The 72089-nt window shown below is 32.9% G+C and overlaps 2 protein-coding genes across 2 annotated transcripts; both read left to right on the forward strand.

Moving 5' to 3' along the window:
- The first annotated feature begins 12183 nt into the window (after positions 1-12183).
- On the forward strand, positions 12184-27607 carry LOC134681081 (uncharacterized). Its single transcript, XM_063540503.1, has 16 exons — positions 12184-12321; positions 13265-15911; positions 16960-17023; positions 17601-17860; positions 19196-19253; positions 19526-19794; positions 20247-20319; positions 20716-20933; positions 21274-21319; positions 21767-22008; positions 23061-23130; positions 23383-23618; positions 24018-24081; positions 24843-25032; positions 26080-26171; positions 26530-27607. The coding sequence occupies exons 1-16, from the start codon at positions 12283-12285 to the stop codon at positions 26690-26692; spliced, it is 4731 nt and encodes a 1576-aa protein (XP_063396573.1). The 5' UTR covers positions 12184-12282; the 3' UTR covers positions 26693-27607.
- A 34999-nt stretch (positions 27608-62606) lies between these two features.
- Positions 62607-64917, forward strand: LOC134709294 (uncharacterized). Its single transcript, XM_063569463.1, has 2 exons — positions 62607-62724; positions 62951-64917. The coding sequence occupies exon 2, from the start codon at positions 62955-62957 to the stop codon at positions 64638-64640; it is 1686 nt and encodes a 561-aa protein (XP_063425533.1). The 5' UTR covers positions 62607-62724; positions 62951-62954; the 3' UTR covers positions 64641-64917.
- Positions 64918-72089: the final 7172 nt, after the last annotated feature.

Here is a 72089-nt window from a genome sequence, read left to right on the forward strand (position 1 = left end):
GTTTTATAGTTTTTTTAAGGGAAAATTCACAAAAAAAATAAAAATATATTAACAAATTTCACTAATTTTACATGCAGTCTATTTTAATAACAGTAACTAAAAGAGCTTGAACGTTCATCTTTCATTTTCGTATTCCCCCACTTAAAAACGTTTGTGTTCATACTAACAATGTGATGCAATACAACGCTTAAATATAGAAACAAAGTGTATATAATACCTTCAGCTTCCTTCATTTTTATATTGTATAGTTACTTGACAAATATAAATGCCGAAAAGTTTTTCTTTTAAATATTCATTTAAATTATCCGTCATTTCAAAAATAAAACCATCACGATTGTCGCTTTATCAAATACTATAAGTAAATACAGTCCAACTATCTTATCTCATATCTTTGATAAAATGGACTTAATATTAATCTCGAAATTTACAATTAATTAAGTCCACTGTATAAACATTTGACAAATTTGTAGGGGTGAATTGACAGAAGTAGGATTAACTTTTGATTCAAGGAATCTTTAGAGTTAGACGCTTATGATGGGTGTATATTCAAATCAGAGCCATCTAGAACAAAGACTAAGAAAGATTAACATGTAAGGTATTCGACCTATAAATTCTGAGGACCAGAGCGCCAGTCCAAACCTGTTGTTAAACTTTGTTTAGATGCCACTAGTGAAGCAAGGTTTACAAACGTTTTCAAAGCAGATTAAGGTCAACTCGATATTTTGACTGATAACAGTGATTTGTAGACGTGACTGTATTTTTCGTTTGGCAATGGCGTGTTCTAGTCCTCTTATTTCGACTTACGCTATTGATTTAAAAAAAATAACGTTGTTATTTTCTTCTTGTTTTAACATCTAGTCCACTTGTATACATTTTAAAGGATTCAATAACAAGCTGTTATTTTGGGAAAAACAAGGCAACTAACATAAGCTTTATGGCGAATAAAATGATAAACCATGAATAAGATTGTCACTGCCACTTTAGAATTACATGTACATGCATGAGCAGGTGACAATACAATACAATGCAATTCAAATTATTTGAATATTCTACAATTAAAAAGTGTTTGTAAAAAATACAAATCAAACAGTTTATAGTTAAAATATATGTTTAAATCTTTAAAAGGCATGAAAACAAACTGTTTAAACACAATTTAAACGTAGTTTGACAAAAATATATACTGTTCATGATGTAAACAGTGCAATTTAACATTAAATCAAAACAATTACATCGAAATTAGGCGTTAACTGTGAAATTTTGGAAAACATATTTTGTTTACTATTGACCTATAATGAGTTGACAAATAACAATTTATTCATATCAGTACTGAAACACGGATTAGTTACTTGGAGTATTTTAACCACACAGACCGACAGCCCAGAACTAACAGTTCCATTCCAGTAGTACACACAACCCGTCGTGGTAAAGCCAGATACATGTATCAGAGTAAAGCCAGATACATGTATAAGAGTAAAGCCAGATACATGTATAAGAGTAAAGCCAGATACATGTATAAGAGTAAAGCCAGATACGTGTATCAGAGTTAAGCCAGATACATGTATAAGAGTAAAGCCAGATACATGTATAAGAGTAAAGCCAGATACATGTATAAGAGTAAAGCCAGATACATGTATAAGAGTAAAGCCAGATACATGTATCAGAGTAAAGCCAGATACATGTATCAGAGTAAAGCCAGATACATGTATAAGAGTAAAGCCAGATACATGTATCAGAGTAAAGCCAGATACATGTATCAGAGTAAAGCCAGATACATGTATAAGAGTAAAGCCAGATACATGTATAAGAGTAAAGCCAGATACATGTATCAGAGTAAAGCCAGATACATGTATCAGAGTAAAGCCAGATACGTGTATAAGAGTAAAGCCAGATACATGTATAAGAGTAAAGCCAGATACATGTATCAGAGTAAAGCCAGATACATGTATCAGAGTAAAGCCAGATACGTGTATAAGAGTAAAGCCAGATACATGTATCAGAGTAAAGCCAGATACATGTATAAGAGTAAAGCCAGATACATGTATCAGAGTAAAGCCAGATACATGTATAAGAGTAAAGCCAGAAACATGTATAAGAGTTAAGCCAGATACATGTATCAGAGTTAAGCCAGATACATGTATCAGAGTAAAGCCAGAAACATGTATAAGAGTTAAGCCAGATACATGTATCAGAGTAAAGCCAGATACATGTATCAGAGTAAAGCCAGATACATGTATAAGAGTTAAGCCAGATACATGTATCAGAGTAAAGCCAGATACATGCATCAGAGTAAAGCCAGAAACATGTATAAGAGTAAAGCCAGATACATGTATCAGAGTAAAGCCAGATACATGTATCAGAGTAAAGCCAGATACATGTATCAGAGTAAAGCCAGATACATGTATCAGAGTAAAGCCAGATACATGTATAAGAGTAAAGCCAGATACATGTATAAGAGTAAAGCCAGATACATGTATCAGAGTAAAGCCAGATACATGCATCAGAGTAAAGCCAGATACATGTATAAGAGTAAAGCCAGATACATGCATCAGAGTAAAGCCAGATACATGTATAAGAGTAAAGCCAGATACATGTATCAGAGTAAAGCCAGATACATGTATCAGAGTAAAGCCAGATACATGTATAAGAGTAAAGCCAGATACATGCATCAGAGTAAAGCCAGATACATGTATAAGAGTAAAGCCAGATACATGTATAAGAGTAAAGCCAGATACATGCATCAGAGTAAAGCCAGATACATGTATAAGAGTAAAGCCAGATACATGTATCAGAGTAAAGCCAGATACATGTATCAGAGTAAAGCCAGATACATGTATAAGAGTAAAGCCAGATACATGTATCAGAGTAAAGCCAGATACATGTATCAGAGTAAAGCCAGATACATGTATAAGAGTAAAGCCAGATACATGTATCAGAGTAAAGCCAGATACATGTATCAGAGTAAAGCCAGATACATGTATCAGAGTAAAGCCAGATACATGTATCAGAGTAAAGCCAGATACATGTATCAGAGTAAAGCCAGATACATGCATCAGAGTAAAGCCAGAAACATGTATCAGAGTAAAGCCAGATACGTGTATAAGAGTAAAGCCAGATACGTGTATCAGAGTAAAGCCAGATACATGTATCAGAGTAAAGCCAGATACATGTATCAGAGTAAAGCCAGATACGTGTATAAGAGTAAAGCCAGATACATGTATAAGAGTAAAGCCAGAAACATGTATAAGAGTAAAGCCAGATACATGTATCAGAGTAAAGCCAGAAACATGTATAAGAGTAAAGCCAGAAACATGTATCAGAGTAAAGCCAGATACGTGTATCAGAGTAAAGCCAGATACATGTATAAGAGTAAAGCCAGATACATGTATAAGAGTAAAGCCAGATACATGTATCAGAGTAAAGCCAGATACATGTATCAGAGTAAAGCCAGATACGTGTTTCAGAGTAAAGCCAGATACATGTAGCAGAGTAAAGCCAGATACGTGTATCAAAGTAAAGCCAGATACGTGTATCAAAGTAAAGCCAGATACATGTATCTGAGTAAAGCCAGATACGTGTATCAGAGTTAAGCCAGAAACGTGTATCAGAGAAAAGCCAGATACATAAAATGTACGTGTATCAGAGTAAAGCCAGCTACGTGTATCAGAGTAAAGCCAGCTACGTGTATCAGAGTAAAGCCAGATACGTGTATCAGAGTAAAGCCAGATACGTGTATCAGAGTTAAGCCAGATACATGTATCAGAGTAAAGCCAGAAACATGTATAAGAGTAAAGCCAGATACATGTATCAGAGTAAAGCCAGAAACATGTATAAGAGTAAAGCCAGATACATGTATCAGAGTAAAGCCAGATACGTGTATCAGAGTAAAGCCAGATACGTGTATCAGAGTTAAGCCAGATACATGTATCAGAGTAAAGCCAGAAACATGTATAAGAGTAAAGCCAGATACATGTATAAGAGTAAAGCCAGATACATGTATAAGAGTAAAGCCAGATACATGTATAAGAGTAAAGCCAGATACATGTATCAGAGTAAAGCCAGATACATGTATCAGAGTAAAGCCAGATACATGTATCAGAGTAAAGCCAGATACATGTATCAGAGTAAAGCCAGATACATGTATCAGAGTAAAGCCAGATACATGTATCAGAGTAAAGCCAGATACATGTATAAGAGTAAAGCCAGATACATGTATAAGAGTAAAGCCAGATACATGTATAAGAGTAAAGCCAGATACGTGTATCAGAGTAAAGCCAGATACATGTATCAGAGTAAAGCCAGATACATGTATCAGAGTAAAGCCAGATACATGTATCAGAGTAAAGCCAGATACGTGTATCAGAGTAAAGCCAGATACATGTATCAGAGTAAAGCCAGATACATGTATCAGAGTAAAGCCAGATACATGTATAAGAGTAAAGCCAGAAACATGTATAAGAGTTAAGCCAGATACATGTATCAGAGTAAAGCCAGATACATGTATAAGAGTAAAGCCAGAAACATGTATAAGAGTTAAGCCAGATACATGTATAAGAGTAAAGCCAGATACATGTATAAGAGTAAAGCCAGATACATGTATAAGAGTAAAGCCAGATACATGTATAAGAGTAAAGCCAGATACATGTATCAGAGTAAAGCCAGATACATGTATAAGAGTAAAGCCAGATACATGTATCAGAGTAAAGCCAGATACATGTATCAGAGTAAAGCCAGATACATGTATCAGAGTAAAGCCAGATACATGTATAAGAGTAAAGCCAGATACATGTATAAGAGTAAAGCCAGATACATGTATCAGAGTAAAGCCAGATACATGTATCAGAGTAAAGCCAGATACATGTATCAGAGTAAAGCCAGATACATGTATAAGAGTAAAGCCAGATACATGTATAAGAGTAAAGCCAGATACATGTATCAGAGTAAAGCCAGATACATGTATAAGAGTAAAGCCAGATACATGCATCAGAGTAAAGCCAGATACATGTATAAGAGTTAAGCCAGATACATGTATAAGAGTAAAGCCAGATACATGTATCAGAGTAAAGCCAGATACATGTATAAGAGTAAAGCCAGATACATGCATCAGAGTAAAGCCAGATACATGTATAAGAGTTAAGCCAGATACATGTATAAGAGTAAAGCCAGATACATGTATAAGAGTAAAGCCAGATACATGTATAAGAGTAAAGCCAGATACATGTATCAGAGTAAAGCCAGATACATGTATCAGAGTAAAGCCAGATACATGTATAAGAGTAAAGCCAGATACATGCATCAGAGTAAAGCCAGATACATGTATAAGAGTAAAGCCAGATACATGTATAAGAGTAAAGCCAGATACGTGTATCAGAGTAAAGCCAGATACATGTATAAGAGTAAAGCCAGATACATGTATCAGAGTAAAGCCAGATACATGTATAAGAGTAAAGCCAGATACATGTATCAGAGTAAAGCCAGATACATGTATAAGAGTAAAGCCAGATACATGTATCAGAGTAAAGCCAGATACATGTATAAGAGTAAAGCCAGAAACATGTATAAGAGTAAAGCCAGATACATGTATAAGAGTAAAGCCAGAAACATGTATAAGAGTAAAGCCAGATACATGTATAAGAGTAAAGCCAGATACATGTATCAGAGTAAAGCCAGATACATGTATCAGAGTAAAGCCAGATACATGTATCAGAGTAAAGCCAGATACATGTATCAGAGTAAAGCCAGATACATGTATAAGAGTAAAGCCAGATACATGTATCAGAGTAAAGCCAGATACATGTATCAGAGTAAAGCCAGATACATGTATCAGAGTAAAGCCAGATACATGTATAAGAGTAAAGCCAGATACATGTATCAGAGTAAAGCCAGATACATGTATAAGAGTAAAGCCAGAAACATGTATAAGAGTAAAGCCAGATACATGTATAAGAGTAAAGCCAGATACATGTATCAGAGTAAAGCCAGATACGTGTATAAGAGTAAAGCCAGATACATGTATCAGAGTAAAGCCAGATACATGTATCAGAGTAAAGCCAGATACATGTATCAGAGTAAAGCCAGATACATGTATCAGAGTAAAGCCAGATACATGTATAAGAGTAAAGCCAGATACATGTATCAGAGTAAAGCCAGATACATGTATCAGAGTAAAGCCAGCTACGTGTATCAGAGTAAAGCCAGATACATGTATCAGAGTAAAGCCAGATACATGTATCAGAGTAAAGCCAGATACATGTATAAGAGTAAAGCCAGATACATGTATCAGAGTTAAGCCAGATACATGTATAAGAGTAAAGCCAGATACATGTATCAGAGTAAAGCCAGATACATGTATCAGAGTAAAGCCAGATACGTGTATCAGAGTAAAGCCAGATACATGTATCAGAGTTAAGCCAGAAACATGTATAAGAGTAAAGCCAGATACATGTATCAGAGTAAAGCCAGATACGTGTATAAGAGTAAAGCCAGATACATGTATCAGAGTAAAGCCAGATACATGTATAAGAGTAAAGCCAGATACATGTATAAGAGTAAAGCCAGATACATGTATAAGAGTAAAGCCAGATACATGTATCAGAGTAAAGCCAGATACATGTATAAGAGTAAAGCCAGATACGTGTATCAGAGTAAAGCCAGATACATGTATCAGAGTTAAGCCAGAAACATGTATAAGAGTAAAGCCAGATACATGTATCAGAGTAAAGCCAGATACGTGTATAAGAGTAAAGCCAGATACATGTATCAGAGTAAAGCCAGATACATGTATAAGAGTAAAGCCAGATACATGTATAAGAGTAAAGCCAGATACATGTATAAGAGTAAAGCCAGATACATGTATCAGAGTAAAGCCAGATACATGTATAAGAGTAAAGCCAGATACATGTATAAGAGTAAAGCCAGATACATGTATAAGAGTAAAGCCAGATACATGTATCAGAGTAAAGCCAGATACATGTATAAGAGTTAAGCCAGAAACATGTATAAGAGTAAAGCCAGATACATGTATAAGAGTAAAGCCAGAAACATGTATAAGAGTTAAGCCAGATACATGTATCAGAGTAAAGCCAGATACATGTATCAGAGTAAAGCCAGAAACATGTATAAGAGTAAAGCCAGATACATGTATAAGAGTAAAGCCAGAAACATGTATAAGAGTTAAGCCAGATACATGTATCAGAGTAAAGCCAGATACGTGTATCAGAGTAAAGCCAGATACGTGTATAAGAGTAAAGCCAGATACGTGTATCAGAGTAAAGCCAGATACGTGTATAAGAGTAAAGCCAGATACGTGTATCAGAGTAAAGCCAGATACATGTATCAGAGTAAAGCCAGATACGTGTATCAGAGTAAAGCCAGATACATGTATAAGAGTAAAGCCAGAAACATGTATAAGAGTAAAGCCAGATACATGTATCAGAGTAAAGCCAGAAACATGCATCAGAGTAAAGCCAGATACATGTATCAGAGTAAAGCCAGATACATGTATAAGAGTAAAGCCAGATACATGTATAAGAGTAAAGCCAGATACATGTATCAGAGTAAAGCCAGATACATGTATAAGAGTAAAGCCAGATACGTGTATCAGAGTAAAGCCAGATACATGTATCAGAGTAAAGCCAGATACATGTATCAGAGTAAAGCCAGATACATGTATAAGAGTAAAGCCAGATACATGTATCAGAGTAAAGCCAGATACATGTATCAGAGTAAAGCCAGATACATGTATCAGAGTAAAGCCAGATACATGTATAAGAGTAAAGCCAGATACATGTATAAGAGTAAAGCCAGATACATGTATCAGAGTAAAGCCAGATACATGTATCAGAGTAAAGCCAGATACATGTATCAGAGTAAAGCCAGATACATGTATCAGAGTAAAGCCAGATACGTGTATAAGAGTAAAGCCAGATACATGTATAAGAGTAAAGCCAGATACATGTATCAGAGTTAAGCCAGATACATGTATAAGAGTAAAGCCAGATACATGTATCAGAGTAAAGCCAGATACATGTATCAGAGTAAAGCCAGATACATGTATCAGAGTAAAGCCAGATACATGCATCAGAGTAAAGCCAGATACATGTATAAGAGTAAAGCCAGATACATGTATCAGAGTAAAGCCAGATACATGTATCAGAGTAAAGCCAGAAACATGTATAAGAGTAAAGCCAGATACATGTATAAGAGTAAAGCCAGATACATGTATCAGAGTAAAGCCAGATACGTGTATAAGAGTAAAGCCAGATACATGTATCAGAGTAAAGCCAGATACATGTATCAGAGTAAAGCCAGATACATGTATCAGAGTAAAGCCAGATACATGTATCAGAGTAAAGCCAGATACATGTATAAGAGTAAAGCCAGATACATGTATCAGAGTAAAGCCAGATACATGTATCAGAGTAAAGCCAGCTACGTGTATCAGAGTAAAGCCAGATACATGTATCAGAGTAAAGCCAGATACATGTATCAGAGTAAAGCCAGATACATGTATAAGAGTAAAGCCAGATACATGTATCAGAGTTAAGCCAGATACATGTATAAGAGTAAAGCCAGATACATGTATAAGAGTAAAGCCAGATACATGTATAAGAGTAAAGCCAGATACGTGTATCAGAGTAAAGCCAGATACATGTATAAGAGTTAAGCCAGATACATGTATAAGAGTAAAGCCAGATACATGTATCAGAGTAAAGCCAGAAACATGTATCAGAGTAAAGCCAGAAACATGTATAAGAGTAAAGCCAGATACATGTATAAGAGTAAAGCCAGATACATGTATCAGAGTAAAGCCAGATACGTGTATAAGAGTAAAGCCAGATACATGTATCAGAGTAAAGCCAGATACATGTATCAGAGTAAAGCCAGATACGTGTATCAGAGTAAAGCCAGATACATGTATAAGAGTAAAGCCAGATACATGTATAAGAGTAAAGCCAGATACATGTATCAGAGTAAAGCCAGATACATGTATCAGAGTTAAGCCAGATACATGTATCAGAGTAAAGCCAGATACATGTATAAGAGTAAAGCCAGAAACATGTATAAGAGTAAAGCCAGATACATGTATCAGAGTTAAGCCAGATACATGTATAAGAGTAAAGCCAGATACATGTATAAGAGTAAAGCCAGATACATGTATCAGAGTAAAGCCAGATACATGTATCAGAGTTAAGCCAGATACATGTATCAGAGTAAAGCCAGATACATGTATAAGAGTAAAGCCAGATACATGTATCAGAGTAAAGCCAGAAACATGTATCAGAGTAAAGCCAGAAACATGTATAAGAGTAAAGCCAGATACATGTATCAGAGTAAAGCCAGATACATGTATAAGAGTAAAGCCAGATACATGTATCAGAGTTAAGCCAGATACATGTATAAGAGTAAAGCCAGATACATGTATCAGAGTTAAGCCAGATACATGTATCAGAGTAAAGCCAGATACATGTATCAGAGTAAAGCCAGATACATGTATCAGAGTAAAGCCAGATACATGTATCAGAGTAAAGCCAGATACATGTATCAGAGTAAAGCCAGATACATGTATAAGAGTAAAGCCAGATACATGCATCAGAGTAAAGCCAGAAACATGTATCAGAGTAAAGCCAGATACGTGTATAAGAGTAAAGCCAGATACGTGTATCAGAGTAAAGCCAGATACGTGTATCAGAGTAAAGCCAGATACATGTATAAGAGTAAAGCCAGATACGTGTATAAGACATGTTTGGAACCAGAATAACACAGACTGGACATTACTTCATCTCAAAGAATTGTGACTGGTCATTACTTCATTTCATAGAATTGTGACTGGACATTACTTCATCTCCAAGAATTGTGACTGGACATTACTTCATCTCCAAGAATTGTGACTGGACATTACTTCATCTCAAAGAATTGTTACCTTAATTTTAGCAAAATTATATAAAGAAAAAAAATCTAGGTTAACAACTGCCGTATTCCTAGAAATGATAAAAATACTAGTAAGAATACAAAATGACATAACAGGAATACACTTACAAATAAATGCAAGACTCACAGGACAGAGAAATGCATAAATAATATAATAGTACATTTTAACATGTTGACCACAGAATAACAACGAAACCTAAAATGAATTTACGACAGTACATACAAAACCAACAGTATACTAGTTTGCAACTAAAATGTATCTTCTTAATCCTGCCATTGGCAAAGCTATACAAAACCTTCGGTTATTGATAATCCACCAACAGCAAGCTAAGAATGATTTGTTTAAACATGTGAGCGTCCGATAGTTTCCTAGGGAATATAATTTACTCCCAGTTTTTTTGAATGAGGGACTCTGCTCCTCTGCTAGAGCCGTTTAATAGACAAACATAAATTCCAATTGGAATGTATCGTAACTTCCATTGACTCGTCTCCAATCTATATTAATTGGTAATTTGTTTTCGTCTTGAATATGTCTGAACTATTTGCAGCTGGAAGGTAAGCACAAAAAATCAATAATCAAATAATCAGCAAATGAACTAGCAAAATTTTTTTTTTACAAATTACACGTTTTTTCTTCTTCTTTTTTATACCATTGAGTCATGCCACTGCAAATGAATCTTTAGTATGTGAAATAAGGAGTTGTGGTATGATTGCCAATGAGACAAGTAAAAAAAAATGTATCCATCAGATTCAAAAGAAAGTAAATGCAAGCACTCAACAATGATAAAAACCCATTCCGTATAGTCGGATATAAATGACCCAAATATGACAAAATGAGAAACAGTTCAAACGAAAAACAAATGGCAAAATTTGTCACTAAGCAATTTACTAAAAGCAAATATGACCGACAGGACAAACACCAACCACCGAATTACAGGTTCCTGTCTTCTCACAGGCATATAAAGAATGTGATATGGTCAAATAGTTTGTATGTTCAGCTTTTTTCCGAACAAATCCCGAAACACATTCAAAGTTTTCAGGACATAAGAAGTATTTATCATTTTTAGTACTATAGTTGTTTGCATGTAACTTCATCTTATAAATTAATACAATTACCATGATTCTTTCTGTTAAGACACACTAAGAAACTTTGTAATTTTGGAAAGTGCTTACTCTAAGCGTTTAAGTGCAGAAACAATATTTAAGACATATTCATAATATATATATGTTGCCACTCGTGTGGCTGATATTTCTGACGTTTATTTATTTATTTGTCTGTTAACGCTATACAACTTGTAAATTGTATATTCATGCAGAATATGCTAATAAACTGTATTGTTCAAAGTAATAAAGAATAAATTGAATGCATTAATTTTTCCAACTTCAAAATTTTAGATACGAATGATATGGTTTACACGAATTAGAAAGCATCTGCCCCTCAATACTTTAATCATATACATTTGTAATGGATTCCATCGGAATTTTCAAATGTTTTTATTTCATAATCATTAGATAATGTCGTTACATCTCCTATCCTGTGTTATCCTTTTCTATAACATGAACAATAATAGTGAATGTCTTTAATTTATATTTTCAGCCTAATCGTCATATTTTTTAGTTTAATTGGAATTTAAAATATTACAAAATAGAAAAGAAATACATATACTTTCTAACAATTCAGTAAAAGCGAATAAGCTAGAACACAAGACCAAACAGGAACAAGCGAACAAGTCAGAACAACTTTGAGTTTGAATCAAAACAATTCAATTGAAAATCATTTGTTTTTGTTATAATACTTCTAGATGTATTTTTTTTTTAGAAAAGAAAACAACGTAAACATATATCTGATTATCCCTCGGACTTACTACCAATGCTAGACGACTGAGTAGCTACCAGCTTTCTACTGAGTTACATCACTTTACAATCTACTTATAAACGGTTTTAAAAATACACTACCCCCAACCCTAGCTTATTTAGAAATATTCCTACTTAATAGATAACGAAATAACCTTTAAATTACAAATGAAAGTACCTAACATATTAATCAATGACTTAATAAATATACACGGAATTGCAATGAGATGTTTTCAATTCGCAGCAACGTTTGTCCATTGTTTGTGACAAACTTTGTACAAGGTAAAGCCTTGTTGACGCGAGCCCGAACGTAACTCTGATAAACTTCATAACTCCATCCCTGGGCGTTTTCTACAGGTGAAATAGATACCCTAATCCATATCAAAATTATAAAGTATGAATAATAAGGAGTGGAATAATATTTAATATTTAAAATGAACCACACATAATAGTTGGAAGCACATTCTTTCAATCATTTGAGTTTAGTAGATTAAGACAGATATGTTTAGGATATTTTCACTCTTCATATTTTTCATACAGGTATGGTATTATAACATAAAATTATATTTATTATTTAATGAAAAATATTAAAAAAAATTAATAAATAAAAAAGTTAAATAATTGATTTTTATTGAAAGAAAAATCATTTTTTCTACAGCTCGTCAAATGTCTCAGTCCTATGAAATCTTTTCGGTCTCTTTTTTGTTTGCTTTTCAGAAAATAAAACATTTTTTTTCGAATTTCATAATTGTTTTGCACTTTTAATTTACAAAACACTTTCATTCTGTGAACAAATAAAGAACGAAGGAAATAGTGAATGAAAGCTTAAGTGAAAAGAATATTCAGACAAGGGCAATTTCCGTATTAAGATAAAGTAACGCCAAACTTGACCATTAAAATGGTAAAACTTGCGATAAACAATACCACTAAAGGTGATATTATGGACGATGTATTAATGCTACAGAAGAATGGAAAGTAGATTTTCATTCATAAAATTTTCAATGTGTTAATGGTTTCACAGATTTCAAGTAAATACCTAGTCTTTTTTTTCCTATTGATAAGTTTACGGCGTTGGCATAGTCACACATATTGAATTGTCTTAGAACTTTGTGAAAAACAACTTTTTAAATTATTTTCATTACTGCATTTAAAATTCTACACCCTAATTTACTTGGAAAATTGTACACTGTCGCGTTTTTCTGAATTGTACTTGAGTAGCCTTTTTGGTAAAACAAAAAACAAAAAAAGTATTACAGTCACTAATATTAGAATTTTTTTATATTCTTTGAGCTTGGTTACAGGAACTACTAATATTTCTGATAGATTGATATTCATTAATAGAACTCCATTGTGACAATGTTTTATGGAACAGAAAATCTAGTCTATTGTACACGTATGTTTATATTATTATTGTCATATTTAGTTTTCGGACCTGAAATGATATAAATGATTTAATATCTTTATTCTCGTCTCCCCTTTGTAGTTGACGATAGTCTCACTGGAACAATACTCATTAGGAACTTATTTCAACGATTCTTTTTTATCCTGTAAAAGTAATGAATGTCATAAAAATGGAACATGTGTTGGAGACAAATGTTCTTGTCCAAATGGTTACACTGGAGTTCTTTGCCAGAGTGAAATATTAGAATGTCTGACAGAACCATGCCAACACAGTGGAATATGTAATGACCGTATTGGTACTTTCACATGTACATGTGTAACTGGATACAGTGGAAGACTATGTGAAATAGATTCTACACAATCTACAACGACTCCTAAACCACGTGACTGTCCGCCATGTTTGAATGGTACATGTCTGCACGATATTTTTGGCGCGGTTTGTATATGCAATAATGGATACACTGGAAGAGATTGCTCCGTTCCGTTAGTAGACCCAAATGTTGTGAGTACATGTCAAGAATATTATTATGGCCCTGATTGTCGAAAATTCTGCAAAGAATTTGATGATTGCGCGAATGGACATTATTATTGTGATCCTACAACTGGACATAAAATATGTCGATCTGGATGGTCAGGCCAGAACTGTACTAACCGTGACATTCCAAACTACCTTGACAAAGAATGTCCTCCAAGTTTGACATGTAAAAATGATGGGCATTGCTTTAACGGTTCTTGTTGTTGTCGAGATGGCTACACAGGTAAATATTGTCAAACTGAACAACTGAAATGCTCAGAAAACCCGTGCCCTCCTGGCTGCACGTGTCATCAAATGAACAAAGGTCACCACTGTCACTGTCCATCTACAAAACAACCAGTAACGACAGCACCAGATACCACACAAGAGTCAACCATTAAATCAACATCTACAACCAAACCTACAACAAAAGTAACAAACACACTAGCTTCAACATCTCAAACCACAACCAAACCTACAACCAAACCTACAACAAAAGTAACAACCACATTAGCTTCAACAACAGTTCAACAAACAACAAGAAGGAAAACCACCCCTTCTCAATTTTCTACAATTAAGCAAGAAGTAGGATTTTGTTCTGAAACAAAATGTGACCAAAACAATAAGTGCATCAATGCCACTGTACCTGGACTATGTTATTGTTTAATTGATAAAGCATACTTCTGTCCGTACGTACTGAAACCAACCTTATCACCTTTTTCATTGCCAACTACTTCAATAATTTCAACTTCAAAACAGACACAAACCACTAAGAAACCAACCAAATTAACCACTACACCAACAACCACACCAACCATCACAACACCAACCACTACCACACCAACTACAACACCAACAACTACATCAACAACCAAACCCACTACACAAACAACCACTACACCAACTACAACACCAACAACTACATCAACAACCAAACCCACTACACAAACAACCACTACACCAACAACAATAACAACCACTACACCAACTACAACACCAACAACTACATCAACAACCAAACCCACTACACAAACAACCACTACACCAACAACAATAACAACTACTACACCAACTACAACACCAACAACTACATCAACAACCAAACCCACTACACAAACAACCACTACACCAACAACAATAACAACCACTACACCAACTACCACACAAACTACAACACCAACCACTACACCAACTACCACACCAACCACAACACCAACCACAACACCAACAACAACACCAACTACAACACCAACCACTTCAACAACAAGCACACCCACAACAACAACAACTAAACCAACAACAATACAATCAACAACACCAAAGACGATTCCATTAACATTGTCAACGGTTATACCGGAACATGGATTTTGTATTGAAACTAAATGTGACTCAAATGTAAAATGTATTAATGCAACCGGTCCAGGATTGTGCTACTGTGTGTTAGATAAGGCATATTTTTGTCCTTTCAAAATAAACCCGACAGCAAAGGAAACTACAACAGAAACTACCACAGCGACTTCAACATCTACTCAACCTACTACGGAGTCAACTACTACACATACAACGGAGTCTACTCCCTTACCAACTACAGAGTCTACTCATTCACCAACTACAGAGTCTACTCATTCACCCACTACGGAGTCAACTTCTTCACCCACTACGGATTCAACTCCTTCGCCTACTACGGAGTCATCTCCTTCATCAACTACGGAAACAACTCATTTACCAACTACAGAGTCAACTCCTTCACCCACTACGGAAACAACTCCTTTACCTACTACGGAATCAACTTCTACGGAGTCCACCTTTTCACCCACTACTAAGTCAACAGCTTTACCTACAACAGAGTCAACACCTTTACCCACTACAAAGTCAACAGCTTTACCTACTACAAAGTCAACAGCTTTACCTACAACAGAGTCAACTACATTGCCAACAACAAGACAAACTACAAAACCAACACCAAGACAAACAGCAAAACCAACAACTTCACCAACTACATCAACCATTAAACCTACAACAGTATCTACAACTCCATCTATGAAATCAACGATGAAAACGACTTTAGCAACAACAGAACCAACATCGATGGCTATAAAATTGACAACATCTGCTACACCTAATACAGACTTCGCTGTATTTTTGAACGGAACAGTTAAACCAGAGGAAATTCAAATACTGCAATCACACTTAAACAAGGCAGGCAATAAATCAGGTAATACATATAAATCATTAATTGTCATTTGACTTTGAACGTTCTTTTAAGTTGTTTTTACATTAAGTTTGTTTTTTTCAGTTTAAGACACTCGAATTTCTTTAGAATATTACTTATATAAACTTGAATGCATACGTTACAGAGGCCTTCTTAAGATTGTTGTATTTCAATTTTAAATGAAAGTTTCTGATTGGTTACTACGAGAAAACATTATACCATATCACATGGCTTAGTCCTTTTGTAGTAACAATTGAAAAATGGAATCAACAATTGAAAACAATAATAGTAACATATTAGTTCTACACAGTCGACACATTTTTTCGAGGAGTAACATTTTTTGCAATACCATATGAACAATGTGTTAATAAATACTGTACTTGGAGAGACACTTCTCACAATTGTATGGCATTCATATGGTTTGGAATATAATACCAATCAATTAGATAACATGTCTTTGAAGAAATTATTTGAATTATTCGGCTGTTATGCTTCATTTCTATTTTTATAAAATTGTTTTGTTTTCCATGAAGATGTTTAAGATTTATACAAGAATGCGTGTTGTGTATAATATTATTTTGCATCCCCCAAAAGGCAGGATGCACAAAAAACTTCAATGTGTACATACTACTTGTATGCAGTATTATTCACTATTAAGGTTCTTGACTCTGAGTTCTTTTAAATAAAAAAATCTCTTTTATGATGGGAAAATTTGATGGTTTACTTGTTTTTCTTATACTCTATCCCAGTTTTGAGTGGTTTAGAGATACATGACTTTTACATGAGTAATATGACCTAAAACGTTTTTCCTTGACACTACTTCCTTATGTCATCTCTTAATAATACACATTAAGTTAAACAGAAATATAAAAAAAAAAGTGACACAAAAAAGACCCCTGAAGCTTGAATGATGCATTTGCAAAGCTTGATCAAAATGTGCTTGCTAATGCAGGCAGTTAACTAGGGTAGCAATACTTGTTGTCTAACTATTGAAACTCAATGGAAAAAAATCTCCTTGTAGGTTATAAGTGTTTTTTTCTATATTTTTCAGGTGATGGAAATTGTTTTCCGAACATCACGATAACAAACGTTGAACCAATGATCAATATAAATTTGTAAGTATACATTTTTAGTTGATGAAGGGCGTTGATGTTTTCTTTCAATTTAAGGAAATATTAAAAGTGGTGGTATTCTTAATCTAGATAATACTTTTTATATATTTTATACGGTTTATTCTGTCAAAGGCGAATACTATAAGAATGGGGCTTTTTTTACACCGTATCATGCGTGAATGTGTCATTTGCAAACCTGTCTTAATATAATTCCGGCAATTCAACTAAACGCAAGAACTCTTTTCCTTGTCCAAACAAAATCTTCATTCATGATTGATGATCGATTAATAACTATTGGGTGATAATTACATAGTTACATATTCTGAACAAGCAATATTTGTATCTGCATGAAACGCCATGCACAGAGAATTTGACTATAAAAAACAGAAATAAAATTTATATAAGAGCAGACCACGGTCATTATCCAAATACCAAATTCAACTTTGATATTGTTAAACCTATAAATCTATGTTGTCTCTAAGAATATGCGTCTTGTAGTTATTCTCATTATTCAAGTACCATAATGAAATTTATCGATCTTCCACTTTTCTGATAGATATAATTCATAAATTAATTTCAGACAACAGGCATCAAAAGTACAGTTTCATGCTGATGAGTGTTTCAACGGTACTAACGACAAATTTTTGGAAAACTTAAAGAACGAATTTAAAAGCAAACCATTACTACAAACTAATGTGCCCTTAACCCCAACCACCACGTATTCGTTGGTCAGTCTGAATGACGCATTATATGATATAGATCTTATTGGTTATGTCTATCAGGATAATCTGCAATACATTAAAGATAAACTGAAGAAAACATGGAAAACAGCACGTGGAGGTAAGACAAAATGGTATCATACTTCACAAGAAAACAGCACGTGAAAATAAACGACAAATTTCCATGTTCAATGGAACGTGAAATAGGGTAAACAATCTATTTTGGCATTAAAAAGATCATACCATAGGGAACATGTGAACTAAGTTTCAAGTTGAATGGACTTCAACTGCATCAAAAACTACCTTGACAAAAAACTTTAACCTGAAACTCGCGCTTTCATTTTATATGTTTAGTGGACCGTGCAATTAGGATCAAAAGTATAATTTGGCTTTAAAATTAGAAAGATCATACCATAAACAATATGTGTACTAAGTTTCAAGTTGATTGGACATTAGCTACATCAAAAGCTACCTTGACCAAAATCTTTAACCTGAAGCGGGATAGACGGGCGATCGAACAGATGAACGAACGAACAGACGAACGGACGAACGAATAGACGGACGGACGCACAGACCAGAAAACATAATGCCCCTCTACTATCGTAGATGGGGCATAAAAAGCGCGTGGAGATAAACAAGATAATTCCATGAAACACAAGATAAAAACAGCATAGTATCATAGTACATAATAAACAGCACGTGAATATAAACGAGTTAGTATCATAGTACACAGCACGTGGCGGTAAGACGATGACATAGTATCAAATTACATAAGAAAGCAGCACGTGGAGGTAAACGACATAGTATCAAAGTACAAAAGAAAATTGCACGTACAGGTTAAACAACATTTTCACCTGAACATCCATATGACAAAATTTGAACTAGATTTTAAGCTAAAGCTTTATTTCTGCCTTTATTTTCTCGGTGATAACAATGCTTTAATATGGAATTTTTTTTTCATATTGAAATCAACTTTCGTTTATTTTACTCATTATAAATACTTATATCCAACTGTCTTGTATTTGTAACTGACATTTTGATCAACGAATTAAAGTTGTTCTGAAACTGCAGCTAACACACATATACTTTCGATAAGTAACATTTTTTTTCAATCATTTATAATCACGGTTCAATCTTCTGTTGAACTTGTAAAAGATAACATAAATCATGATTTTTTTTTTCATATTGAAATCATAGTAATAGGTTTAGCTAGTTATAAAACCATGTTCAATTTGTCATTTTGTACGTAAGAAAATGCCTGTACCAAGTCAGGAGTATGACAATTGTTGTCCATTTGTTTGATGTGTTTGAGCTTAAACCTTTTGAATTTGCCATTTGAATAGGAACTTGCCTTTTTTAATTTTCCTCGGAGTTCATTATATTTGTGATTTTATTTTTCATTACTAACTCCATTTTGCTTTCATGATGCTTTATGGCTACGTTTTGTATTTTTCAGATACAAAAAACGTAGACATTCTAGTTGCGAACTCTTTGCAAATGATTGGCAAATACGGGTATGTATAAAAGTATGTGCAACGCTAACTAGTCCAGTATAATTGTTTTAAAAAATTCAAATATTTGATAAAGTTTCAAAATATGCAGCTATGAAGTTTCAACTTTGTGTCACCTTTGCTTATATATTGAACAGCTTTACAATCACTGACTAGTATATTGGTTGTTAAACAAACTGGTATTGTCTTGACATATAATTCAACTTATTCGTTATATTTACCTCATTAATAGTTTCAACACAAAAGCTTATCAGCATACAATCTTTCCTTTTCAGAACTAGAGTAACGAAGATCCAATATCTTGCAAGCTCTCGGGGCTCTTTGATCACCCCGAAGAGTCACACACCACCATCTACGTCTGTCATTAATGACGAGTTCCAGAAATGTTGTGAAAAAGGACAACAACATCTTGCTACAGTGTTCATTCAACCTCTATACCACTACTCACAGGGAGTTCGGATAACAATAAATAAACCCGCGAAAGATATCAAACTGGATGACGTTAAACGACAACTGAAATCGAATTATATGTCTTCTTTGAAAGGTTTGTACCTTTTGAATAACAAATACTAAATTTTCGATGAAAGCCATATACCCGTTATTTCATGAAATAAATAATACACTAGTAATTTTGGGGCCCTTTATAGCTTGTTGTTCGGTGTGAGCCAAGGCTCCGTGTTGAAGGCCGTACTTTAACCTATAATGGTTTAATTTTTAAATTGTTATTTGGATGGAGAGTTGTCTCATTGGCACTCACACCACATCTTCCTATATCTAAGAACTAATATTAGAAACAATAAATCAGAAATTATCACTTAGATTATATATGATAATAACAGATTCTAACATCGCCTGTATGATGAGATTAAGTTTCGAGCCGATGTCTTACAGCGTTATGAAAGTTGCATGCAGTAAAGAAAGAACTGTCTGTTCACTTTGTTATAATCAAAGTCCCACAACTCAACAGTATACTTTAAACACATATTTATTTTTCAGACAGTAATAAATGTTCTATTGGCTGTAAACTAGATGTTGAGGTGGCTTCATTAGAAAAAACGTTAGACTCTGGGTAAGCAAATAAACAATTTAAAAATTGACATTTTTTTTTGAAAAAAAGAGAGAGAAAGGGACATGAGTCATACACATAAATAAATGAACAATTTAAAAAAGGAGAATAATGGGAGACAAAATAAAAAAAATCATATGTTTAATAGTATAAATTGGAGAAGACATGAGCAAATATCTTACACTCACAATAAGACAATCTTTTATTGTTCAGTCTTGGATTATTTAGTTGAGATCCAGATTTCCGATAGATCAACATATATTTACTGTGTGATTTAAATTTATTTAACGATACAGGATACGCATAACAATGCATAATTAAGAAGCTGTTTATACTTTTAACAAAACCTTTTTTCATATGCTTTAAACCTATTTTTAGTTAACAATTTTCCTATTTCAGAAAAACCGACGCTGTTTACTTTCCAATTTTGAATGGAAGTCTTATTAACGACAATGGCCAATTAGGTATTCACAAAAATCTTCAAGCATGCGATTCCAGTTGTGCCTCTAGCAGACGACAATACTTTGATATAGGAGGAGGAATAAAGCTAAGAGATATGGGATCTGTAAGACGGGCGCTCATTTTAAATAACGGTGCGGCACGACATACTAGAGCAGGTGTGATTTTGTATACTAGTATAAGAAAAAATAAATCTAATGATTATTTCTGGTAGAGAAAGTAATTAACGTAGAGAAAGACCAAAAATTTTCTTTGTAAGCTGAGGCACGTTATCATATTTTGTGAAAAAGGCTAGCTTCTTAAAGATTATTTGATTATAAGTGCTGAACTAAACCTGTCCAGAATATGATGTCGCTTCTTTGACAAGACAACGTCCATAACTTATTGATACTTTATTTGTATGGTTTTTTCTATTGTCACCCGACCGTGCGAGAGCTGAAAAGCCAGTCAAGGTCGTTAAACACTTCCATCATCAACCTATTTTACTTTTCGTTGTAGTTGCTGATCTAAATATGGTAAAAAGCAATTACTTAACATCAAATGGGTAAGTTTTACGTCTACGTATCATAAAATAAAAACATTAAAATAACTCTTTCTGGATTTACATTCACCAGAAACATTCAAACTAAATTATTGAAAGCCAATTAAGTATAAAAAAATCGAAACATGCAATGAGCTAAATGACCAAATGGGACCTAAACATACAAGTATTTGTCCGTTGTTACTACTGAGGTTTCTGATCATGGAACCCAACAGAGCAATTTAAAGTAGCTTCGATTTATCGACACCAAGATTCATTTTTTGGTCCAAAGGTACGGCTTCATCTATCCAATATATTATCCTTCCCTTTTTGTATTGGAAGAAAAGAAAAAACAATAAAGGTAAATAGGTAAATATTTTTGCCTTGTCTGTATATAAGGTTTTTCTTTTCTATATCGTATTGTAAAATGAATCAAGAAAAAATATAACTTTAATATTTGTAAAATTTAAGGTATCCAGTAACGAGAGTATGGTATTCTGAACCATTTAATGACAGCAAAATACAGTGGCCTAATCCAAACTCTGCAGGAAGATTAGATTCAATTATGAAAGAGCTGTCTGCCTCTAATAAAACTATAGTTTTAAATGAAACACAGAAACTTTTCGAAATAAATCTTGAAGGAGAGGTTCCAGCAAGCCAACTTAATAATATCAATAATGCTATAATTTCGGCTTGGAAAAACTTCAATTCAGGTAAGAAAAATCCTTCCATAATTGCAGGCGTTTTTTGTACAATAAATAAATTATACCTATGAAGTATAAACTTTTTTTTCAATACAAGTGAAAGGAAACCAACAGTTTTCTTAATCCTAATTGCATGCAAATGCGTTTATTGTTTTCATGTCATTTTAATATTGCGAAGGTTTAATAAACATAATTATTTTATTTTCATTATGTTGCCAATTTCTAATCTTTTTTGGATCAAAAGAAGGGAAACAATTGTTAAAGGTACACAATCACAATAAATCGTAAAAAAGGGTATCATATAAAGGCAAAATTAGTTTACCCGGGTTCAAAAGTCATAAACCGATTGAGAAGAAAACAAACAAATCCGGGTTACAAACCAAAACTGATGGAACACATCAACTATAAGAGGAAACTGGATTATACCCAAAACAAAACAAAACAAAAAGACGCTTGTCAACCAAAACTAGATTAAGCATCCAAAATCGTGAACCAAAAGCTTGGAAGAGACCAGGTACACTAGAAAGGCCAACAGTACACAGATATCTAAATACTGAACAACACAATTAAACCGGGGTTCTAAGCAGGTACCATGGGAGGGTTGGCAAATGTTGTTTTACAGTGGAACCTGTCGTGTGACTCTTTGTTAGTGCAAATCCTGCGATTAGTCTCGTTCGAATTTTCCTCGGAGTCCATGCTCAGTATTCTTGAATGATTTTACTTTTTTTCGATGATGTCACAATCCAGCTAAACATGAAAGGATTTTCTACGTCTTATTATGGTTCGTCTGTATTGACACGGATTGGTGTGTAATTTCACAGGCATACACTAACATCAACGATAGGTATGAGAATGCAATATCAAATCTCCTACGGTCTTCATGATAATATCTTTTATGACATTTCCTCCGAGAAAGCATCTTAATATTGAATAAATAATTGTACCGCATACAAAATATAAAAAACCTGTGAAAGTCATGTTTGATAAAGAAAAAAGTTTTCGTGTACTTTTACTCATCCAATGAGTTTATTGACATTCGCAAATTAAATTAAATTTTGCAGATCTACAAAACAGCGATTTAGGATTAACAATTAAAACGTGGGACAAGAATTACTTCTCCGAGAATTCTGGGTAAGTGAAAAATACCTTATTTCTAACATAGATACTCAACTTTCTAAGATAATATAGTATAGTTCGTGTTTTTAATAATAATTCTCCTGTCTTAGAAAAAAAAACTTAATAGAAAACATTGTTAAAATATTTCTGCCTTTGAATGATTTTATGTTGCCAAATTGACAGCTTCTCTCTCTGTTTCAATATATTTCGTCATTTTCAACCGACCCTCGCGTCTAAAAGTCTATTATGTATTTTTCATTCTTTCAGACATAGAGTGACGAAAGTAAAGTATGTTGTTTCTGTTTTGAATGCTGATTCTTCTAACACAGCATTACAGGAGCCAAATGAAAATGTTACCAAGCATAACCTTCCAAAGGGAATTTCTACTTGTGAATGTATAGCTAGAAAATTTAGAGAGATCAGGATTACAGGACAGATCGACATGATTGATAGAACTAAAATTCAAAATGTTTTAAAACTCATTTGGACATCGGAGAACACAGGTAATAACACAATTGCTATCATATTTGTTATATTTTATTAAAAAAGTACGTTATTCAGAACCATATATATTTTTATCAATAAACTTGCATTTGGTAAAAGGTCGATGAAAACAATGTGAGCCATTGCAATTAAAATATTCAAATTAACATGTAGCACAGGTGTACACATGAGGATAATTCATTGCAGCATTCTATAATTGCTTTATATTCTAATCGGCTTCTGATTGAATTTATCGTTTGTAAAAGCTTGTGACCACTTCGATGATTTAGTAAGTACATTTTCGAATCAATTTTATAGTAAAATTTCAACTCAGGCAAAATATTCCTGATAAAGCGTTTAATCTAAATATTGTTATTTACATTCTTTTACAATAGACCATTTTGTTTTACCGTTTCTAGGTCTTGGGGTCAACATAAACACCAAAGTTGTGAATGTTCATAAAGGGTTCCAGACAAATAACGGGTAGGTACTCTGTAAATGCAAAGATTAACACTATCAAATCGTTTTTTATCTTCAAGATAATACAAAGAAAGGAAATGTCCAAGGAAACAAATATCAATACAATGATAAAAATGCTGACACAGCAGCAAAAATCAAAAATAAAAGCGGAATCAAAATAACTTGCAACACAACGGAAAGTAATCATATCACATTTCAAGTTAAAGATCTTGCATTTACACATTTGTTATTCTCTAAAATGTGAAAAACTGTTACAAAAAAGTAAAAAGAACAAACATTTCGAATTCTTAGCATGTATAATCTTTTATTTTAAGAGATGATTACCATCCAAAGACATTTGGCAGCATATATAGATTAGACGGTTGGTTTTCCCGTTTGAATGGTTTTACACTAGTTATTTTTGAGCCCTTTTAAGCTTGTTGTTTGGTGTGAGCCAAGGCTCCGTGTTGAAGGCCGTATATTGACTTATAATGGTTTACTTTTATAAATTGATATTTGGATTGAGAGTTGTCTAATTGGCACTCACACCACATCTTCCTATATCTATTTAAACAAATATGTCTCTTTTTTTTTTATAAAAGCGTTGTCATTACAGCTTTAAGATTTTGCTCTCAGTTCAAATTATTCTTTTAAACACACAATTATTTTCCTTATGACTGGTACTACGTCTTATGAATGTAACGTATATAGGAAACGTTTCTTATAGTATTTTGGAACCAAATAATTTTCAAAAAAATATATTTCGTTGTATTTGTTCATAATAGTAAACCTGCTGCAAAGATTGAGTATTACATATCACCTAGTTTACAAAGTGGAGGGTATGTCGATGAGGATAATTTGGACCAACCCTCTTATCAAAACATCAAATTAAAATTACAACAACAACTTTCTGGTTTAAAAGTGGTTGAGACAGCACTTGTCCAAAAACCTTCAGCTAATGAGGAAAAAGAATCGGTAAGTTTAATTTTCATTTATTTATAAAACTTCCTAACGATACAAAGATATAAGAAAAATTTAGTTTATAATACTTTCAAATTGTTCAGTTTGTATATTAGTTACCAGCCTTCTCCATTTAAATGTAAAATCTTCAATTGGACATAAACATCGACATTTATTCGTATTCAAGGTAAATGTATAAGCAAATTAGTACTATTTCGAATGCAAAAACAAAAAAAAAACCTTTAATTTCCGAGCAGTCCTTTTTTTTGTGCAAAAGCACATAGTCCTGAAAATTTATATTGACAAAAATATTAAAATATTTGTAAATCTATAGATTTTAGATAGTGATTTAGTGTCGTAACATGGAAAAAATGCAGGGATGTTCTGAATAAAATTACGCATTGTAGTTAGCATTGAATGATTCCGGTCGGTTGTATTATGCATGAATTCTCCTGACAGAAGTGATGCCCAAAGATCTGGAGGAAATCAGGAATACCTTCGCAATTATCAACAGTGCAACCCTAATTTAGTGGAAAGTAAATCCATCATACACTGAAAAGTTTTTCACCATTTTGTATCTGACAAATGAAACTCCATGTGTATATGACTTCTCAAACTGACATAGATTTTTGTTTAAAGCGATCAGTTTTTACTTAACTTACAATGACTTTTTGCTAAGAATAAAGACAGAAAATATACACATTTAAAACAAGTATTTGATTGCAATAGCAAACGAAGCTGTGCTTTCGAAGCGAAACATCAATTTGTTTTATATGTCTTACATCAAAATGTTTAGTTTTTCACAAATGCGACCGTCAATATTACTTTATTTCAACTATTGCAAAAATGAATCTATAAAAGGCGTAAAACAACGTTAAAAACGATACATAGTCTTTTAAATAAAGACAACAACAGTATACCGCTACTCGAATCTTAAATGGATTTCGAGAAAACAAAACCGTGTTAAAAACATTTATTTATTGGAGTAAACTTAGTGTTTTTTGTAATGACTACTATTATGTTGCAGCATTGCATTTCATGTTTCAATACTTTTCTTTCCAGAAAACATGGATTTACGTCGTCATTGGTGTGGCTGTTGCACTGCTATTAATAATCATTTTACTGTCGCTTATCATACTGTACAGGAGATTAAGGTATATATAGTATGTGACAACCTTGATGTGGACAAAGTAGAATCTAAATTGTTTTGTGGGACAAATCAGTTAATACATTTGGTCAACTTGGCAGTAAAGCAAATGCCGTGCGGACGTTATACACGATTTTGTGTGATGAAAAATTTCCTAACTTTCTGCAAGCTAAATATCAGTAGCTCTTCCAGGGGTCCATAAGTGGCATTTTACTAGGTAAAATATCTTCCTCGATCCAACGTATCCACATCTTTTAAAAGGAGTTAAAATGCTTGCCTTTAGGTAGACCTACTTTACAACAAATAATTTATAAACATATACAGATGATCATAAACACAAAATAACATTTGTATAATTATTTCAGACGTATTGAATCAAGAACACTCAAACAAAGTCCCGGTGAGATGAATGGTTATGACAAAGAACATTTCTCCGAACAACCAGATTTCGATAGCCCTAATTATAGTTTTAGTGAAAACGAAGTTGCTGAAAACGAAAAGAATGGTACATATATGGTAAACTCGTGAACCAATGTAGCTTCAGCATAGTCAATTACACGTGAAGAGTTATAAACTTAAAATATGTTGATACGTAAATTATAAAAGAAGTATCAGCACCTAACGAAATTACCTCCATCTAGAGCATAATCTGGAAAGATTACATATAATTGTGTGAAAAATATTGTCATTATGATAAGATTGGGACTTTTATTTGTGATCATCTATGAACATAACAACGAAATATACTCATTAAGGTACATTGTAAATAGTTGTAAATAAGTATTATATTGTATGTATATAAACGTAAAAATGGTCAAAGATGTAGTTTGAAAGATGAATGAGCCTTATGATATCAATATAGATTCATCGACAATTACTATTAATGTCTTGCGTCTTGTAGCAAAATTCGTGAAGGGTCATTCATGGCTTTGTAAAATGTATGTATGAAAAACCTGAACTAGTATTGGTCTTTGTGTACTGTTAATGATCTTTTTGTCTTATTATAAAAACTCATCAGAAATACCATGCTTATAATTTGGTACGCTGACCGTGCTTTTCGTCTTATCCGTATCGCTGGACACAAAACAATATGTATACACTAAAAATAATGAACATTCGATATCAACCTCTTAATCCAAATGAAAAACAGGGAATGTTTGATCAGCTCAAACAGGACCATGAAGAAGTGCCTGCTATTCAGAAATCCTCAACACTCTTACTGATACTATTAAAAGTTTATTCGGCGTTGACATTTTGGTGGATTGTTGTGGTGCTAATAATCTTCTTTTACTGGATGATCAGAAAATGTTTAGGAGGCGTCCTTTCGTTAACAACTGATAAACCATTCATTGCTAATAATTGGTTATCCATTTAGTAAACCAAAGAAAAAAAAACGTGCAAGCAACTTGTATCGAACAATATCGCTCGCCTTATATTTAAAGCTCACCTTGCCCGAAGGGCCAAGTGAGCTTTTCCCATCACTTGGCGTCCGGCGTCCGGCGTCGTCGTCGTCCGTCGTCCGTCGTCGTTAGCTTTTACGAAAATCTTCTTGTCTGAAACTACTGGGCCAAATTAAACCAAACTTGGCCACAATCATTCTTGGGGTATCTAGTTTAAAAAATGTGTAGTATCCGGCCAACCAACCAAGATGGCCGCCACGGCTAAAAATAGTACATAGGGGTAAAATGCAGTTTTTGGCTTATAACTAAAAAACCAAAGCATTTAGAGCAAATCTGACATGGGGGTATTATTGTTTACAAATAAGTCAAACATGACCGAAATTGTCAGTTGACCCCTTTAGGAGTTATTGCCCTTTAAAGTAAACTTTTAACCATTTTTCGTAAATCTTAGTTATCTTTTACAAAAATCTTCTTCTCTGAAACTACTGGGCCAAATTAATCCAAACTTGACAACAATCATTTTTGGGGTATCTAGTTTGAAAAATGTGTCCGGTGACCCGGCCATCAAATCAAGATGGCCGCCACAGCTAAAAATAGAACATAGGGGTAAAATGCAGTTTTTGGCTTATAACTCAAAAACCAAAGCATTTAGAGCAAATCTGACAGAGGTAAAATTGTTTATCAGATCAAAATCTATCTGCCCTGTAATTTTCAGATGAATCTGACAACCCGTTGTTGGGTTGCTGCCCCATAATCGGTAATTTTAAGGAAATTTTGCTGTTTTTGGTTATAATCTTGAATATTATTATAGATAAAGATAAACTGTAAACAGCAATAATGTTCAGCAAAGTAAGATTTACAAATAAGTCAACATGACCGAAATGGTAAATTGACCATTTAAGGAGTTATTGTCCTTTATAGTCAATTTTTAACAATTTTCATAAAATTTGTAAAATTTTATTCACATTTTCCACTGAAAATACTGGGCCAAGTTCATTATAGATAGAGATAATTGTAAGCAGCAAGACTGTTTATTAAAGAAAGATTTACAAACACATCACCATCACCAATACACAATTTTGTCATGAATCCATCTGCTTCCTTTGTTTAATATTCACATAGACAAAGGTGAGCGGCTCCCTCTAGTTTTTAATGTTGAAATGATGCATAAGCCATTGCTTACTTTTTTAAAAACCTAAAATATGTTATTCTAGTAATTTTTTATTAGTTTTATTTTAGAGAAAACATCATTAAAATAATCTCGTCAACAGATTTTTTTTCCATATCATTGTCATACTAAAGTTGTTTTGAAGAAAAGCAGGTTGAAGTGCAATTTTTAAGGAAGACCTTTTCTTCTAACAACCAAAATTAGACGATCTTATTTTTATATGTAACGGGTGTATACACAAGACAGAAATTTATCTTCTTATTCTATAATTTGAATAAAGAAAACGCTTTAAACAGGAAATAACTGAGATGATTTAGTAGTACATTTATTTGTGTACAAAGAAATAGATTTCAGAAGCCTTTTTCATTTATTTTTTCGTTTTAAAAGCGTTATATAAATAACTACAATATACAATTTTAATACAATAATCCATTAGTTTCCTGTGTTATTTGTACAAAACGTGTATATTGTATTTTGATATGAGCGTCACTGGTGAGTTTTATGAAGAAAAAACGCGCGTCTGGCGCACTAAATTATAATCCTGGTAATTTGGATAACTATTTACACCACTGGGTCGATGCCACTGCTGGTGGGCGTTTCGTCCCCGAGGTTATCATCAGCCCAGTAGTCAACACTTCGGTGTTGACATGAATATCAATAATGTGGTCATTTTATAAATTTCCTGTTTACAAAACTTTTAACTTTTCGGAAAACTAAGGATTTTCGTATCCCAGGCATAGATTTCCTTATCCGTATTTGGCACAACTTTTTGGAATTTTGGATCCTCAATGCTCTTCAACTTTGTACTAGTTTGGCTTTATAAATATTTTGATATGAGCGTCACTGATGCGTCTATCGTGCGCGTCTGGCGTACTAAATTATAATCCTGGTACTTTGGATAACTATTGTAGCATGAAAACCAGCACGGTATTTTCTTAAACTTATTTGTTTTTCTAGCACGATATAAACTTTTTTGGAAAAGAAATAGTTATGTAAATAATCATCGCCTTCCTTCCTTAAAAAGGGAGGCGACAGATATTAAGTGCATTAACACTCAGCTCGACAACAAACTGACAACGCAATGGCAAAAAAAAGACGCCCTACAATATACAAACACAACATGGGAAACTAAAGGCTAAGAAATACGAACCCCACAAAAAAACAGGGATGATCTCAGATGGTCTGGAGGGTTAGCAGATATATATTCCTACATTTGGCAACCGTAATATTGTTTTGGTTAGTACAGTTTCAAACACTGTGGTTAGTCAAAATGTGTGTCACGTTTGGGAAAAAGGGGGACGGGATTGGGGTTACAACGATTTGAACATATCTGTCGACATCTGTAAAACAGATTATTCTTCACGGTTAACCAATTCGTCTGTACAAATTTCCCATGGATGACTTCAACGTCAACACTTGGAACTCTTGTTTTAATAACATCATTGTAAGCAGCAACCCTCTAATCATGATAGGAAAAATAAGCCGTAAAATATCGTATCAACTGTGAGATATACACTAAAATAACATCTCATTTCAGCAAATAGTGTTTGACTATATTTTTAAAATTACAAATTTTTTACTAAACATTTGTAATGTATTCTTTCGCTTACATCAAATTAAGAATTCAATTTGATATTGATAAGACAACACTACGTTCTATTTTCTAATACCGGATTTTTCTCTGTATGATGCAAAATTATGTTTGGTTTATTAGTTTTGAATTATAAAATTTGTTCAAAACTCATTGCACGTGTCATCAAATGTCAACAAAATAGCTGTTTTATGGGTTTTTAATGAAGATATGTTTATTTCAAACATATAATTTCTTCAACATCATAACCTCATTATACTATACTACATATGTTTGTATTGATGAGGTATAGCAGCATAGTAGTATCAAAGATATAATATATAAGGGATAGACATCAAAAGTATAACAATCCCACAAATAATTAGCAGAAAGGTATGTACTGGCATAATTTGTTTTTGGTTTTGTTTGTATTTAACGCGGGAAAAGTTTGTATTTAACGCGGGAAAAGTTTGTATTTAACGCGGAAAAATTATAAGAAGAAAGATGATTTAACAATTGCTAGAAATCGTAAAAAAACCAAGAGTATCAAGTAGCTCCTAACAAACGGGTAGTTTTTCTCTTAATCTATATATTATGAGTGATCAAGTACTGTTAAAAACAAATTTATAACAAAGTTCGATAAATATTGTCGAGGGTCAAAACAAAGGTAGCATCTTTCGTTTTTAATATAACCATGCAAAGCAAACATATAACCTTTATATTAAAACATGTTTATTTTATGCCTTCATGCGGAGTATTTCTCTCCCAATTGATACGATATTCCAAGGCTTGTGTTTCCTATTATAATTTCCTCGATAGAGGGTTGCTGCTCACAAGGCAGCTATTAAACATAGAGTTCCAAATGGTGAATTTGAAATCATCCCTTCGTAAGTTTTACGGATGCCATCACGAGCTCGTTGACTGTTAATTAGGAATAACAGTTTCACAAATGATATCGGATATGTTCCTTATGTCGAAACTACAATCCATTGCTCTTTACTCCACGAATGTGATCTAAAGATTTAGACTATTTACCGGGTTTGTAATTCAATGAGCAACACGAGGGTTGCTACATATGGAGCAGGATCTGCTTACCTTTCCGGAGCATCTGAGATTACCTCTAGTGTTTAGTTAGTTCGTGTTGCTAAGTCCTTAGTTTTCTATGTTGTGTATTTTATAATATTATTTGTCAGTTTGTCTTTTTATTTACCGGGTTTGTAATTCAATGAGCAACACGAGGGTTGCTACATATGGAGCAGGATCTGCTTACCTTCCCGGAGCATCTGAGATTACCTCTAGTGTTTAGTTAGTTCGTGTTGCTAAGTCCTTAGTTTTCTATGTTGTGTATTTTATAATATTATTTGTCAGTTTGTCTTTTTATTTTTCAGCCATGGCGGTGTTTATTTTAGATTTCTAGGTTTAACTGTCCTGACCCTCTGGTATCCTTCTCCCCTTATTTTACATTAAATTTTCTTTATAATGGGCGTTTTATAGATTGATTTGTTGACTGCATGTTCAGGCAGGTTGGAGCGTTTGTGATGAGTGTAAATCGGGGAAAGCGCATCGGAGGCATGCCATGTATCAAAAGTTATTTTCAAAGTAACAAATTGTTTTATTTTTTTTTTGTAAAAATAACACGTCAAATATGTTCATGGTGTAACCATGATATCATATTCCTATATCTTACTAGCGTACGGTTTACAAATCGACAAAATCGTACGAGTCAATGAAGCCAAACTTTTCGTTCACACACAAGGTAATCATTTCGGGTACCCACTTTTAAAAATCTACATTAAAAACTCCTTAAACATGAAATGAGGGGTTAACATAATCAAAGGCACTCTAGGCTACACGTTATGTAGCACATTCTTGATAATTGTAACATAAGGGGGGAATTGTAATTCCTGACTGCAAACTTGCGTTTCCCTAACAGGAAACTAAGAAATGGTCAACTAAAAACAAACGAAAATAATAGAGTGTGTTTGTAATAAGTAGCAGTTACAAAAAATAGCTTTACAAAACAATCCCAATCTTTAAGTTCATCTTAATAAATAAAAAAAAACCGTTCTGATTCTATTGTGACTAGAACTATCAAATCTCATTAGCATGTTCCAGATCAATTTTAAAGTTTTTTTTCAATGTACATGAAAAGTCCACATAGTTACTGTAGCCTGTAGCTCGTTCCTTATGTCTGAAACTTTAAAAAAAATAAATCACAACAAAAGGATGAGATGCGAAGAGGTAATTCCGTGCATTTATTTTTTAATTCATCAGGAAACCGGCATCCTTTTTCACTTATAACGTCATCCAAACACGGAAAAAGTAGAGTTCCTAAGTCTGCAGTGCTCCTTTGTAGTAGAGGCCACGGGTGCATTTTTCATATGGACTTTTAACATATAAAATCAACTTATGCGAACATCATAACAACATGTCATAAGGTCTAATTTAACGGCATCTACGATAGTCGCATTAAATCTATAAAGATTTAAAACTGCATCATTAACTCCAGACGAATGTTTTATTCTTCAATATCATTCACCATATCACGGTCCAACTTTTGAAAAAACAATATGCTATTGGCATTTAGATGCTCAATGTAAAACGGGGCACCTCTACTGCAGCAATACATTCCATATATTCAAATTGGCGTCGATGACCACTTGCATTTATAATTGCATTACTTGTGCTTAGATTTTCAATTTAAGTCACAGCAGGATTTTCAGATTAATAGTTTCCCAAAATTGTTTTGCATAATTGATTCACTGAAAGATTTATTCCTTTTTCAAAAGTTTTATATATCAACACCTTCCTCGTTATATCATAAACTTTTAAACATAGCTAATTAACTAATTATTTTGAATTACCGTTAAGGAGTTGAGAATAGTTTTACACTTATGTGAAGAACACAAGGACCATGTCATTTTGGCTAACTGATGACATCAAATACCGGATCTGGAGCACATTTGTTTCTCTTTTGGTCACCACCAGATTTAGATGGTGTGAGATGCAAGAAAGAGTGATATATACGCTGTTGTTAACCTGATACATGTCTACTCTTAACTGAGGCTCCGTCATACCCTTGTCATACCCTTGTCCATGCTGTTACTTTAATGTTAATTGCCATTTCGTTTTGGTTACTTACAATTGCATCAGCAATATACAGCTTCAACTTACGAAAGTTCTGTAAAACACAAAATGTCAACTCGCATTTTGTAGGTGACAGTATCTGATAATCATGTGTCTTAATATAATAATTACATCAATTATATTCTATTTTCTTTCCTTCAAGTACTGAAATAAAGCTTTTAGTCTTCTCAACTGCATCCTTATGATGATAAGTTGTTAAGTTGATCTTTTATTACCTACTGGTATGTTTTCCGGTCCCTGAAACACTCGTTGCTTAGAAAGAAACTGTTATTCCCTATAGGTCAGATTTCATCTTCTTCTCGGTTCGGATTAACTTAAGATATTTCGTCAGTATCTTTAAGTATGACCAATTTGTAAAAGATCAAGCCATCTGACTCTACTTGATGGGTTCATAAACGTTTTACAAATACGCAGATCTTGGTTTTCACATTTTCCCCAGATCTGCTTCCCTTTGAGTGCATGGAGAAATGTCTTGATCAAGAGTTCGACTACTAGGAGGGTTTGTTTATCAGTATCAGAACTAACATCTACAAGGAAATGGTACAAATATAAGGAAAAAGACTTTTGAAATAACGGAATGCTGAGAAAATATTTGTTTGCAATGAACTGGCTATACAAATGTTAAAGTTATCTATACTAAAACATGGCGAATTCAAGAAATATTTATGTTTGTTCTAGTGACATCTTTGAAGAATTTCGAGTGTAATCTACTGCATTAGAAAAGACGCTGCAGGTTTACAAATTTTTTGTTCTTGATTGTTCAATAGATTAACATATGCCGTTCAGTGACTTGATAAGACATTTTAAAACATCAGCTATAGTAACTTACCGACATATTAAACGATAAGTTATCATACGTTTAAAGGTGTTTTGTGGATAAAGGAAGATATAATCCTATTATTTTACCTTTCTCCTCACTTTTTCTTTTCCAAGAACCTTTTGACGATTGTACATTAGAGAAAAAGAGAATGACTTCAAACGACAAACACAGAGTGAAGCCATTTACTGAAGAACAAGAAACAACTTACGCCAATTGCACAGTACCAGCGATTATTACAATATTTGTCTTCAATTACATATTCAGATTCATTGCATTTTATTTTTAGAGTAAGTTTTGTATAATTCTATGTGAAGTTTAATATGTCTTTTATATGTTGTATTTATGGATTATCGGTGATCATCTCAACGAGAAAGGCAATCGAGTTGAAATGAACAATGATAATCTTTAAATACAGCATATAAAAGACATTTTAAACTTCACATAGAACTATCGCTATTTTACCTATGACGACGTTGTCAATTTCGTTAGCAACGACAAGTACATGCTTAGTTTCTAGCGATAAGTTTCCATCTCAAGCAAGTCGCATGATATGAAAAATATCATAAAAAAAGATCAAAGGAAAAATGCACAAAATAGCGATAATTAAAGTTATCTCCATTTTGAGAAACTGTCCCGGATAATTATTATGAGATAATATTTAAATGAATCGATCATTTACCGTATCAAATAGTTACTATATTAAAAAAAAGTAATTCATTCCGGACGGATTAAATGTTAAAAGTTTTTTTTGTTACAATGCTAAGTAAATGTTAAAAGATTATTACTTCTGGCAGGTGATACAAATAATAAAATTACAAGGAAATAGCGGATTGATAGGTTTATACCTAGTGAACTGAACATATTTTTTTTTCTACCGGGTGAACTTAATTATTAAGAATTAAGTTAGTCTAAGTAAACCATCAATCAGGTAAATAAAGACTTTTCTCATCTGACTGAACATTTTTATCATATTCATGTTAATGTATAATTACAGCGTTTAAGTCGAAAATATGTTGATTGAAGACTCAAAATATTGACCTTTAAAACGCAAGATTTCGAGTTTAAAAAGCATATAACTTTTTTACTTTTAAATTGATTGATGAGTAGTTTACACCGCCTCAGCACAAGTAGACAATACAGCGATTAAAATTTGAAAAAGTCAAACTTCAAAATCTTCAAATTTTGTGTGTTCAATGATACAAACCATAGCCCTCTACTAAGGCATAAAACTAACATTTCTTCTTATGTTCTCTTTTTAGTTCTACAGAAGGAAGCTGTTGCCGAGAAAAGGCACGATAAAGCTCGATCGTACTCTCGAAAAGCTATAATATTTATAATAATCGGTATCATTACCGAAATTATCACGTATATTCTTGCCTTTTTGCTGTACTTCACCACCAGGATGGACAGTATTTATGACATCATTACAATGAAGTCAACAACAACGACTCAAGCAACCTTGTCAACAACCTCAAAGTTGGCTTCTTTATAAATCGTGACTGAACACGATAGTGAAAAAGTATTGTAATATTCCGTTTGAAACATGAATTTGAAAATTGTTATTTTCGTACATTATGCATACCAACTACTATTACCGATAATCTTTTCAACTTCTTTAAAAAAAAATGCAATTGATATTTGGATTACAAAGATTTTGAGACTTATTCACGTAAGGGGTTAAAACTGAAATAAAATGTGACGCTTTTTTTAGAAATGAATATTATGGATATTGTAACCAATATTGAAAATAATGTCGGAGACACGAACAGTTCTATTACTTTTTGTACATTTACTTGGTACCTCGGACTTAAATAAATATATTGATAATTTTTATCTTTTAATCAAAATTGACTGAAGACTGGTTTGGTAATTTTTGACGTCATTTTTTTGTCATAAAGCTCAGCATGTATTTTTACTTAAAAGTACTAATACACGCTTAGCAAGCATTATCGGGTTTATATTATCCCGATGAAGGATAGAAAAACTAGAAAGAAAAAATACGTATTAGATACACCAAATGAATAAATTGTTTCGTAACTTTGTATTCGGTATATATCTTTTTTAGCCTCCCTTAGGAGCGATGGTGATACCAATATAATATAAATACATAACACAATTTATACTGCAATCGTTCTATTTGATCAGTCAAAATGCGTTGACTGTCATATACAGTCACTGACCCGATATCACTTTTCCTCATGAATTTTTAAATAGAAATTGCCGAAATCATATTAAATTATGCATACGACCTCTTCAACCTGTTCTGGACACGTTGTTTCCAATGCATACAACGATGCGTGGAACGATTCAAACTTGTTTCTTTAACAATTATTGGAAAACCATATCTCATTCGTTAATATTTTTTGTTTGCACCCTATAAATCATTATGTTTTATGCTAAATATGGTTGATACTTTAGTCAACGATTTCGTTCACCGTCGAGTGTGGGTTTCACCAGGTAATGCATGTACATTTCATTGTGTTGTATATTTCTTCGCGAGCATGATATGAGGCTTTTTTAAAGGAGCTTTTATCCAATATTCAAATCAAATCAATAACATTAACGCATTAAGCAGCAATTGAAAATGTTTTTTTGGATTGCAGTAAAAAGACAATAATAGTGCATTGACTTGGCATATCAACGATATAAGGATTCGGCCCGAAACGGGGAAATAGCTCGGCCTCGCATTTTCCCCTTTCTAAGCCTCATCCTTATATCGTTAATATGTCAAGTCAATGCACTATTATTGTCTATATACTAGTTTACAAATTGAATAGATAGACACACAAAGGAAAACTAATAATTGAAAGTACTTTAAACTTAATTCACATTGTTGCCTGGGTTCAAACTAGAATTTCAATGCCTTTGACTGATACCTTATCAGAAACTGTTTTCATAAATCTTCCTAATGATCAAATAAAAAACGGGTGTCTTCCTCCTTTTTTTCGTAAAATCCAATCACTAAATTCGTGCGATAAAAAGTTGAATTTTTTTTTTTTACAATAATTGCCGGACATGCAAATACGGACTGTCATACAGAAAACAGCCTATATTACATACATAACATTATCTTGATGTTCATATAAACCTTATACAAAGGCTATTTCAATATACTCAGCTATCCAAAAAAGAATTTTATTGCACACTGGCTCTCATATTTGAAAAATCCACAGGGGCCAAAATACGAAACTACACACCTGACTGGAGTGCTACCTTAAGTTTTCTATGTTGTGTCTTGTGTACTATTATTTGTCTGTTTGTCTTTTTCTTTCTTAGCCATGGCGTTGTCCGTATATTTTTTTATTTATGAGTTTGAATGTCCCAATGGTATCTATTGTAAGGTATTTTTTTTATCTATATTATAAATAAAAAAGAAGATGTGGTATGTTGGCTTTGAGACAACTCTCCACAAGAGACCAAATGACACAGAAATTAACAACTATAGATCACCGTATGTTCATTGTTTTTTTTTTAGTAAGTCCTTTGGCCTGTCGTATTTTTAAAAGGGGAGGATGTTGGAATCATGTAAATATGTTTTACCCGGTCTAAACCTCGGGTGGGGGGGGGGTTATGGATTTTTTTAGTCTACAAATTTTTTTCACTGAGGGTGAAACAAACATTTTTTTTTTCTCAGGGTCAAAAAACAAATTATTTTTTTCTCCAAAAACTTGGAAAAAAAAAAAATCAAAAAAAAAACCATAGCCCCCCCCCCCTCCCCAGAAAATCAAATGGTAAGTGCCTAAGTGGTTGGTTGTTTATGTCGTATTCTAATGTGTTGTTTTGTCATTTGTGAAATTAGGTATTCATGGCAGATCTTCTTTAGTCTCTTTTAAATTGGTCTCAAGAATCGAATCAGTTTAGATGTTGACATATTGTATATAAATCATCATTAGTTAAAGAACATAAGTTCCCTTTAAAATTATTTTTTTGCCTCGTTATGTTTTCTGTCTAAATGACTTCCCCTTGCATTCAATTTTTTAACTTATGTCTATGACTGTTCTATAGTCATTTGTACACAAAACAACCGTTATCCTTTAACTAATTTGAACTGTGTATTTTAAGATCAATTTGGTTGAATCATTTTGCTAATTTCTCATGTGTTTAACACTGACATGCTAAGGTCATTTATACATAATTGATTTAATGACCAGCAAAGTGTTCTCGTAAATCTCCTCAAGCTTGGACCTTTCTGAATTAAAATTTTCTATGTGATGTAAACATTGAAAAATTCCAGTGCAAAATAAAATTAAAGCTTGATAAAATATCTATACTTATATACATAACGTATAAAATAGATAAAGCGCGATTGCCATCTAGCGTCTTGTACACATGTTGCGTTATGTGATAAGGTCTACACGGTGAATTAGAGCAAAAGAACAGCAACAAAAACGTAGTTCCTTTTGGTCCTTATTTTGTCAAAAGAGTTATAGAAAATTGGTTTATGAACTGTAAATGCACCACACCCTCAATGTAAGTCAGTAAAATGACCAGTTTTATAAGTAGACATGCGTTTTGAAAGAACATAACGATATTTCAAAATTTACAAAATATTAACCATTCAATTCGATTCAATTGGTGCTCAGAAATATATTCTGTGCCGCTATGATGAAGGGTGGTATAAAGTGATTGTTATTTACAAGGACTTTGCACACCAAATTTGAATGAAAACTTTAACTTATTTCATTTTTCATGTTCATACTGTTTTTTTTTTCTTTCAGTAATTATATTAAACATTTTCTAAATGTGTAAATACAATCAACGGAAAAATCGAAACAAGAGATCTAGAAATAGTGTATAATTATATAGTCAATATATGAGGCTACACCAACACTACAAATTTTTGATCAAAAGTAGTATTTTATTTTGGGTGGTGGGAGAGGGGAGGAGACCTTCAAGTAGTTTAAAAAAGAAAGTCTGGTGAATTTTGGTTGCACAATGGCACGTCCTAAAGTTTTGTCTTTTGATTATAACAACATCGAATGCGACTAATCATCGAATTTTGTTGTGCTCATAACGACGCAAATAGTTGAACAAGAACGGTTTTTGAATACCCTTTTGGAAAACATGATGGTTTGTGTTTTTTTTCTGTGCAGAATCTGGACTATTTTTTGTCGACCGTTAGTCCACACAACATAAGTTTTAAAAGAGACTTCCTTATTCGATAAATATTTAATTGTGTAAGAAAATGTGTATGTTTTATCAATTTTATATGCCAGCTATGCTGGCACTTATGGTAGAAGCATCGTTTTGGGACAAAGAACGATAACTTTTGCTAGACGACCCATCTGAAAAGTTTCGTCACTCTCGTTAAATCTCGTTCGATTATTTTTTATTAATGGCTGCCAAAATTCTCGTTCAATCGCGATCTTGTAAAAACAGGCAGAACGGAACAAATTCGATGTTAAATACGACATGAATTTTTATTTGTTTGCAAAAACAAAAATTCAGAAATGTTGGCTACTTGTGTAGCTTATTTAAATTTTATTGTACCACGGAAATTACCGAAGTTATGACAACAACATCCGACGCCATGTTTCGTCTGCTTCAACATTCCATTATCAGTGAGGTCAAAGCAAATGTCCTAAATAATCACAGGTACTTCATTCAAAAGTCACAAAATCATAGTTAACGATAACATATTTAGCGTAAAAGTTCCGTCCAGCCTTGGGAACACAGAAAAAAAACTCTGCAAGCAATATATTTCGCATTTCTTTTTACAAATTGACCATGTCGGACATGCGGGGTAATCTCCGGTGCACTGGTTGACCATGACTCCTTATGTTCATCTGCCACATATCATTATTCCCCACACCAAGGAACAGTGATAATTATACAGTTGAATGTGATCACGGTTATTCATGTAGTCAATGGCGAATCCAGCATTTTTCATAAAAGGGGGGGGGGGCAGACGGGGCGCTCCAGTCATGATTCAGTTATTCCCTATATAATCATCATTTTTCCCCCCAAGAAAAGGGTCTCCCTCTGGATCCTTTTGGTAGTCCACAGACTAATTCAAAACTTAACAAAAGCTAAAACATTCAAATAATTCACAATCTTCTTATTCTGTACTTTCTATTAAAATGGCAAACTCTCAAGACATCTTTTCATTGATTATGTCACACCTTATACAGTCCCAGGAAATGGGAACTGTTTTGTTTTCTCTCTCTAAGTTGAATCATAAAAGGAGACTTGAGTCTGAGTAGTACATTTAGAACTGACTACTGTATATATTGTATGCTTCAATATTGTCCAAAATTGGATTTTATGGGAAGATGGAGTTATTATGATAACCCATGAGAATAAACCATGATGTGTATATAGGGCATGTTACTTGGAAGAATGTGGGCTACATCCTTTAAAATTCAAGCTGCAGCAGTCGCCTGCATATTTTATGCATCAGTTTATCCCTGATCAAAACATTTTCACTCTACCAAGTACTTTATCACTATATCACTATCAGGTTCACATTTCAACCTATTTAGCAATACACACTTATGATATAACATCACAGTACAAAAATTGTACTCAGTAATCAAATTGCACCTATTCAACAAAAAATACCTGCAAAAAACTTACAAGTTTTGTTTCACCATGTGAAATTATCTTATTATCATCTTTTTACTCTGGTACATTAATTAATAAGTGATAGATTTCTCTTAGAAGAAATTTAAAGGTCTGAGTGACTATTAACTATACAGAGAACAATACCTGTTGTATTTGTTCAATGGGACAATAGAACTGCAAAAAGTTTAAATGGACAGGTAACTATCAGGTGAATCTATGGAAAGGTTCAATTGGGTTCCAATAAAATGAGCAAATTAAATGTGTTACCATGAACATCCTTTTTTTTCAAAAATAATAGTTACAGCATGAAATAAAACAAAATCTCTTTTTATATCCCAGTTTAAAGGATTTGAAATCAACCATACATGTAAAGATGTATGGAATTTAGGTACTGGTCTCATTACAGGATCATGGATTGTTTAGATGTTATTTCAAACTAATTTTCCAATGACTCTACATGGACTCAAAATTAAATTGGTATAACTCTATTGTAAACAAGGGAAGTCTACAAAATAAGCACAGAATAAACTTTTGTCTGGTACATAAAAAAAAGTTTGGTAAATGTTAGCAAATTTATTTTCATGACCCCAAAAAAAAAAGTACAAACCTAAAGGCAATAAAATGCTTTGCCATGCACAGCCTGATACGACCGCAGATGTATATTGAGCATATAAATAACACCAATTTTTTTTATGTCAGTTGAAATCAAACATATTTTTAATTTTAGATCCTTTAAACTTCAATATTGGCTTATTTGAAAACAGGCACAGGTAGACCCACATATTTCTATTCAGCAGAAGTCTCAAACTACATGTACATATCTCCTTAATTCCATATGATAGTAAGTCCTACTAACTATTGAAAATGTGCACATTTATTTTTTTTCTAGCTCCTCTCGTGTGAAAGCAGAACCTTTTTGGTCACTATTTATGTGTTGCATCTAAATAAGAATTGTAACACTTTATAGTGACTGAACAGGTTAAACAAATCCTTCTTAGGAAACAGAAAAAGAAGACAACTTGAAACAGCACAGCCATGCCAGTATATGTATGTATAAAACTCAGATCAGAATAGCATGGACAATGTGTTAGTTCTATGTCCTTGTGAATTTATTGTGAGGAAAGTTATCAATAATTCTGCAGATAATGCAATTTATTTAAGTGTTTTGTACATTGCTGTTAAAATTTTCACACAATCAGTGAAACATTCAAACAAGCTAAACTGAATTTTTATTACTGAAAGTTTCAAACATTGACAAATGTTTTATTTACCAAATAACTCATGTGTTTCTGTGAAGGAAAAAAAATCATGTGCAATTTTTGGAATTAAAGGGAAAGAAGATCCTTTTCTCCCTTTGGTGCATGTCAATTGTGAATATATACTTACGGTTACCAAATATATTTTCTTTATCATGATAATCACATCAACATAATCAAGAAGTACGTGTACATCATAGGAAAAATGCACAGACTACAGATAAAATGTTTAAAACACCATATTTTGAGTGCATCTCCTGCCAAATCTGTACTAGATGAGTATAATTGATGTAAATAAGGTTATTTTTGGAAGAAAAACCCAAAATAAAAAAATAAAAATACCCCCAATAATGTACTATAACCCCAAAATCAATTCTTATCTTCCATTTGAGTTTTGTGTATGAACCTCCTGGTAAAATTTCATGGAAATCCATTTACTTAACTCAAGTTATTGTCTGAAACCAAATGTGCTTTTTTTTTAAATGCTTGTATTTCCCATTTCCATTCTCAATTTTTTTTTGCTATCATATAAGAACTTGAAAAGTAAGCTACATTATGAACATGTAACAAAAAAAATATATGCAAGAAATGACATAAAACTGACTCTGAATTTAATAGTACATGTCAGATATTGATGTAGAACTCACAAACTGAAGATGATCAGAAATACAAATGATTTTATTCGAGTCAGATTTTTTTTTACCGAAGCCATTCAGCACTATCAGTCAAAATTTTTTAGTCAAAATTTAACACTAGTATTAAGGTTTATCATAACAAATTGGCAAATACAGTCTTATTATCAACTAAAAAATACTGTGTACAGACTGACATTTGCGGTTTGGGAAGTTTTGATGTTTTTAGATATATAAAAGTTAAATTTAATTTGCATATCTGAAAGATAAAATCATTTTTGGCAAAGATCTGGATTCAAAATATTTTTTTGTCCTATGCTTTTTTATTCATCAATTTGGGAATCAGAATATTTTTTTTCAAGAAAAATAGCATTTTCCATCTGAACTTATAATTTTATTTTAGACATAAACAAAACGTTATTGTAGCCTTGGACATTCGTTCTGAACATGCATGAAATATTTGCCACTGAACGTTAAACAAACCAACAACCAATCAATATCTAGGACATTATAAAGCTGGCATTTAAGGTAGCGCCTTCCTCATATTAATGTTTTAGGACAAGACAAGAGACACTTGCTTATCTTCTATTTCTTTACCACCCTTAATGACTTATCGTCGGCTGGTATTAATAGAGGAGAAGGAAATACAGACCCTTCCGTGTCAGTTCGTTATTTCTTTTGGTTGTCTTGTTTTCCGTCAATTTATTCTTTTCCGATTTGTCTTTTTATCTTTTCTTCGCCTTTTTCCCAGTCTCCAATAAATATTTTAGAATCCGATATTCGGTGATTTTTTTTCACGAAAGAGAAAATTGGTTGCATGCATACATCTAAAGAAATTTATATTTTGAGCTGATGCGTTTAGAATCAAGCAGACATCGATCATTGTATCATTATCAAACCTACACGACTTTCAATAACCCTAACTCACGGAAATAATAGCTACAAAATACTATTTTAACATTAAATAATATCGTAAAGTTTATTGACCAGTTTTTTTGAATTTTTACTTCATTAAGGCAAACAAAAAACCCCATGAAGCCTCATTTGCTATGATTTTAAACTCCAGCTATATAAATGTGACTTGCATATTATTATTGAAGTTTATTGAAATCGACATGATCTACCTATTAAATACCTAGTTGATGGCAGTTACATATAGAGTAATTGTACCAGTAAAAACAAGCTTTCACAAATAGTCAGTCAAGCGGTTTTTTTCATAAAACACTCAGATAACGTTTAATTTAAACTTATTGACGGCAGATTATAGGTAAAACTGTTGAGATTTTTCTCTGTACCAAGGACGTAAACCATCTGAAAAGTACGATCCAATACAATTCAAAAAGTGAACGCGGATTCTCCGATCAAAGATAGATGATTACAGAGCTTCACATGGATTAATCGAACTGCACTATGTAATAATTACATCAATTCATAATCATGAAAGCTAAAGTAGGGGAATGTATGCAGAAGATAGATTGAAGAAAAAATAGAATGGATTTAATATCTGAATTAAACACGGGTCGTCGGAGGAGCATCGTGGATGCTATCGATGACCCAGTCCCTAGACCAGACTCATCTGCAATGAACAAAGGTGTTCCGAAAGGTTCTAATATCTTCCAGGAAGCTTTAACATTAGCTTATGATGATATGAGAAAGAAAAAGAAACTCGAAAAAAGTAAGAGTGAACAATATGAATCTGACGAGGATTTTAGTGATGAAGAACGAGATGTTGTACGAGATATAGACACTTTCAGGAAATTCTCTATGGACTATTCTGCCAAACGAAATGCAGGTCATCCAAGGATCTCTCGTGTTGAAGTAAGCCCTCGGAATCGTATATGTTCAGACAGTTCTATTGGTATGGTTAACAATGATAAAAAGATTTCAAGAAGGCATAGTATTGCAACAATACCTTTCCAGGAATCTAAAAATAACAACATAAAATGAGAAATGTTTGGTTCTATCGAAACTTGAGTTTTATTATTAGACGTATTGACTTGAAGATGGATATGTGTGACAATTGTGTCCAATAGGGCCTCTTTCTTGTCGGCGATTTTATAATTTTTAAATATTTATACATTGTTATAAATGTTGTATTTGAATATATTATAATATTTACTGGATACAAAATGTAGATCGTCCAAGCATTTTTGCCAGACAGTAAGTAAATTAGGACGCGTGATATAAACTTTAAACATTTACTTATTTATACACTTTTATATTTATTGTTTTATATATCCATTAAATGTATAAAGATGGCTTTAGTTTACAATCGTTAGTAGTCCTTGGTCAAAACTAGGTGACCAGCCAGTTATATGCTATAAATATAGTATAACTTTGTCTATTAAATAACCAGAGACAAGCAAACTGCTTTTGAGGAGGGACTAGAAAACATTATGGTTAAAAATAAAACCAGTAGAAAGCGAGATTAAGCTAGAATACGATCTTTAGATTGTGTGTAAGCGATTTGAGTTTTTCGTTTAAAATGTGTTTAAAGACGAAAAGAGGTGGTATTGTTCCACCACTTCTCATAAAGAAGTTTAACTACCCCCTTTCCCTTTGTGTTCGAAACTGTTTAAAAGAATAATTTTTAAAGGATGTAATATAGTAATCAGTATATCTGAAAGATATTGTTACATGTGTGTATATATGAAAAAGTTTTGAAATAGGACACCTAGTTTTCCATATCGATTAGTTTGTTTACAAGATCCTTTACCGAATTTTATTTTTGATGTAGTTTTTTAACAAAGAAAACGCCTAGTTTTATCACATATGAATAACATTAGTGTAGTTCTTAACACTTTGACTTTAGAGATCTTTTCATATTTAGTCTCTTCATGTAAATAATATTATTCAAACGATGTTTATACTAGGTCTTTTGAAATGTGAAATTAAAAGCATTCAGAATAGATATAGTCTAACAAAACACAATAGACTCCTCGCTGTTCGATCATTGACTTCTTCGATGTAAGTACGTATGTAAATGCGAAAAAAAAAGTTTGCTAGGTAGGTAATCCGTATAACAATGTTCATTTCAGTAAGTTAATTGAAACGTATTAGATAAGAAATGTATAAATTGAATAAATTATTAAGAGTAATAAATTAATTTCCCCTCTAACTCCTCTTTTTATTGTGACATTGTCAAGGTTGACCAATTTATATAATAAAATGAATATTTATTGACTCTAAAATTTCTTACATCAGTAATAAACCGATGCACTAAAGACATTTAAGAGTTTGTGAAAAATAATACATAGATAATTATATGCTCAGCTATATTTGAATGGGGAATTCAATATAGCATTTACATATATATATTTATACTGCAGTATTAAGCTGCCATTGAATAAACAGTTTTCTTTAGTCCTTTTGAATTATGTTCATTCTGTAGGTGATGGGTTGAATGACAATTATTTTTATCTTTACAAATATATGTTGACATATTGAAGTTGAGCCAGATAAGTGTATTGTACGATGCACAATGTCTGCACTTTATTGCATTAAGTTAGCAATTACATATGTACTCTAATAAACCGTAAATGATTACACAATGTTAGAGCAGCTACTCAGTGAAAACATTTAAAATTCTAACCGTGAAAAAAACAAGACCTCCTGTTTGAAGAATGTACATGATTAAATTTCCTTTATGAATGAAAATTCAAAGTTCTTTAATATAGAGTAAAAAAACCCGGAACGTTTAATAACTACAACGCGGGATAAAATTAATTAATTGAATAATTCGCTATAACTGTAGCAGACGATGCAGAAGACCGATTTACTACACCCTGAATTTTTGACACGGTTTGTATGTTATGATATTGAAAGGAGGTTAATTGACTTGAATTTAAAATTCATTACGTAATTTAACATTTACATACCCATTAAATAAATTTTAAACTTCTTTCCGAAATCAGATATTAACAAGATGACGTGTGTCTCATTATCACGATAAGATTTTTTTTTAAGACGACGAAGGGAATTTAAGTACATTGATACACCCTTAATACTAGTTCGAATCTTTTTTTTCTATCTCTCGGAATGCATCATTTTTTTAAGAAGGAAACTTGTGGATCGTTTTGGTTTTGTAACCTCTAGCATGGCTTTCTTTCATACCTCGTTCAATTATTTTTTTTCTACATTAATTGCATCTAAAAACGATTCCTTGTGGGTAAGTTAAAAAATAAATCATAAGTCATAAAACTACGAAGGCGTAGTATGATTGCAAAGAGATTATCCCACGATGATTTCAGAAACGAGCAAAGACCAATATCATAGTATTCAAACAACACAAAACCGTTTAAAACCTACAATAATTGTTAAAAAATTAAAGATAAAACTTAGCTCATGCTTAACAGGTCCTGTCAAGTTAATAAAATAAAGAAGAACACAGCATGGCTGCATTGTACATGAAAAGAATGGATACGGCGTATTAATTCTTGACATACATTCCAACAGGCATTTGACAAAACAAAAAGAAACTGTTAGCTCTTTAAGTACTTTTTATCATCTAAAGTCACATTGCCCCCTTTAGCATGATCCAAAAGCTCACACTTCCTTGCAAGTTTTACGACGAAATTAAGCATATGTTTCAGGTATAATCTTATATGTTGTATGTTTTTATGTCGTATAATGTCTTCATTTTACTTGATAATTTTGTGTTGATGGATTTACGAACATCCGTGATAGTTTATTTTTTAGGGCATACTATTTTTACAACTTAGTATACTCAGTATATCACATACATCTGTTTATTGTTGACGAGTATATGTTGACCCCTAGTTGTCATTGAATATTTATGTCATAGGATTGTTGTCTCATTGACACATACTCCACGTCTCCTTTTATTAATATATCCAATGGTTTAATTAAGGTCTCTTGGTACTGTTTTCTCCTTACTGCTTTATAGAACCAATATCAATAATCCGACAATATATAATTATTGTTTGTACTTAGACCTTCATTATTATAGCATTACATTATTACAATCAATTTTAATTTCTATAGTGACAGACAAATTTTATTGACTTCATCAAGGTTTTATCGCAAATAACAATATTGCATGATTGAATATTTTTTTAGCTCATTATGGCCATTAAGAAACAAAACAGGTAACATATAGTGTTATAGACGAGCGACTAATAAGACCCATATAATAGAAACAATGACATGCATTAAAATCATGCCAATAGCAAATTATGTTTTTGAAAAAGAAAATTCCATTACAAGCTATGAAAACAAATGGACAATTATACAAATAGGATCAGACTCCATTTCAACCTACTGATAAGTGTCTGAAAAAGGGGGGGGGGGTCATTTCTGTATTCTTTAATATTTTAGGCCATTAATAATATCATCATATTTGTGTTAACATTAATCAGCAAAGAATCAGATAAAAAGACATGGTAGTAGTTCTAGTGTTTTATAATGCCATACAAAAGCAGTGATATTAAAGGTATCAATGTGACGAGAGACAAATAGACGCAATTAAGATTTCATTACCTGAAAGCGTTACAAATGGACAATTTCAGATAATGACACTGTTTCTGTTGGATCAAAACTTATTGCTCTTTTGATGTGTTTCTCTCGGGTTTTGTTTGTAACCTGAACCGATGTCTTTATTTAGATACAGTATTTATTTATTACAAGTATATCTATGTAAATCAGATGCAATCACTTCCTATCTTCGGGCTTAACAACGGCTTTTAAAAAAGAAACTTTCTCGTTGGATGGAATAAGCAAATATTTGATTAGTGTTTACATGCTTTATCAACCATGTAACCTTAAGTTCCAAAATATTTTGTATAAACACGTATGCAACTGGAATTCACATACTGAAATTTGGTGGTATAACACCTAGATGCATTTCTATTGTTTCCATCTCATATGTTAACCAATTTTCAACTGATTTTTATATTTTGTCCCTATTTGTTCTGTTACACCACTGCCCCAAGTTACGGGATGGGTTGGTGCCTTCAAATCTTGAACCCTGCCACATTGTGTTTGTGCCTATCCCAACAAAACACAATTGTTATTATCCTGTGTAAACCTGTTTTTAATCAGGCACAACTTGTCAGATTTTTCAGGTTAAAGCGGGGTGTATTTTGGAAAAAGAAGAAAAGAAGTCATGAGCCTGTAATTCAGTGGTTGTTTTCACAAGACATGTGACCCAACCCTGAGGTAATGAGTGAAATATTTATACATGTTTTCTTAATCAGTTTTAATTCTGTTCGTATATATGTCGTTGTATTAAAAAAATGGCGTGCATCCCTTTTCTACCGACACTTCAATATTTCCTTTAAATAAATCGGTTCTATGTTGTGATGTTATGCTATTGTTTCAGAAAAAAGGGAAAAGGTTTGGTACCATTAAAACGTTTAATCCCGCTGCAAATGTTTGCACCTGTCCTAAGTCAGTTTCTCGATTCTCGTTTCTTTGCATAGATTAGACCGTTGGTTTTCCCGTTTGAATGGTTTTACATTTTGTAATTTTGGGGCCCTTTATAGCTTGTTGTTCGATATGAGACAAGGCTCCGTATTGAAGACCGTATATTGACCTATAATGGTTTACTTTTATAATTGTTATTTGGATGGAGAGTTGTCTCATTGGCACTCACACCACATCTTCCTATATCTATATAAAGCAATACAAGATTCAATTGGCTTCTTTTTTGCGCCAAGATGATTTTTAATTATCTTTGACAATTAGAAAACTAGTTTGCATTTTTTTTTTAAATATTTTTAGCATAGAGACAATTGAATGTATTTTTCAGTTTTGACATTGTAAAGGACCCTATGAAACAAATACAATGGTAAACTTAATTACATTTCCTGTTTATAAAACGACCAAAAAAAATGGATTGCTTGTGAAAGTCTACAATTATTATCATAAAGTCACCCACATTTCGTATTGGATAAATGAACATGCCTTGTGTAATTAAGGAGCTTTTTTCGTAAATATTCCGGTGCATAGCTATTTAAAAAGCTATAAATTAATCGAACGCTATTGTTGTATGAGTTTTCTTACCTGTCTCACCTTATGAATTATCTGTATATGAAAAAATGGTAACCCATTGGTGGCCTTCGGCTGTTGTCTGCTCAATGATAGGGTTATTGTCTCTTTGACACATTCACCATTTCCATTCTCAATTTTATAAGTCAGTATTCTCCTACTTTAGCTGCTGAAAGGTTTTAAGTTTTAAACATTATCTGAACAAATCCACAGTTCTCATAGATTTCAAAAGAGAATTCAAAATGGGACGGCTAAAAACTAAATACAATTATTCGAGTTTTTGTAGATTCAATTTCAATATTCTAAGGACTCATAAATCTTTCTTGGCATGTAAATAAAAAAAATATCCTTAAGTCCTTGAATTTTAACCTTTTATACAGAATAGCATCCCTGTGCCTTTGGCTTGTGAGCAGTTATAACCACTCTTTATTTTATTTATCCGTATAAGGTTCTTAATCTAACGCATGGGAAAATTTCAACAAATTGCTTCTTCTTACTATTGTGAACGGGATTATGTCAGTGAAACAAAAACATAAGCAGAAGAAAAACAAGAGGTCAAAAGACAGATTCAAATTTACTTTGGAGGAATACAAGGTATGAAAGAGCAGACTCTCAAAAACTCAAAGGATAGCAAGATCAGCAAGGACGGAATCCAGACACGTACTAGGCGAAAATGCGTGAAATACGAAAAGTGGTCAGCGAGAACTGTAGTAGATCAAACAGGAAGTATTCTTCATCACAGAGAGATAGTTGGCAACACCTGTTCTAATAGACAAGAATTAGAAATGACACATGTCCAACAGTGGTCAAAGTCAACACCAAAAGAGAAGAACAGCATGGTGCAGTCAAATTAAGATTAGTAAAAGAAGAAAAAAGAAGGGCAAAGCAGTAGGTCTGAGCCACTAAGGAACATAAATGAAGTGGAACTTACAAGAAAGAAAGATAACATGGGCAGAGTTATCGAGGATGGAATCATTTAGAATTGATGGTCAGACCAGTCTACATCCCCTTCCCCTTCAAACTTACACCAGGGGGGACTGATAAAAGAACCAAACTGCAAGTTATGTGGTGAAAGAAGCACTATAACACATATACTTTCAGCACTGACACTAGGAAAAGATGGATGGCGGAATGACAAGGTCCTAAAACATTTGGCAGAGATCCTTAATATTGAGAGAAGATAGAACAGAATATCAACAACAGAGGCAAATCAGATCAGATTCGTCAGACAGGGAGATACTCGTCAGACAACAAAGTCACAATAGCACTTCATCTTGAACAAGGACAGTGAATGGAACATGAGGTCTGACATTGGCAAGAGTTGTCAAAGATGATAGCAAAATAAGAACTGGCAGTTCCTTCGGAAGAGAGACATGAAAAGGCATACCAGATGAAGAAGAAAATGTATACAGAGACAGAGTTAATGACGACATTTTTAGAGAGAGTTTGTAAAGAAGAAGGCTGCAGAGGTTTACCTTAACAGCCAGCGTGGAGGATGCTACATGTACTGGGAATAGTCAGAAATGCTCAACAACAGTAAGACAGCTAGGAAGAAGTAGCAGGACGTTAATCTTGCTTGATATTGCATCGCCGAGATGATCTGAGCAGGAAACTGAGTGCTGATGATTATTTGTTTGACAAGCTCTACTGACCCGCCAACTGGAGAATGTAATGCTACAGGATCAAAACATCTGGTGAAAGTTGAAACCATCCGAAGACATCAAAACACCGGGGAAGAGATTCAGTGATTAGGAAAGATGAGCAGTCAAGAGAATATGGCAACAGAAAAGCAGAATACCAATATCTGAAAGTAATAATCTCGTTTTATAGATAATAATACCGGTAAAAAAGATAACGCTGCATACTGCAATGACTAATTTAAGTTCTAATTTTGTGACGCAATGTTAAAGTCGAAGCTCAATAACTTGACTGACTATATTTTGTTTCTATAAGATAACACAGACAGTGTGCAAATAGGCATTTATATAAAAACAATCTTTAATACCTGGATACTTTTTTTTAATAGATATACCGAATTTTATTCATATTATATTACGTAGTTGGTGGAAAATTAAATCCTAATGTTTGACAATGAAAATGCATCATAAGAAATGTAATCTCATTAATGATTTCGTTTAATTGTAATAAGGTACAATTTCCATAGAATTTTCAAACAAAAGCGGTATGAACTGAATCAATTTGATCTCGGAATCAATATGACCTGGTCGGAGGGTTGACTAGGTATACGGCTAAATATGGTGTCAGTTTGAATATGCATGATATGTGATTAAGTGATATACGTGACCAAGTTAAATCGGACAGTGAACGTTAGATTAATCCGATGCGTCGTGTACGAATTGTGTCACGTTCCATCTACATGTATTAAAGATTCATATCAATAACTCAATGTGGGTTCCATTTGTGGTTGGTTTTAAGGCAAAATACATATAACTGGTACAGCAAGTTTCACAATATGTAACATATTTTTGTAATTTGTGCATTAAATGACATCGCAGATCCCTTGGTGAATTTTCATTTTGATAAAACAAAACAAAAAAACGTGCAGTTGGTAAAGATGGACAAATTTGGCTTTTTCTCAATTCATAATTACCGGTGTTTGTACTTCAGCATTTCGACAACAAGTTCGTCTTAAAAAATAATCAACGATATGGTGCATTTTGCAGCATATGGTAGGATTACGTATTGTTTAAGCATAAAAAAAACCTTTCACTTTATTAAAATTCCCACAGTTAGCTATGGATTATTTAACTTTCAGAATTCAACATTAAGAAGTGGTCATAAGTTCGTTACCCTAATCCTATACAACGTTATTTACTTGAATATACTGTCCTCTTTGTATATACGTTGTTCACTTGTATGTCTCGGTCAACAAAACTATTTGCGCTGAAAAAATACGATAAAATAAAAGTTTTAATACGCAGTTATGAATTCATTTTCTGCAATATAAAGTATAATACATTGATAAAGGTGCAAAAAAATATCAATAAGCGTTCACATTTTGCAACAAAGCTTAAAATAAATTGATTTGCAGATAATAAAAGTTATAGAGCTTTTGTTAAATAAATCTCTCGCAGAATGCTTAATTTTACCTCAGAATCAAAATCAATATTAATGTTACTTCATAGACAAAAACTTACTTGTCATTTATCATTTTATAGAACAAGCATATGCAGATTAGTTTGTTTTCATAATTTAAAAGGTATGGAATTACAAATTACTTTAAACAGTATAATAATACACTTCGACATAATTTAATCATATTCATTATAAACCAATTTTTGTATGTAATAGTTCAAAATTTAAAACATGTAATTTTAGGGCGTGCACGTGTCAGTCGTTTTATGATTTGCCGACAAGCCATGCGACTGAAGATGCGACAATAAAATGATCCACCTATGTTGACCAACATATAAATAGTCGGATGTAGAGTTTTTCGTATTCCTTTCTAGGTACATTTTACTATTTTTTACCCTCTCAAATCTCTCTCTCGTGTCTGTTCCCACCGTGAATAATATTACGTACACACGCACTAGATGAATGATTGATTTGGGTTGTAAGTGTTCATGATCTTAATTATTTTATTGCATTAGGCAAAATTAAGTTCCCACCAAGAAAATAAATACTTGGAGTTTAACATAGACATTTAAACTATTCTTATGAAACCCTGTTGTTTTATCATGTCCCAAAATGTTTTGACAGTTTTATTAAGTGTTATGCTATCAAATATTAACGTGTACAAAAGAGACAGAAGATACCAAATTTAATTGACATTTTAAAAACTTATCAGTCGAGTTTAACTGATAAAACAATTTCAAAAAATGGAAAGAAGACGAAAAGGCAAGAAAGTTAACAAAACAATACATGGACCACTAAAGACTTAGCAACACACACTCCACTATAACTTGAAATGGTCTCAGGCGCCCCGGAATGGTATGCAGATGCTGCTTCACTTGTATCACAGGAACAATATTGCGCACGACAAGCACATAGACGGCGATGAGTCTCGTTCGATAATTTCCTAAGGGGAATATATTATCAGTGATCATCTTTCAAAACAATAATTCCATAATGAAATTCCGAACTTCCAAAGAGATGATTTCATTCGTACCATTTCAAATCCTTGGTTTTGTCAACACCTTCCTTGTAAGCAGTGTTAAATTCCGGAACTATTTGAGTATACCTTATGAATATTATACAAGAAACATGTGTTGCATCGATGTATATACTATAATACATTTTGGTACCATTGTGAATAACAGTTTATCAGGATGCCAGATATCCAGATGATGGCATAAATTAAAATGTACATGTTGTGTCAAAATTTCCTCTAAAAATATGAAATATTGTAAAACTCCCTTTGGCAATGTCGACGTTAAACGTCTTCGTCAATTCTGTGTAAGCTTTTAGTTTTTATTTTCCTAATCGGTGTACACGTTAATTTTGGCTCTACCATCTGAAATAATTTTGACTTGATAATTAACCTTTGAAGAAAAAAGTAAAACCACAAAAATACTGAACTTAGAAGAAAATCTGATCGGAAAGTCCATAATCACATGGCGAAATCAAATAATAAAACACATAAAAATTGAATGGACAAGAACTGTCGTATTCCTGACTTGGTACAGGCATCATTGAAGCTTATTCCAGAAACCCACAATTTCGATTAATATCATATATCATATATCGAATATATTACCGTAGCTTTCTTTGGCAAAACCTTTTGGAGTTTTTGGACCTAAGTGATCTGCAGCTTCGTACTTTTTGACCGTTTAAATTGTTTTTAATTGAGCGTTACTGATGCGTCATTTGTAGACGCATCGCATGTCTGTATTGTGTTAAAAATCTTAAGCTTGCTATCTATGAAAAGTAGAAAATATGTTTTTTTAATATGAAAAGATGTTTTTGTATCTGTTTAAAACATGGACTATGCACAGTACAATTAATGGATAAGTAACGTATATTCGTGTTTAGACTTATCATTCTAAATTAGTTTTTTTCCTCATCGATCTACGATTTCGAACTTAAATAAAGTACTTTTTTAAGTAAGGGATAATGTAAGTAATAGTAGTGCCAAAGTTTGTAACCATAGCATGTTGAATTTCAAATTTCAATTTTAGTTATTGAATGTTGAGTTTAAAATCTCGAAATATGAATGCAGTATATTATATAAGCTTCGATTTATTCACTTATTTATGTTGGTTTTTTTTTTTTTTTTTTTTTTTTACACCTATAAGAAATTTAGACATTGGATTTCGAATTCGAAATTTTAACCTTAGATATTAAATTTCGAAGTTTAGTATCGAATGACCCATTTGTTCTGTTATAGATAATTGAAATACGAGAACTTAATCCTGTCAACGATGTAAAAACATTTCTGTAAGTGTAGGTAAGATTCTAAATAATTTAATCATCATATGAGTATATATCGATAATACTTGTTTTGTTGTTGACATCATTGCATTTGTGTTTGGAAATGATAAGATGACTCAAATTCCAAGGAAATCGTTTCATCGATAATGTGAACAATGATGAAATTCAATTTGGAACACATAAATGATATTTAGATCATGTGAATATATAATTTGAATGTCAAACATCTTTTGCAGCATCGGAAGGAAAACCCAACGTTGACACATGTATCCGACTGAAGAAAAAAATCCAATTAAATTGAATGTCATTATCTTAAGAGGATATTTATTTTTAATATCATTCTTATAGATGCTTTACGACTTAATAAATATATTGTAGCCTGATTCAATTAAGATATCCTTTTTTTCTGGTGTTTTATCTCAATGTAATACTAATTTGTGTTGCATCTCGGAGTTATGGGGTAGTATAAAAGTAATTTAACACTGGATACTATGCATTATTTAATCAAGGAAACAGCTGCTCCCTGTTGGAATTGATGAAAATTCTTTCATTTACCGTATCTTGATCACAAAAATGGACTTTTTGAAGAAGAAATGCACAGAATCAAGTACGTAGATAACGGAGAAGGAAACGACAGTACAGACAGGATATTATGTTATGTTGTTTCTCCTTATACTTATCAGTGCATTTCTCTGTGTTTATGTGATATCTTTATTCTAATATAAAGGCCTTTACGATGTGTTTCTTTATAGAATAACATTATGGCACAAATGCTTTTGGATATACAAAAATGTTACTTGATGAACACATGTGACATTTTGCAAGGCATGTGCATAATGAGAAAGGGAACAAGCTAAAGTTCTCCTTTCATACAAATTAATGAGAGGGAGAGGAAAGGAAATGGGAAGACTATACGGATTAAAAATTACCACTCGTTACAATTGTTTTTTTTAATTATTTTTTAAGAAATATAATAAATAGTGTTTCTATCTGGTTGATCAGGTGTAGCACAACAACTGTCCTTTTTTTATTTTGAAATTAGGTAATATCATATTGACATGCATCCAACTTCTCGTTTTTAGCTTCTACCTTTTGTTTTATAATAAGGCTGCTTTACTGAAGATAATTGACACATAAGAAAGTTTTTGCTAGTTCTTCCCCTTTGAAAAAAGGATGGAGCGACGATCTAGAAATGTATATCGAGTGTATCAAAATAAGTATATTTTCCTTTGAATTGATACCACTCAGTATTGTTTCATCATCAGTGTTGGTGGGCTCTCGAAAATTTAACCATAGAAGCTTTGTTTTTCTTTAAGATTTTGTAATATTATACAGCTTTTATTGCACTTTCCCAACATATACCTTGTATTGAAATTTCAAAACCCACAATCAAAAGTAAAGTGAATTACAAAGTTGCCGAACTCCAAAGAAAATTCAAATCGGAAAGTCCCTGATCAAATGGCAAACTCAAAACGAATTGAAAACAACTGAAAGTTCTACATAGCAGATTAATGAGCTAATTGCGTAGGTTATTCAGTGTATAACAACAAATAGTAATGGTATAAATATCACACAAATTAGCGAACTAACACATTCCTACACACAGATTAACGGATCTGTCTAACCTGTTAGCGGTCTTTCCTTTAAGATTTTTTAAAAATATTTAAAGACTTTTTATTTAAGTTCACGAATAATATGATATCAACCACAAGGATGTGACCGTATCTTTAACTCTTTCTTGAAGTTGCTGACAAAAGACATATATAAATAAGGCCGTTAGTTTTCTCGTTTGAATTGTTTCACATTGTCTTATCGGGGCCTTTTATAGCTGACTATATGCGGTATGGGCTTTGCTCATTGTTGAAGGCCGAATGGTGACCTATAATTGTTAATGAGTGTGACATTTTGGTCTTTTGTGTATAGTTGTCTCATTGGCAATCATACCACATCTGCTTTTTTTTTTTATAACATGCCGTATTCAAGATTAACAATATATAACGATTTAATACCGTTGCTTATAAAATGCCAACCTTTGTTTTGTTGGAGCGCTACTGAAGAGTAGACGGAAAACGCAGCAAAAGTTATAAAAATTACAGCTAGGTATCTTTGGTGAGTTTTGAAACAAATCGTTTTGTTAAGATCCTTTTAGTTTTTATATGGTCCAAAAATATAGACGTGTCAAAATGAGGCGGAAGATACCAACTATGACCGTTTTAAAAAAACGAATAAGTCGAGAGTAACTGACACAACCGTTAATAAAAAGGAAAGACCACGAAACGCAAACAATTTCACAAAATAATGCATAAAACACTAAAGATTGAGCAACACGATCTCCACAGAAAAATTAAGGTGATATCAGGTGCTCCAGAAGGGTATACAGATCCTGATTCCAGCGTACCACATGTCATATTGCGCATGGTAAATACAAATAATTAGGTGATAAGTTTCGTTTGATAATGTCCTGAGTGTTTATCTGTTAAAAAATCATTTCAGTACCTTCCTTCTGATGTTAGCAGTGTAAAATTGTAAAATCATTGTTCTCGATTATACTTTATAAATGTTATGGTAGAAGGAGGTTGTATGTACGGAATAGCTATCACTGGGTTGCTATTGGTGATAAACAGATAATCAGGTTACCAGATATCTAGACGCCAGTGCCTCAGTGATGGTTTGATTTAAACTGTATATGATGTGTACAAATTTCGTCTAAAAAATATGGAATGTTGTAAAACTCTCTTCGACAAAATCGACCTTTTGTCTATTCTGTCTATGGTTTGGGTTTTTGTTTCCCGAAAACGGTTTATATTTTGGCACTACAATCTTAAATGATTTAGACTCGAGTAAATTATCCCATGAAGTATATTCCAGAAATCCATGTTTTTCGCACTAATATCAAATACTATCCGAGGTGTATATTACCGTAGATGTATTTGACAAATATCTTCGGATTTTCAAGTACATACTTTATTTGGCCTTTTTATAACTGTTTTTATTCGGGCTTCCCTGATGAGTCTTTTGTAGACTAAAAACGTGTCTGTTTAGCGTACAACAAGGATAAGTTGATATCATGTTATTCAAACTATGTTTTTCTTATCTGTTGAACATTATTTTAAAACATGAACCATGCACAGTAAAATCAACAAATAATCAACATTTATACACCATTACCATTTTAATTAAGGCAGTTGCTATTTGTCCGGCTAGCCGGACGAATAGTACCAGGACTATTTGTCCGGCCAATACAATGCACATGTCACTATTAAATATTAGTGTGTGCGTGTAATATTATCTTCAGCAGCACCAGGGGGTAACACATGTTTGTAATCTTAAGTATTAGGGCCTAATCTTGATACTAGTAATTGAATTTGTTTTCTTCATACTAGTATATAGTCCAATGTGGATAAACAATACATCGAAAAATCATAAAATATCCTATATTTTTAATATAAGAAAAGAGAAGAATTAAACAAATTTTGGTAGTGTTTGACTCGTGCATTTTAAGTTAGCGTAAAGGATTTTGTCTAGCTGAAAAAAGGTCAAAATTATTATGTCTGTAACTGTCAAAGAGAATTATAGACCCCTTGCCATAAAGTTATCCACATTTTGAGTGAAAGGTGAGAGATTCTTTTATAATGCCCCCCCCCTAAAAAAAACCAACATTTAAAAAAAAAAAATTTATGTGAAGAGGTTGGGTGACACGGTGTGCTCCTTTTCCCAAATTTCTCTTTTCTTATTTTCTCCTGATCCAATCTTTGTTGTCCTGTGTATTTCAATACCCCACTTTTTATAATCATATTTCCAACATCCCCACTTCAAGTTTGTAGCCTCACCCCCCCCCCCCCTAAATGTACTACATTGAAGGCTACTTGCAAGATTCATTTTGGGAATAAAACTATAAGCTAAATTTCATTCAGTTAGACATGCAAAATTGTAAAGGCCTTTCTCAACTACTCTTGCTTTGAACATATTTTCTACCATTTACATAGCTGTAGCGAGCCGAATAACTTTGTAGAACCGATCAATTATCTTTTATTTCCCATTTTCCTTGTTTGGAAGTTCATACACTATCGTATTCCATTGTCCAATTCCGTAAACTGCAAAAACTATCACAAATATTGATATTACCGTTTTCAGCCATCTTAAAATTGAAAATCAGTGATCAGATTACACGCGCCCCCTCGGTGCTACTGAAGATAATATTACTCCCGCGTTCGAACGCACATGCTATGACATGCGCATTTCCATGGCCGGACAAATAGCCCTGACACTATTCGTCCGGCTAGCCGGACAAATAGCCACTCCGTTTAATGAAAGTAGTAAATTAACCAGAGATTCGAAAATTTGATTTCGCATGTCCTGTGACCCATCAACTGCCTCCCCTTTCTATTAATGGAGGTCATGCGGTCTATTTTTGATTGTTGCTTTAATTCGTCTCGTCCTGATTGATCTGCGAATTCGGAAATCGGCAAACTATTTTGCCTTTATTTAAGTAAGGCAAGATATAAATAATGTTAGTGCCGAATTTGTAACTTAAATTTCGGATTTTAATTGCCAATTTAAATTAAATATAGAATAACGAGAGTAAATCTCGAAATAAGCTTCAATTTATACAACTATTAATGTTGATACATAAGTGTTTATAAATTTAAAATTACGAATTTCGATATTTGAATCTCGATATTATATTTAAATTTTGAATCTCGAATGACCCGTTTGTTTTTTCATAGATAAATGAAACGGTGAAATTTAACGATGTAAAACAATTCTGTAAATGTAGGTTAAATTCTGAATAATTAAATGATCATATGAGAATATATCGATGCTGTTATTTGTTAGTTGACATCAATGCATTTTTGTAAGGAATTGACAAGATCAATCAAATTCCAAGGAAATCATTGCGTCGATAATGTGAACAAAGGTCGTTTTTACTTTGGTCTACATAAATAACTGTTAAGTGATATGTATTAATATATTGTATACAATGTTTATTTCAAAGCACCGGTAAATAAAAGTAATACACAAATGTATGAACATTGTAATATTGAGGTAGCAAAATAAATATATGTGTTGCAACAACATTATGTTTCCTGTTCTCATGTGGTTTATATTGGACATCCTTCATGGTGTTATCTAAAGTGGCGAACTTTTCGTGACTATGTTTACGATAATATTTAGTAAATTATGATTTGCTCCTGAAATGCAATTACTAAGAACAAAGTTTGACTACATCTAGAACTGACGGACATGTTACAAAATTTCAGACATTTAAACAAATGGTGTTTTATTGATAAAAAAGCTAGCGTTCAACCTATATAACAAGTTCGGAACCCCTCCCCCAACTAAGAGATATCCGTTAAATGGGGAACTGTCTCCTAGATTAGCTATTGTAGAAAAAAAACTAACTTAAACTTTTGGATCTCAAAGGGGAAAACTTTTCTAAAAGAGTGTTCGACTTATGTAATAATAAAGATACAAAATTCCTGGACATTTTTTTCATTAAATAATACCTGATAGATGTTTATTATTTGGGGAAAAGTTTCTATAAATAATATAGATATGTACCTTTTTGTTCTGAAAAGTGCGTTTTACAATAATAATCATCGCTTGAAACGTACCCCGCATATAAGGGAAAGTTATTACAAAGAGGGGTTACCCCTCATTTAAGGGGTAGTTTCCGACCTGATATAAAACTGCATATGTTGCTAACTCATCACATGTATCATATGTATACTACTATCATAATGCATGTCGTCTTAATGTTTCTGTATACTATTTTAACAACAAAGATTAAAACAAATTAATTACTATATAGTATATACTATGTAACTCCTTACAAAACGTTTAGAAATGTTCGGTCCTCAATGCTTTTCAACTTTATTTTTGTTTGGTCCTCTTTAACTTCTGTTGATTCGAAAGTCACTGATGAGTCTTTCGTAAACGAAACGCATGTCTGGCGCAAATACAAATTGTCAATCCTGGTATCGATGATGATTTTATTTACAACCACTGCGTCGATGCCACTGCTGGTGGAGTTTTTATTACCCGAGGGTATTACCGGCTTAGTAGTCAGCACTTCTGTGTTGACATGAATTATCATTGATATGGTCATCATTATATATTAAGAAAGAGGGAAGAAAGCTTCCAGAGGACAGTCAAACTCATAATCGAAAATACACTGAAAATGACAAACAGACAAACAATAGTACACATGACACAACATAGAAAACTAAAGAATAAGCAAAAGAGCCCACCAAAAACTAGGGGTGATCTCAGGTGCTCTGGAAGGGTAAGCATATCATTGCCCTCATATGGCAATTCCTTAACTGTTTACAAAACGTTTAATTTTAGAAATATAAAGGCATTATACTTCAGGAACAGATTATTTTAGCTGTATTTGGCAAAAATTTCAGGAATATTTGGTCCTCAATGCTTTTCAACTTACACGATGTTTCCCTAGCTTTACTTTATCACGTAAGCAACACGACGGGCCTGTTTGCCCTTCCGGAGCACCTGAGATCACCCCTAGTTTTTGAGGGGGGGGGGCTCGTCTTAATTATTTTGATAGTTTTCTATGTTGTGTCATGGGTACTATTGTTTGTCTGCTTGTCTTTTTCAGTTTAAGCCATGACGTTGTCAGGTTTTTTTTCGATTTATGAGTTTGACTATCCCTCTGGTATCTTTCGTCCCTCGGTTACTTAAAAGCTTATTTTGCATTTCCGATAATTAACAAACAAAACTTATTTTTAGCAAGAAAGAAAGAATCGAATTTCTAATTATTGTCAACAATTAATGTCGGAGATACATGTATCCGAGTAGTAGTATTTTTCTATACAGGGTACTGTATTTTTGAAAACTATTCATTATCTTTTAAGAGGAAGAACACTGAAAAGCATAATATCTTGCATCCTTGCCAATTTCTACAAAAAAAAACGTTATCACGCCTGTCTTTGCATATTATTCTATGAATAGTTTTCCTTAAAGGGGTACAACTTCCTCTAAAATAATATAAGCTGGTTTAATTAGATCTTATGTACATCTTGTAATCTTTTTTTTTACAATTGTCGGATTAAAATGTAAGCAAAAAAAATATTTATGAATTTTAACGTCTTCCGTCTTGATATGTTCTCCTTTTTCTGTTGGTCCTTTAGATAGTTTTGAAGATTAGCGGTTTTTATCGATAAATATTTGTATACTACTATATTAAACAAATTGATAAATGTCATAATGAGACTTTTAAAAAATAATTTGTTTGTTTGGTATATCTTTTTCTTGACTTTTACCTCACATTCAATGTTTTATACTTAATTATGTATTCATACATAATGTCAATATAAATAATAAATTGAGGATAAAAATTTGAAAAGAAGTTAATAAATAAACTCATCATAGATACCAGGACTAAATTTCGTATATACGCCAGACGCGCGTTTCGTCTACAAAAGACTCATTAGTGACGCTCGAATAAGTCAGTGTGTGAGAACGTAACAAAACATCTCCGAACACCAAATTGTATGTATTCAGGAATGTTAATTGTAAAGAGTTAGATCACCTGATCAAATGTTTAAGTCATGTGACTATCCGTTTTATTCCAGATGAAAATTGAGGTACGTTTTTTTGTTTCATTGGTTTTCTGTATCAAAACACACTCAAAAACATATACCATCATCTTAAATTAGTTCACATGTTTTCTTTTGATCAACTTTCCTTTGTATCCTCTCAATTATTAAAACGTATGATTTCTGCCTTTGACAGATTTCAGTTTGGATAAGATAATGTATTAATTTATGTAGATACATATGCAACATATATTTTTTTTTATATAAATTGCAGGATCATGGCAAGTAAGTGGAGTCTTTGTGGTGTTTGTTATAATCATCATATAATCAAACCATCAGAAGTCTGGTGTTCCGAATGTAAGGCAGGACTATGTAGAGAATGTAAGAAAAATCACAGTCTTTCCAAGGATACACAACACCATACTGTCGAATACAAGAAATTGCCAACAGAAGTCCTTCGAATTGTACAGGACTGTAAAATACATAATAAGAGATACGAACTTTTTTGTAGTAAACACGATTGCCCTTGTTGTAAAATATGTAAAAATCACAACGATTGTGAAAGTTTATTCGACATCAATGAGTGCACAAAAAACGTCAAAACTTCAGATGCATTTCATGAAATCGAACAAACCCTACTGGAAGTTGTTAATAATATTAAACGGATTATTAATAACCGGGAAAACAATCTAGAATCACTGAAAAACCAAGAAAAGGAAATTAAAGATGAAATCAATGAAATAAAAACCAATATAAATAATTACCTTGATAAGGTTCAAGGTCATTTGATACGTAACTTAATGGAGATTGAACAATTAGAGAGCAGCAAAATACAAAAGGTGTTGACCACTCTAAAAAATCAAGAAGAAGAGATCACAGAATATCAAGAAAACTTTACAATTGTTAAACAACATGCGTCCGAACTTCAAATATTTCTAGCCATGAAGAATTTAGAAAAGGATATTGCAGTCAAGGGGCAATTTATCGAATCGATTACCAAAAGTGACTACATGAATCAAGTTAATATATCATGCATTGTTAACCAACTGTCTTTACACCAAATCACAGCCAGTGTTCAGAGGTGTGTAGAAATGAAAGTCATTTCTAATCCATGCAATTTGTCAATCCAGAAAAAGAAAGATAGACAAGCCCAGACAAGTTTAACTCATTTTACCAAAAACATCGATAGCCTGACTCTTACATTACAGAAACATATCAATACTGGATTGAAAAATGTCCGAGGGTGTTCTTTGCTCCCTGGTGGAAGGATGATTTTCTCCTGTTTTACACAGAGCAAATTATCAGTATTCAATTCTGTCGGACAACTAGATTTCGAAATAAAAAATATTGATGATCCGTTTGATCTAGTATATATTGGAAATGATTGTGTTGCTGTGTCTTCTGGCAAATCATTACCGATAAATGTAATCAACATAAAGAAAAACAAACGAGAGAAAACAATAAAAGTGAGCACATTTAGTGATGGAGTGAAAGATAATGACGGAGTAGCATACCTTGATGGAAATTTGATTTATTGTGGTAGGGAAGAAGGACTACGAAAGATTAGTTGTTTTGATGGATCAGTTTCCACTATTGGTTCCAATGACGCACTTTCTTACGCGTCTTACGTCACAGCATTCAAAAGCAGATTTTTCTACACAATTCATAGAGATGACAGTGTAACCTGTTGTGATTACCAGGGTAAAATACTGTGGACATTTAGTGATGCGAATGTTTTGAAGACTCCACTTGGTATCTCAGCAGACAACAATGGAAACGTGTTTGTAGCGGGAGCTAATAGCGACAACGTTATTGTTATCTCTGCTGATGGAAAACGCTACAGAGAACTCTTATCACATGAAGATGGACTAATTAGACCGCAGGTTCTGTATTTTGACACATCTACGGATAAATTGTTAGTTGTAAATGAAAGAAATGATGCATTCTTGTATGACGTTAAATAAGAATGTGTGATGCTAACTTTTTCCAGTAGTAAGCATGCTTTATAAAACATTGCTTAGATAAACCTTAACCGCATTAAGTTTTCGCATTTAGGTCAATTATCCGCTAACAGCAAGTAAAGGATAACTGCGTTTTATCTTCAGAGTGGTGGTTAGGGTGATAGACTTTGGTCACTTTTACTTGAAACTGCTGTTTTAAGAAAATATGTTTGTAAACTCAACTACTACAATCAATTGCTAATTAACTTGAACACTCTACATAGAAATACATGTAGCTAATCTTATGCAAATCTTGAAAAAATTAAATAAATTTAATTATATCTATTAAAGTTTTTATTAAATTTTGAACTAGAGTATTAAATGAACCATAGATTAACTATTGCCAATTTGTTACAATGATATTTTGTAACACTTCACATAACACAAAATGATCTGGCTTTGTACACTTATCTGATAAATTTGATGATTAAACAAAATTTTGTTCTTTACACACTAAGTGGTTAACGCTTCATGTACCACATTTTTAGCTTGTTTTGTATAATTACCTTGTTACTATTTGATTGCCTTTTACAGAAAATGACAAAGAACGCACATCTCATTAAATAATCTAAACTATTCAGCTTGAAAATAGGAATACAGTTTTTTTGTTTAAATTGGAGTGTATCTTAAGTATAACGAATCATAAACAAGCAATAAGCTTTTTCTATTGTCATTTGATTCAACTATTATTCAGATTTGTCGCACTAAATATGAATGGTGTAACGAACAAATATTCCCTTTCGTGTTTATTGATATACAGAAAGTTGTCGTAATACATTGACGAAAATTAAACCGACTTAGGATCTCAGAAATATTTCACACTGCATAAAATTAGATATAGGAAGATGTGGTGTGAGTGCCAATGAGACAACTCTCCATCAGACTTGAAATAAATAGGGAAGAAAAGGGAGGAACAAATAAAGAATCAGAATTGAAAAGGCGAAACAAAACTAATAAAGATTTGTAAATGAAGGTAACAGTAGTATATATTTACCGCTGTTCATAAGTCATAAATCAATTGAGAGAAAAACAAATATGGGTTACAAACTAAAACCGAGGGACATACATCAACTTTAAAAGGAAAACAACGAAACTACAGCAACACTGAAGTGCAACAAAAAACAAACGACAATGCAACATACATAGAAACGAGCTATTAGATAACAAATGACATATTCCTGACTTTTTATTTTAAGAAAAATGGTGGATTGAACCTGGTTTTGTAGATAACAAAACTTCGCGCTTTATGGCAATGCTAAAAAGACCGCTAGAATTACAACAATATATGGCAGGAGTACAGTGAAAATAAATGCGAGAACACTCATGACAGAAATAAACATAAATAAATAATATAATTATAGAATATTAAACTTATCGTCCAGATAACAATTGAAGAGGCACTGTTTGAGATTTTCTGTTTCAAAACATTTATAGAAGCGAAACATAGAAACAATATTAATAGCAGTCAGTTTGGTTCGATTTCGTCAAAAATAAGGTAAACATCGCTGATATATTTTGAGCGTGCAAGTCGATAATTAAACTCATTTGAATGAGTTTTCACGCAAGTTTTATTCGGACCTTTGATTGAGAAGGTTGCATGTTTGAATCGCACGTGGTTCGTCTATTTAAGTAGAAAACAATGTTGAAATTCAAAATTTAAACAAGAGAGACATCAGGAATAACCCACAAAAAAATCTTTCTGATAAAAGTAAATCGATGGTAAACATGTTTTGTTACTTTATAACTTTCAAAAAGACTTTAAAAATCGTCATTATAAGAGAATACGTACTTGACTTTAAAAATAAGATGTAGTATGATTGCTAATGAGACAAGTCTCCACAAGTTACTAAATAACAAGAAACTAATTACTATAGGTCGCAGTATTGCCTACAACAATGAGTAAAACCCATACTGCAAAGTCAGCTATATAAGGCCCCGAAATGACATAATTATGTATAAAAAACAAACGCTACAGAATGACTGGTTCCTGACTTGGGAAAGGCACATACAGAATGTGGAGCGTTTAAACAGTTTCATGTTGTTAGCGGTCGCCAAACCCTTTCCTTACCTAGGAAGTGGTTGTAACAGTACAATATTTAAACAAACTATTAACCTGCGTTCAAAGGGACATAATTCATCAGATAAATGCATACACAAAAACAAGTAACTAAAACACAGAATGGACTGGGGGTACTTATACATCCCCATAAAAAAGGCAATAAGTACAGATCTGAGAGTACTCGTAATTACTGACAGTTTGTTCAAAGCCAAAATTAACCAGCAAATAAAACATACATGAAAGTCTTAGTTAAATATCAATTAGTACACATCCAACGTCGAATGGAGTTAGTGTAAAGACATATCCAACAGAAAAAAAATGACCTTGTGGAATGGCAAAATACAGGTATCGACAGATTGTAGAGCTATGAAAATGCATATACATGTATTATATTCAAATAGTAATTAGTTTGATTTTAATTTGCTGATAACAAAATCAATATTAAAACCAATAAAACAATATTTAAATATCCAAATGTTGTTTTGAATTGATACTCTTTTAGAATAAGTTTATTTAAATGCTCGATGAATTAACCCACATCTTAAATACATGTACATACTCGGTAAACAACATCTCAGTAAAAAATAGTATGTGCTATCCCGTCAAAAATAAGTTTTCTTCGGGTACAACCAAACTTCCAAACCAAATCTTTATATCTACGGAAGAATTGAGATAACTTAAGGTTTTAAGTAACTTACGGTAACGATATCCCTGATTTAATAATTTACCAGTAAAATATGGATTATGTTAATTGAAATCGGAAACGTCACAACAGACACGGGCAAGGCGAACGGTTTGCGATACATAAACAACGTATTTAAAACTAAGATGGTGTCAACGGAAAATCCCAAGTAGGTCATTCAAATACAATTACTATAAATTTGGTGATTTAATCTCATAATGATCCAAATTTGAAGTTTTAATCGTAAATTCATCCGAATCTAATGAGTAGCATCGATATTTGGTACTCTGGGCAAAAGATTTTGGGGATACGCTTTTTTATGACAATGGAAGGTAACTACTATCTATAGGTTGCACTTTGTAAATACAGATGTTTCTCAAACCATACCTCTTTTGAGTAGATTTAGAATATTCATAGAAAATTAATTTTGTTTACATCCTGGTTCGCAGTTATGCTCTCTGTATTCCATCTCATAGAGACATAACTTGGGAATAGATTAGACCGTTGGGTTTCCCGTTTGAATGGTTTTACACTAGTAATTTTGGGGCCCTTTATAGCTTGTTGTTCGGTGTGAGCCAAGGCTCCGTGTTGAAGGCCGTACTTTAACCTATAATGGTTTACTTTTTAAATTGTTACTTGGATGGAGAGTTGTCTCATTGGCACTCACACCACATAGTTAAGAAAATAAGTGTTAGTTTAAACTCTGAAAAGCTATGGGGTGACAGGGCGTATTAACGATGAAAATATACCGCACAGCCCTATATTTTGACATTTAAAAAAAAATTGTAGTGCATATGAACTTTCAATACTAGGATAAGATTTTTTTCAAAACTTCATAGTAAAAGTTGTACAGTTTTTGCCGTAAAAGGAGTTCCTATGGGAAATTGCAATGTCAATATTTACAGAAATGCAACCTATAGGCTAGGAGAACGACCATCAACACATTGAAAAGTGACATTGCTACTGTGACAACCTTGAAACAAGTTGTAAGTTCTATAAAATTTACACAGTATATATGAGGGTAGTAATGGGGGTACCTTCATGACATATAACGGAAAAAAATCTTGACAAATGACGTTAACGGTAATTTTTAGTGCATGCCGATAAAATGTACACTTTCTTTTAGACGATAAAAAAATCAGCTGAATATAATGAATCACGCTATATTTTCCCCCCAAATAACTGTAACGATAATTATTTTTGAGACATCTGACGAATCACGATAAGGATATTTTGACGAATCACGGTAAAACTTTAACCAATTTGACGTTAACGGTAGCCGAAAATGACCGTTTGACGCCTGACGGTAAATGGCGTTTCCATAAAATTGAGAATGGAAATGGGGAATGTGTCAAAGAGACAACAACCCGACCAAATAAAAAAAACAACAGCAAAAAGGTCACCAACAGGTCTTCAATGTAGCGAGAAATTCCCGCACCTGGAGGACGGATACTTCTGTAATGCATCATAAATGCTGATTCATTTCTGGTGCAGTTAGTATGGTGTATTTCTCAGATGATTTTGGGGCCCTTTATAGCTTGTTGTTCGGTGTGAGCCAAGGCTCCGTGTTGAAGGCCGTACTTTAACCTATAATGGTTTACTTTTTAAATTGTTACTTGGATGGAGAGTTGTCTCATTGGCACTCACACCACATAGTTAAGAAAATAAGTGTTAGTTTAAACTCTGAAAAGCTATGGGGTGACAGGGCGTATTAACGATGAAAATATACCGCACAGCCCTATATTTTGACATTTGAAAAAAATTGTAGTGCATATGAACTTTCAATACTAGGATAAGATTTTTTTCAAAACTTCATAGTAAAAGTTGTACAGTTTTTGCCGTAAAAGGAGTTCCTATGGGAAATTGCAATGTCAATATTTACAGAAATGCAACCTATAGGCTAGGAGAACGACCATCAACACATTGAAAAGTGACATTGCTACTGTGACAACCTTGAAACAAGTTGTAAGTTCTATAAAATTTACACAGTATATATGAGGGTAGTAATGGGGGTACCTTCATGACATATAACGGAAAAAAATCTTGACAAATGACGTTAACGGTAATTTTTAGTGCATGCCGATAAAATGTACACTTTCTTTTAGACGATAAAAAAATCAGCTGAATATAATGAATCACGCTATATTTTCCCCCCAAATAACTGTAACGATAATTATTTTTGAGACATCTGACGAATCACGATAAGGATATTTTGACGAATCACGGTAAAACTTTAACCAATTTGACGTTAACGGTAGCCGAAAATGACCGTTTGACGCCTGACGGTAAATGGCGTTTCCATAAAATTGAGAATGGAAATGGGGAATGTGTCAAAGAGACAACAACCCGACCAAATAAAAAAAACAACAGCAAAAAGGTCACCAACAGGTCTTCAATGTAGCGAGAAATTCCCGCACCTGGAGGACGGATACTTCTGTAATGCATCATAAATGCTGATTCATTTCTGGTGCAGTTAGTATGGTGTATTTCTCAGATGATTTTGGGGCCCTTTATAGCTTGTTGTTCGGTGTGAGCCAAGGCTCCGTGTTGAAGGCCGTACTTTAACCTATAATGGTTTACTTTTTAAATTGTTACTTGGATGGAGAGTTGTCTCATTGGCACTCACACCACATAGTTAAGAAAATAAGTGTTAGTTTAAACTCTGAAAAGCTATGGGGTGACAGGGCGTATTAACGATGAAAATATACCGCACAGCCCAATATTTTGACATTTGAAAAAAATTGTAGTGCATATGAACTTTCAATACTAGGATAAGATTTATTTTCAAAACTTCATAGTAAAAGTTGTACAGTTTTTGCCGTAAAAGGAGTTTCTATGGGAAATTGCAATGTCAATATTTACAGAAATGCAACCTATAGGCTAGGACAACGACCATCAACACATTGAAAAGTGACATTGCTACTGTGACAACCTTGAAACAAGTTGTAAGTTCTATAAAATTTACACAGTATATATGAGGGTAGTAATGGGGGTACCTTCATGACATATAACGGGAAAAAATCTTGCCAAATGACGTTAACGGTAATTTTTAGTGCATGCCGATAAAATGTACACTTTCTTTTAGACGATAAAAAAATCAGCTGAATATAATGAATCACGCTATATTTTCCCCCCAAATAACTGTAACGATAATTATTTTTGAGACATCTGACGAATCACGATAAGGATATTTTGACGAATCACGGTAAAACTTTAACCAATTTGACGTTAACGGTAGCCGAAAATGACCGTTTGACGCCTGACGGTAAATGGCGTTTCCATAAAATTGAGAATGGAAATGGGGAATGTGTCAAAGAGACAACAACCCGACCAAATAAAAAAAACAACAGCAGAAGGTCACCAACAGGTCTTCAATGTAGCGAGAAATTCCCGCACCTGGAGGACGGATACTTCTGTAATGCATCATAAATGCTGATTCATTTCTGGTGCAGTTAGTATGGTGTATTTCTCAGATGATTCAAACACGCCCGTGCAGCCTATTCAGATTCAAAGTGACTAGATATTTGAAGACAATAACTTTCATAAAAGTTCATTTTATCCGATTAAATTAATAGTCCTTAACATTGAATAAAGTTACATCAATATTCAGAGGAAAACTGTTTTGAATATTACTTTGTTCCAATATTGTTTGTGTGCCAGCCACTTTTCGTGTTTTTTAACGTGACTTACTTTAGAGTACATTGATGGCGTTTTTACTTCTGTAAATTGAGTCAAATTACTACCCACTCTAATCTTGAAATAGTCTTTGGGAACAATTATCGCCCGATTGAATGTTATTGTTTACAAAATAAGCATGCACCTGTTCTATTGTTAAATGTCTGGAATGTTCGAATAATGATTTCTTGTGATGTTTTTAGCAAAAAGTAAGAATGTACGTCATGTTCTTTATAAAGAAAATCGAGCTTTCAAATTTCAGATATTTCTTTAGCACTCATCAATTTGCTGAATGTTAAGTATAATAAATTATATCATTTACAAGAAAGTGGCATGCAATACTGCAGTATTCTGTTAAAAATTGAATTCGTCGTATGAATTCGTAAATAGCACATACATATACATGTACTTTTCCATTTTTATGCTTAAATTAGAAATAATAGTCATTCCGCGTAGTAATTATAGGCATGCATGGGAAGCAACTGTTTTTCATCCATTAATAATGCTTTAATATAATTTCATTGTTTCGCACTTACGTAATATTTAGGTTTCCAAGCTTGTAGTCTCACATACCTTATGAAAGAAAATATAAAGTCGCTATCATTATTATTGAGTGGTTGGTGGTTGCGTAATGTTAAGTGGCAAATATTTCATGCATGTTCAGGATAAGCTATCATCGAATTGAATGCTGTATATTGGCAGATATGTACTAAATAAAAGCAAGTGACATTCACAATTTATTTAAGTGCGGAAAGCGCTTTGTTCATCAAATTATGAAGGTATAGAACAACGAGATATCTTTAATTAAGTTCTGAATAAGTTTCGATAAAGTCCTAGAACAGCAAGATTTTAAAATTTCAGAATCTGTTTATTCAAAACAATTTGTAATCTTCGGATTCGGCTTAGCCACAACGTTTCCTCTGGTTGAGACGTACGCACGCATTTGTTGGAATAATTTTGAGAATGGAAATGTGGAATGTATCAAAGAGACAACAAC

This window comes from Mytilus trossulus, chromosome 1 (assembly GCF_036588685.1).
Source record: "Mytilus trossulus isolate FHL-02 chromosome 1, PNRI_Mtr1.1.1.hap1, whole genome shotgun sequence".
Classification (NCBI taxonomy): Eukaryota; Metazoa; Mollusca; class Bivalvia; order Mytilida; family Mytilidae; genus Mytilus; species Mytilus trossulus.

Excerpts from the sequence above, each read along its gene's own strand:
- LOC134681081 (XM_063540503.1), top strand. The coding sequence starts at position 12,283 with ATGTTTAGGATATTTTCACTCTTCATATTTTTCATACAG. Across the intron at positions 23,131-23,382 it reads TACTTCTCCGAGAATTCTGG|ACATAGAGTGACGAAAGTAA; the intron begins GTAAGTGAAAAA and ends TCATTCTTTCAG. Across the intron at positions 24,082-24,842 it reads GGGTTCCAGACAAATAACGG|TAAACCTGCTGCAAAGATTG; the intron begins GTAGGTACTCTG and ends TGTTCATAATAG.
- LOC134709294 (XM_063569463.1), top strand. The coding sequence starts at position 62,955 with ATGGCAAGTAAGTGGAGTCTTTGTGGTGTTTGTTATAATCATCATATA.